The sequence below is a fragment of the Lynx rufus genome, unplaced genomic scaffold (genome assembly GCF_022079265.1).
Source record: "Lynx rufus isolate CCGP_SWC_20201006 ecotype Redwood Valley unplaced genomic scaffold, mLynRuf1.p SCAF_7, whole genome shotgun sequence".
In the NCBI taxonomy this organism is placed as follows: domain Eukaryota; kingdom Metazoa; phylum Chordata; class Mammalia; order Carnivora; family Felidae; genus Lynx; species Lynx rufus.
This window is the reverse complement of record NW_025814889.1, coordinates 73,836,381-73,908,469: the sequence shown is the minus strand read 5'-3', so window position 1 is coordinate 73,908,469 and position 72,089 is coordinate 73,836,381. Positions and strand designations below refer to the sequence as shown.

At 38.4% G+C, this 72,089-nt stretch overlaps 1 protein-coding gene across 1 annotated transcript; it reads left to right on the top strand.

The window, feature by feature from the left end:
* Positions 1-31,738: 31,738 nt before the first annotated feature.
* SLC38A4 (solute carrier family 38 member 4) lies at positions 31,739-59,357 on the top strand. The gene is made up of 15 exons (XM_047066251.1): positions 31,739-31,857; positions 35,738-35,828; positions 36,330-36,445; positions 39,231-39,304; positions 39,929-40,021; positions 44,741-44,822; positions 44,913-44,995; positions 45,096-45,154; positions 46,244-46,519; positions 46,632-46,711; positions 48,061-48,161; positions 49,907-50,031; positions 55,747-55,891; positions 57,492-57,589; positions 59,256-59,357. The coding sequence occupies exons 1-15, from the start codon at positions 31,739-31,741 to the stop codon at positions 59,355-59,357; spliced, it is 1,644 nt and encodes a 547-aa protein (XP_046922207.1).
* Positions 59,358-72,089: the final 12,732 nt, after the last annotated feature.

Genomic DNA, 72,089 nt, shown 5'->3' with positions numbered 1-72,089 from the left:
CTACCAGCATCTGAAAGTATAAATACCCATTTGTGTTTTTAGAATTTCACACTTTTCACAGACATATTGTCATTTCACAAAATAACAGTCTAGAGCCCTGACTAGATCCAAGTCTAACTGAAGGCATCATGCTAAGTCACCAATTTAATGATTTCTGTTACCAGAAACATATTCCTTATTCCAAACTCTGCCAGAGGATAGAGGGTAGGTACAGGATGCTGGTTCCAAAGCATAAACATATATGGACTGTCATAGCTAAAATAATTTAGAACTCCTTTTATAGGCACATCTGCTCTCCTGAATCTTTCAAAATGGGACAGAATCTTTGTACCATCTATGTAATTTATTTTATTTTGTGTGAATGTTAGATACCTCACATCGCTTTGCAGGCTGTTCTGCTGGGTTACATCTCCTTTATGGGGACCCTAAGGTCCCACAGCCTGTGGTAGGACAGAATGCAGCCTAGCAATCTTGAGGGAGTGAATACTCTGCTGGAAGTCAGGAGACTGAACAAAAGGCTTGCTGAATTTTGTTCACCTCTCTTGCTATTATGCTATATTATGCTATATTTTTTTTTAATTTTTTTTAACGTTTATTTGCTTTTGAGACAGAGAGAAACAGAGCATGAACGGGGGAGGGTCAGAGAGAGAGAGCGAGACACAGAATCTGAAACAGGCTCCAGGCTCTGAGCTGTCAGCACAGAGCCCGACGCGGGGCTCGAACTCATGAGCCATGAGATCATGACCTGAGCCGAAGTCGGACGCTTATCCGACTGAGCCACCCAGGCGCCCTGGTATTACTTATTTAACTAATGATGACAGTCATTCCAAGGGTGTGATGCGAAATGCAGACATAGGCTACGGTTCCCAACATTGCGGACTTTGGTTTTTTTAAGGGATAACTGAGGGGGTTTGTTTGTTTCTTAAACTCTTTCTTTAAAGCAAAAAAAAAAAAAAAAAACCCAGAGCTTTTCTGAAAGAAAATAGAAATGCCTCATGTACTATATCAGTGTAGACAAAACCCAAACAGCTGTACAATTACTTTTGAACAATTTTGTAATGCTAGAGCAGTATCCACACTTTACAGAATGACACCAAATATAATGGTTTACATTATTCTTTATACCAGAATTCGGTAAAGTTCAAACTCCTTAATGTTGCCGTCAAGGTCAACCTCAGCCAGACTCTACACAAACACTCCATGTGAGCTGCAGTAGACTCCAATTGTCTTGGTATTACTGGGGCCAAACTTCTGATCCCATTTCTCCTGCCTGGAACCACCCTCCTCTCTCTGGAGTCATACCATTATTCCTCCATGAAACCTGTTCCATTTGTCCCAGTTCCCACGCTGAGCCCTCCAGTTCAGTTCCAGGTCTTGAAGACAGGTATCCTGTTATGAATAGTGTCCAACAAAAAAGCAGGTACCCAGTAGTGATGGAATGTTGTCAGGAGCTGGGCTCTGCAGTCAGATGTGGGGGGTGGGGGTGAGTCCCAGCTCAGTCATCTGTTCACCAGCTTTGGTCTCTGGGTAAATTACTCAGTCTTCTTGAGCATCGGTTGCCTTACATGTAAAATGGGGATAATAATACTACCTACCTCAAAGGTTAGGGTATTACTGATTTGATACATGTAACATGCTTAGCATAGGGCTGGCTGTCATCGATATGATTACTAATGAGAACTTTAAAAATGAGATTTCAGACTTTACAAAATTAACAGGCTTATGGTCTGAGTGGAGGATGCAGACTAGAAAACTTGGTAGTTCAGGCTTCTCTGTGTCTCTCAACCCTACCTGCTGTCATAGGAAGGGACAGGGTCCCTTTATGCCTATCAAGGAAGGCAATCTCTAATCCCCACCCACTAAGATGGGACTCAAACAGATTGAAGCAGAGAGATTCTTTCCTTCTTAGATCTAACATAAATATGTGCGGCTTGGCACCGATTTTATTTTTAGTAAGAAGTGATCAAATGATGAGTAAATTTCTATGAAGGGAACAAATAGTAGATGTTGACTTCAAAGAGTAATGAAAGTAGTCATCCATCCTCGAAGCTATTACCAATACAATCTGTAGCCTTAGAAAAGTGAAAAGTTCGATGAATTAACCGGTTGTTGAATCTGCATAATGCCAAATTAGTAGGTTTTCTGATATTCCCTTACAAACTGGTTGATATTTCACTGAAGCGTAGGTTCAGTCCAATCAAGGGCATAATCATTAGTGCACTCTGTGTTCACGGGTTTCTAAACAAACCCTTTTTGTGTCTTGAATTACAGATCTAAAAATGATGGGTTCAGACCACAGCATGCAATTACAAACAGAATGGGGATACTTTAAATAAATAGCAAAGTAGATTAGTTTGGGATTGGGGGGGGAAGTCACATACAGATTCTGATTTTATCTTGTTCTTGGGGCCATACCTTAAATACTACTTTTCGCCAAGTGATAGACACTCTATGTGTACAAGTATTGCAAATAACAACCCCCCAACCCCGAAGATGTCCACAAAAATTTGGTGAGGTGCACATGTACACATGGATATTTATAAATTTCACAGGCGTAGAAGAGAAAAATTCTGTTCAAAAGTCTCATTTGTTGGGGTGCCTGTGTAGCTCAACCGGTTGAGCATCCAACTCTTGATTGATTTCAGCTAAGTCATGATCTCATGGTCTGTGAGATCAAGCCCCACCTAGCGATTCTGTCTCTCCCTCTCTCCCCACTTGCTCTCTCTCTCTCAAAAGAAATAAATATAAAAACAAGTTTCATTTGTTTAGCTAAGGAGATAGAAAAACTCTTACATAATTAGCGCAGTGTTCTGGTTCAGATGAAGTTATACCTATCATGGATTGTCAATTTTCAAAAAATCAGAATACAGCAAGACCCATTTTAAAATTAGAATTTTACTCAACATGATTTAATCTTTTGTTGACGTCATCAATAATGGCAAAACTCAAAAATGCTAGGTAATAGGAATTTCTGGTTAGTTGAAGGAATTTAGAGTATCTTCCTTCTGCTTTCAACCTTTTGGTAGGAATACCAAGAAAAACATACGGAAAAGTTCTAAACTAGGAAACGTAAACCTTTTTAATATGGTTTCTAATATATTCCGAAGTAGAATATAGACAATGATACTGCATCTTTGCAAAACTTCAATAGTTATTAATACTTGTCTGTTATATTTCATCCATACCCATATCTTTCCTCCCTGCTACCCTTACCACAACCATTACTACATTATTTCCAAGAGAATCCAAGTCACCAAATAATTTGATCCATACATGATTCAATATGTATCTCACAAAGATAAGTCTTGAAGAATAACCAAATCATCACACCTTAAATAAGCCATTTTTTTATTACCACCAAATTTCCAAGCAGTGTTCATATATGTCTGATTGTCTCTTTATTTTACCCCTAGTTTGTTTGAATCAGAATCGAAATGGGGTTCACACACTCTTTGGTTGATATGGATTAAAAGAGGTTTAAGAGACAGACATAAGTTCAGCCAATCCTCATCTCTTTTCTCACTTGCAATTTATTGGATGGTGAAACCAAGTCATTTGTCCTATGAAATTTCCCATACTCTGAATTTTGTTGATTTCCAAAACTTTTAAAATGTCATCCTCAAGTTTTAATAGTCTGCCTTCTTTAAATCTAACCCTCATAGGGGCGCCTGGGTGGCGCAGTCGGTTAAGCGTCCGACTTCAGCCAGGTCACGATCTCGCGGTCCGTGAGTTCGAGCCCCGCGTCAGGCTCTGGGCTGATGGCTCGGAGCCTGGAGCCTGTTTCCGATTCTGTGTCTCCCTCTCTCTCTGCCCCTCCCCCGTTCATGCTCTGTCTCTCTCTGTCCCAAAAATAAATAAACGTTGAAAAAAAAAAATTAAAAAAAAAAAAAAAAAAATCTAACCCTCATAAAATTGCTTCTCTCTCTTTTAAGATGTTTATTTATTTTGAGAGAGAGAGAGAGTGAGCGGGGTGGGGGGGGGGACAGAGAGAGGGAGAGAGAGAATCCCAAGCAGCCTCCACAGCACCGTCAGCACAGAGCCCAACATAGGGCTCAAAATCATGAAGAGTGAGATCATGACCTGAGCTGAAATCAAGAGTCGGATGCTCAACCAACTGAGCCACCCAGGCACCCCTAAATTGCTTCTCTTTTAAAGAAAAATTATACCTTGTCATTCTTTGCCTGTTTCTTTGAGGATCCTCCAGCCTACATTTTGCCTAATTTTGTCCAAATATCCTTCATTTTAATGCCTATGATTTACCTAACACTTCTTCCTGATAGAACCTGTCCAACCTGGAATGCCCTTAGGTCAGATTTCAAAATGTGTACTGGCCTCCTCACCCAGGTGCTTACTCAGCTTTCTCTGTATTGTCTCAAGACATCACCAGTAAACACTAGGTTGCTTTGAATTTAAAAATCATGCCACATGACTGCTTTTTAAAAAGTCCTTTTTGATTATGACATATACAAGTATATTTACTAGGAAATTATGTATTTGGGATTTGCTTTAAAATCATAGGGGAGTAAGAGTGGTGGTTTGGATGTAGGAAGACTGCCACGGTTGATAACTGTTCAAGCTAGATAGTGCATCTGTGACGTTTCACTACATTATCCTATCGACATTTGTATAAATTTGAGGTTTTCCATAATAAATGACATATACTATATTACCCAAGCTAAATAATGAAACATTTTAGGGGCCTATGTTGTGACACCTTTGCTAAAAATCATCAAAAAAATCATGCCTAAGGGAGCGCCTGGGTGGTTCAGTCAGTAAAGCGTTCAACTCTTGATATCCGCTCAGGTCATGATCTCACAGTCGTGAGTTCAAGTCCTACATCAGGCTCATGCTGCACATGGAGCCTGCTTGGGATTCTCTCCCCCTTTGCCCTTCACCTCCTTTCTCTCTCTCTCTCTTTCTCTCTCTCAAAATAAATAACATTAAAAAAAATTGTGCCTAAGGAACATGCACTTGCTTATCCTATTCTGGAAGTCTGGTTTGCCTAAAAACAAATCAGTTTTAAAGTAAAATGAAATCATCATATAAGTAATATTTAAATAAAATGGGGACATGGTTTGGAATGATCTGAAACAGGACTCATGCAGAGGTGCTTCATAGGTTTTGTGGTCTGTCTTAAGACTCTGGTGTGGTAGAACTCACTGACGTGCCCCTGGAGCCTACTAATAGCTAACGAAAGACTCCCAGAAGAGGAGTGAACCAACCTATTTGATTATGCCATAAAAAAAGATTCTAGGATAGATTATGAAGGTCACACTTACTACCTCTCCCTGCTACTACGCTAGAGGAACGTGCAGGCCCTATTTTCCAAGGTGAAAAGTCAAACACAAACCTTTTCAAAAACCTATCAGCTTTTAACTTTAGTCGGATTTCTCTTTATTTTGTTCAATTGTTGAAAAGAGAATTTAGCACCTTATGCTTACATTAATCATATATACTAGGAAATGCCTTTTAAAGGGCATATAGCCTTTATCAATAATTTTCTGTTAATTAAATGTAAGTGAAATGTACGTGAAATGTAAGTGAAATAATTTATGATGGCATTTATTATTTTTTTAAACTTACATCCAAGGGTAATTTTTAACTGTAATCAGCCATGCAACTACAAAACTCTCGTATATAGGGACCTGCTTCATTACATCTTTTCTGAAGTTGCATGAATTTAATCCCATACGGTATATACGAATTCCCAGTCAGTCCAGTTGAGAATAATTAAGGGAAAGAGTAAGAACTGAGGCTGAAAGTGGAAAGGAAAGGAAAACGGATGCACAGTAAGAAGAAATGCTTTTGTGTGAAGGCTTGGAACACATAAGTGGAACATAGGTCCTAGGGTAAGGCTTGCTGGGTTCTCACTTTGAGGCGAGGGAGCTACAAGCAGTGTGAAGGGGGGCTGGCAGTGTGTGTTCATGTCTCAGGTTAGAAATACCTGCTTCGAGAGACAGAGGAATAGGCTTCAGAAATATCTATTCCTCTAGGCCTAGTATGTTACTGAAAGGCTTCCAGAAGTTTCTCCATCTCAAGAGTCTGTGTTAATCCTGTTTCTGGGCCCACACTGAGAGACAGCAAGCAGGAGACAATGCCTCTAATCCGTAAGATCAGAAAGACATTAGACATTTTATTAGAATGAGGTCATACACTGAAAATGTACCCTGGTATATGTAGATTTATATACAACAAAGCAGTGGGAGTTTGCAATTGTTGGAACTCTGGGAGAGGCCCTAGAGACATTTTCATGAACAAAAGGTGACAAATCTAAATTTAATTATCCTCATGATTACCAATTTAAAATACGCAAAATATCATTGGTAACACTTTTACTTTTATGAGTATAAAAATATTATACAGAGTCACACAGGCTTGGCTTGACCCTAATCCCAAACTATATCTTCTCTGTAAGCTATTAAGTTACCCGACCTGGAATTCTCCTGTCACAGACTAAGAATTTGATCCTCTCAGCGGGTGAGAGGTTATTCTGCACTCAGATCCCCCAGTGCCTCTGAGCTGTTGCTTCTTACATAGTCACTTTTTGAAACATTTTTAATCAGAATTGAAATAAAAATCCAATCATAATTCATCCAGCAAAATGTGTATCCATTTCTGAATTTGCAGATTTGTAAACATTTTAAGTTTGGCAAAAGATTTAGGAAAACAATTCAGTAGCCCATGTGAGTACATTTTTATTACTCCTTTATTCTCCACCAAAATTAGTTGAGAAAAATAAATTAGGGAGCACACTTTTGAGTAGGGAAAGGACAGAAATAGTCAAGCGGGATGGGCTTCAAATTCCACGGGAATTTGGTCACCAAATACACTAATTGAGGCCAAAAGAAGGCCCAGTCATTTGCCCATCAGCCATAAAACAAATAATTTTCTCACAATAAATAAAGAAATGTTTTACATTTGCTCCTTAGAAATTGTTTGGGGTTCTTTTTGGATTCTGTGGGTTTCACTTTTAACAAACTCAAACTTGTATAGAAACTATCAGACAAAATAAAAATAAGGCATATTTATATGTCATGCGTTTAATAAAATGATAGTCATTAGCCCAAACTCTTACACTGCTGTGGTTGTGTCTTCTTTGCCAGAGTCCCTATTATGCAGCCCAATATACTAAACCTTTAAGATTCTTTTTGAGGAAAAAAAAGTAATGAAAAGTACTTAGGAATATTCTAAGTATTTCTCAGTATTATCATGGTCTCCTATGAAAACATCACTGCATACATTTCCATTTTGCCAAATATCTAAACTATCTGTACATCTAACATACTTTTTTGAATGTTCCTTTAATAAAAAAAAAAAAAAAGCAAGCTCTCCTTATCGTAGAAACACATATACGCTTTGTGTTGCAGTGGTTGCTATGACAAGTCTGTATATTTTATTAAATACCAGACCAGAGCAAACAGACGTTGCAACAGAGGTGGTGCTAGGGGCATCAAGACCTTGTCAGCATGTCTGTTATAAATATATATTTTTTCAGGGTTTCCTACATGTGAAATGTTAACTCTGTAACAAGTTAACACAAGACAACAAATGTTATTGCCCAAATGGCTGAATGTTTTAAGGGGCCCTAAAATAGGAAAGAAAATGAAGCCATTTCTTCTGGAGATCTGTGAATATTATAAATAACAAAAGTTTGGAGACCATTCCTGAAATGGCCAGTAGGCCTAGAAATTCAACTTGCCAACTGGTTTTCAGCCAAGAATACCGACTAAAATTTTTCAATTGCGGTTTGTACATGACCATTATTCTTCTGAATCAAAAATAATCTCCTGCTTAACAGTAGGTTCTCATAAAAATTTTAAGGAGCTAGGCTATTTTATGTGGTTCACTGATTTAAAAATATACAACCACCACCAACAATAAATAATATTTATTTAGTCCTTACTGTATCTCAGGTCCTATTCTCAGCTCCTTACGTGTTATTATCTTACTTGGGGAAACATAAAGCATACGTATGCCTTCTTTAATCAGTTACTGTTCTGTGCAAAAATAAGGAGGAACTAAAAAATAAAAAGAGGTCTTAATTTACCCATCTACCTAAGACGTAAAGTGAGGGCATCTCCATAAGATTCACAGAGTCAGAGGGTGGAGACAGATGCCCTCTGAACACCAAGAACCCTTGAAAAACTGTTTTTTCCCCCATCTAGTCAATGCAGGCATCCTCTCTTATGTATCAGTTGTGCCAATTATCCTCAAATGATTTCAGTGACCACAACATGGAATAATTGATGGTGGTTAGATGAGATAATGCAGTACTTTAAAAGAAAATCCTTTCCTAAACATTTTAGGTGAAAATGCATGTGCCACAAAGCCATACGACCTCATCTTTTTCTGCATACTAAAAGTGAATCTGCTTATACACCTAAATATTCCTCTTGGGGATATCAAAACATCTGTGACCACGTATATAATAAAAACTGAGTGCTTTTATTTGCTGAAATCCCAGGAAAAAGTATAAACAGAGCCCTCAGTTTTTCACTCCAGCTGGAATGATTCAGCTTATTGAGGTCATCATGAGGAGATTTCTCTAAGACATCTGAAAATGTGTTTCATCTTTTTGCCACATATTTCTCAATACTTATATTAGTGTAATAAAAATAAGTTGTGTCGGATATTTAAGAAATATTTAAATAATGTTTCTTGTGATCCAAAACCTGACCAGAACACACTGAGTACAATCCTAGGGAGTCTTTCAACAATTCACTCTGGCCTCCTCATTTTCTCTTCTCTTTCATTACGTAGCTCTTGCTCCTATTGTTTCTCTTCTTAAAGGGGCATTGGCAGTGACAATGGGGCATGGGAGTGATACAAACATTGTGTACTTAACAATTGCCCCAGGAAAACCAGTGTATACATTGGGCTGTAACTAATTCAGCAGATTCGTTTTGTTATCCTACCACCACATAGTGGGGCTGACTCTTTTTTTTAACTAAGTTTACCTTTTACCTTAAAACTGCTTTTTGTTGTTTTTTTTTAATGTTTATTTATTTTTGAAAGCAAGAGAGGCTGAGCATGAGCCCGGGAGAGGCAGAGGCAACAGAATCTGAGGCAGGCTCCAGGCTCTGAGCTGTCAGCACAGAGCCCAACACGGGTCTTGAACTCATGAACCGTGAGATCATGACCTGAGCCGAAGTCGGACGCTTAACCAACTGAGCCCCCCAGGTGCCTCCCTTATGACATTTAAACTGGGTTGTTAAGACCATGAATCTTAGTAGTCTGGGTAGGTACTACCATAATGACACCTAACGATGCCTAAAGACATCTATAGTCATGTAATAAATATACTTCAATATTACTGTTTTGGAGGACAACAGGGACTTTTTCATGTCAGTATATTCACACTGGTGTGAAAACAGCTCAATATGTCAGCAACCGGAAGAGCAACTGTTTTTTTTTTTTAATGTTTACTTATTTTTGAGAAAGAAAGGGGGGAGGGGCAGAGAGAGAGGGAGATAGAGGATCTGAAGTGGGCTCTGCGCTGACAGCCCAATGCGGGGCTCGAACTCACAAAGCATGAAATCATGCCCTGAGCTGAAGTCGGACGTTTAACTGACTAAGCCACCCAGGCGCCCAAAGAGCAACTATCTGAAAGGGGAAGAGGTAGAAAGGAAGTAAAATACCAGCGTACACATCACCAACTTCCATCAGCAGCACACGGTTATTCACATTCATGCCCATACCACCTAATGGGTAAAAAAAAAACAAAAAAAAACCAAAAAAACAAACAAACAAAAAAACCTGGTATGTTTCCCAAATAGTGTTAAGAATATTTTATAAGAACACTAAAGATTGTAATCAAATGTTGTTTTTAATGTCTATAAAGCATTCTGTATGAAAACACCTGCAGGTATGCTTTCCCATTTCTAACAAAGACCGAATTAAACTGGAACTCATACGGGATTTGACAGCACAGTCTCAAAGACTTCAGTTCAAATTCTAAGCAGTTGTATACAGGTTAGCCTCACATTAACGAGAAGGAGCCTATGTGCCTGCTTGTAAGACTTGTTCGTGTTGAAGAGATGTAAAGATGGAAGTGATGGGGTCCTGTTTGATCAAGAAGCTGCCTCAGAGAGCCCTTCACGTTGCCTGCTTGCTTAGCCATGCACTGATTGATAATGATGAAAAGGATCTTGCAGCTGAATCAAGTGACAATGATTGGATCAGAATTATAGCTGAGGAGAGTAGAAATTATAGTTGAGAATTCGTAGAAATTAGTATTAAAACTAATACTAGTATTAGTATTAAATTGGTATTAAAATTAGTATTAGTATTAGAATTAGTAAAAATGCCCAGCAAGAGCTCAGATCCCAGAGTATAAGCAAAATGTAGGTCACTTCCTTTGGCATTTGGAAAATGTGTTCTCGGTATATCTGTGGGTCTTCATGTTTTGTTGGTGTCACCAAAGAAATAAAAAATAAATAAATAACCCAAAGCCGAGCCAAGCCAACCCTCTCCCTCACCCAAACCTACCAGTACATTTACATGTTTAAACACTGGCTCTGAGGACAGGTTCAGGGGTAAATATGTACCATGGGGCTGTTCAGCTTCACAGGTTGGTTAATGTTAAACAAACACATATTGCAAATCATGTCTTATTACGAGGTTGTTTTCTGAGATTCCACGGGTCAGGGTCAAAACCTGCCATTTTCTAGCTTTTCGACAGGGCTAATCAATAGTGTAACAAGTGGAATAACGGTCTAATTAAACAGTGACAATACACTTCCAAAGCAAAGGTGTTGAAACTATTTTATGATCAATCAATTTTGCTAATGTCCTATTGCCCTTATAAACAGCAAAAAAGAAAAAAACACATCTACCTTTTACATTTATAATGATTAAATATCCATTATCTCATTTACCTCTCACAGTAACCTGGGATAATGGTTTCTGTTAGACCAGTCTGAAAGAGAAAATTGAATTCCAGAATATTTACGTGACTTTATCTGCTTATTCAACAAAGATGTATTAAGTGGGTGATACTGGGTTTTGAAGTCAGAGACAATTCTTTAAAGACACAAATACATAATGTTTACCATGTGCCACTCTTGTAAATTCTCTACAAATATGAACTTAGTTATTCCTCATAACAGCGGTGTAAGGCAGGCACTATCATAACCTCCTCTTTACAGATGAAGGGCCTGAGGCAGGGAAGTGGCCAACTTGCCCCAAGTCCGACAGCTAATGAGTGACAGAAATTGGATTTAAATCCAGGCATTCAAGCCCCAGAATCTATACTAGTTGACCCTGTGCTATGCTGAATAAGGCACAGCATCTGCTCCCAAGGACTTTCAAAGTCTAAAAGGGCAGACATGTAGACAAACGTGTCAGTACAGTTCGTAGGAAGCAGAGGGCGCGGAGGAGGGATGGTTAACTCTAACTTGTCCAGAAGCTCTCAGCTGGCAGGCGGCAGAATGGGAATCAGATCCAAATCCATGAATTTGGACTCCAGAGTCCGTGTGCTCTCCATTTCATAGAGCAGGCCCATATTTGATAAAAGGGTTTAGAATGACAATAAGAAAGCAATGCGCTCATAGGAACATAGCATGTGAACCAAAGGATAAAGACCATGCTTCTCTAAATAGGAAAAAGAAAGCACTGTGGTTCCTAACAGATATAAGATACAGGTATACAGATCTCCCTCTCATCATCTGTGTAATACATACATGTATAATACATATAACACATAATTTAATATATATGTAGATACCAGCAGAACTCTCAAGTATATCAAATCAACTGCAAAATTCCTCAGTTATTCTAAGGCTTGCAGTCAGTCAGAAAAAAAACAACAACAGATATTCTACTCGAAAGTAGGAGAAAGGCCTAAAGACATGGAGACAGTGATGAACATCATTCTGGGCATATAATAGATATTCAGTGATTACTGGCTGACTGATTGATTTACTGAAAACAAGCAAGAAAAAGAAAAAAGACTAGAGATGATGCATTCTGTTGCTCACCTTTTAACCTTGCTGAAAATTTTGATGAGAATTCGGTAAATTGAAACATTTAGAATCAGGATTTCATGTCAACATACCAATTTTATGATGAACAGGTCTCTATTGGACAACCATTTTGATATTTCTTTGACCACTGTATAAGCGTGGCTACCAACTATTTACATTTCTATGTTTTGTAGTCCAAGCAGTGGCACAAAGAACTCCACAGGAAATAAATATTTGGCCAGTTTGTAGGTGTACTTGTAAGTGTATTTTTGGCACATAGTAGTTGTATTTGTAAGTGTATTTTTGGCACATAGTAGGTCCCCAATAAATGATAATGTGAAGTTCATTTGCTCTTCCCAATGGTCCTGTTATTATCCCAAGAATTATATACTTTTTATAAATGAGAAAATGAAGACCCAGAGAGTTTACCAATTTGTTGATAGTTCCCATAGCTAGTGAATGATGGAATTAGAACTTGAACCCAGATTTCCTGAATTGCAAATGTCAAGTGCTAGCATGACAAAGGAAGAAGAACTTGTTCAGCCATTCAGATCCTTTTGGGCGCCAAAAACTTTCTCCAGGTAGACTGCAAGGGATGAATAGGGATCCTTTCAAGACAAAAATGTGAAGCTCTTTTCAGGCCTCCTATGAAAAAACTAATGTTAAAAGTCTTATGCAAGATTCAAAGGAAGTGCCATCAGCTTTAAAACTTAAGAGCACAAGCACAATTATTTGAATCTATGTGATTATCTTATGCACATGTAAATATCAGATCACCCATAATTAAGAAGTATCAGTCTTTAAGCTGTTATTTATCGTACTACTCTAGATGCTATAAAAAGGAATTTGAATATAGATGCTTACAAATTAAGATACCAATATTACTGGATAAATTACTCATAATTATGCATCAATCTTTACTTCGATGTATTTTAAAATAATTAAGTTTAGATATGTTGAACCTTAGATTCTAAATTTAAAAATAACCTTCAAATAGCTAGGAAAGAATAGAAAGAGTCAAGATATCTATAGTTAAAACTTCAATTTCTGTAAGACTTGTAATTAGCTCCTTTCTTGTGTATTTTACATGATATGAAGCAAAATACCTATAAACCTAAACTTTTCTGTTCTTAGCCAAATTATATGATAACAACCCTGATGGTCTAAACACAAAGCAGAGGCCCCAGCCCACCTGAACACTTTCTCCAAGAATGTAATGCAGGCAAGAATTGCCCCAGGCTACCCTAGTGGGGTGTGTGTGTGTGTGTGTGTGTGTGTGTGTGTGTGTGTGTGTTTCCTGTTTGCAATCTTTATTATCACAATATCTAACACATTTTCTTCACGTATCTGAAGTGTTCGCACTGTTCAGCTGCTCTTTTTTATAAGCTCATTTGAACAAAACAACAACAACAGAAAGACAAGGCACCCAAAGCCTAGTGAGATCCCACTTCCCACCTGCTACCTCTCCCATCGCTTGCCTCCAAGCTTGCTGCTTCTTGCCTCCTTTGCCTTTGCTCATGCTGTCCCTGCGCTGGTGGTCTGCTCCCCATCCCTCAGATCCTGGCCAGCTCCTGTTTATTCTTTTAGTCTGAACCCAGCTGTCATCTCCAGGAAGTCCTGTCCATCTTTCTCAAACTGAGTTGGGTGCCACACTTATCCTTCCCCTCAGTTCTTACAGGCATCTCACCTACTACCTTACAGTGGCCTGACCTACATAAGCAGTGGATTCCCTTGAGAGTCCAGGGCTTCAGAGACTGGATCTTCATTTTTTATTGTCTCTATTGCCTTAGCCCCTCCCACAAAGTCTGGTTCATAGGTGTTCAATAGTGAGTGAGTAGATGAAGATAACTCCTTCCACTGTAATAGAAATTGACTATCTCACAGCATTATGCTAGAAATAGTGATGTCCATTTTTCTCCACAATATTTTGAGATCTATTAGCGTACCTCCTGCTGGTGGGGAAAAAGCAATCCTTCCTTTCAAACAAACTGGACATGTATAACTTTGTCTTGACTCTAAATAACTCATAAGTGCCCATTCAGAATCGAAGATTTTTCAAGAGGGTTGATTATTGCTGGTCAAGCACCCAAAATACCCTCACCAGAAATAGACATTTATCCGGGATAAAGAATTGTTACAAAACCTAGGAGAGGAACTCTTTATATTGTTTTTGTCTTTAATACACGTTTATTGTTTTTCTTATGGTGAAAGTAATCCATAATTTTTAAAGATTATTTGCAAATATTGATGAGAAAGAGATTATCCATGTTTCCCCAATTGGGAGATAACCACTATTCGTATTTTGATAGGTGTTCTTTCAGGCATTTTTCCTTTGAATCTGTTTGTGTACATACATGTAAGTTTAAAAACACAGGGATCATATTACTGTTAGATTTTGTGATTTGCTTTTAAAACCTATAGTTACAATTTTTGCATACCTTTATTATTCCTCGAATATTCTTTGAACACATGACTGGTAATTATTGCTTTATATTCTGGGAAGGCAGTTCTCTATAAAAGGACTAATGCATATAATAGGAGCACTCGCTTTACCCCACCTTACCATTGGCTCTGAGAAGAACAACTCAGGAACTATTGCATTTTAACATATCACAGGATCCATCAATTGAAATAATTATTACAATGTTTCCTGTTGCAACCTCATATATAAGTTCCAAAGAAAGGTTTTGGATGCACAGATTGAAATCATTGTCCTTAACAGAGACTTTCATTAATTCAACATTTATACAGTGCCTATTATAACCCAAGCATAGGCTAAAATTAATCAAGGTTAAGCAAGCAAAAGAAATTGTTTACAACTAAATTGGCTGTCTAGACATACTTGAATCCATCCCCAAACCTCCTAAACCATCTGACTGAATGTCCCCCCTCTGCTGCTGTCCTGCTAAGTAAGGTCAAGACATTTACTTTACCTGAGTCAATTTTCCTATATTTAAAGAAAGATTGATGCTACCAACTTTACACCCAGCTTTCCAGGAATTATAATTCCTCATTCAAGCCACCCACAAAGTACAAAAAAACCCAGGTAGTCTTACTGCCGCTGGGCACTGGTAACCCTTGTAGCAGAGAGGATGAGTGTATCAGTCTGTAAGCCCCTGCAAAGAGCTCTGAGCCTGTGGCCCTGCCCTGGAGTTGCTGACAGCCCAGCAGGAGAGATGAACATTCCTGGCAGAAACCTGCACCTCATTTACTGCACAGACCTGATGCAGGAAATCCTCCGTGAGAGACTCAGTTCCGTGAGAACTGTCATTGTCAACTGTGACAGATCTCACTCTGCTCAGATTCCTTTGAAAAACACTTTATTTCAACATTGAGGCCAGCCTGACCATATCGCTTGTTAATAGGGACACTGATTCCTTTACAGCACAAGTTCATGTCCTCACCTTTTGGGAGCCCCCTTCCCATTAAAGGTCCCATTGGGTGTTCTTCTGCCTCCCTACAGCCTATTGGGTCACAGCTCAAGATACTGTTGGGAGTCCAAGTTCAGGCAAGATGGCACCAGGTTTACAATCTCCAATCAATGATAAAATTACAAAATCAAAATGTCTAGAAAATGTTATGGTAGAGAATTTGCTTTTAAAGGAAAGGGATGGATGGGAATATAAAGGAGAGCAATGGAACTCACTGTGCTGTGGCCCCAAAGAATAATTTTTAAACCCTCAATTGTTCTTCATTAGAAAGGCAGTCAACTCAAGCTCCCATTGTGTTAATGGGATAAACTGAGATGAACAAGGTGATTTAGCTGGAAGTGTTGTTATCATTATAGTTCTACATCACCTTCCTTCCCAGGGCTGACTCCTCAAACAGGCATTGTAAACGGTAGGAATCATTCTTCAAAGCAAACTTTTAAAAGCTCTAATTTAGCATTTAGAATTTCGGTATATTATTTTAAATCGTAACCAGCCATAAGCCTCACAGACCTTGTTATCTTTTACCCCGACAGATCTGCTTAGGCAGAAGTTGGAATGAACTTTTGATACTGTTTTCTTTGCATCATTTCAATGTGGGATCAAAAAATAAAGATTGACAAGAATTTGAGTTGCTGAAAAGACAAATGGCAGAGAGCAAAAATAACAACATGAGCTGTCTTCTAACTAGATTTTTTGTTTTTTGTTTTTGTTTTTTGGGGGTTTTTTTGTTTTTTTATTTTTGTTTTTTGTTTGTTTCATTTTGTTTTTTGGTTTTTGTTTTTGTTTTTTGGTCAGCTGAGGCTAACAGGAATCTTCTATTTAGGTCTGTGGCAAAGTCTCTTAAATTTGTCAACCTGCTCCAAACTTGTTTGCTAATTTTGCAACATAGTAGTTGACTATGCAAACATTTCCAAAACATTCCATTGTATAACTGTAAAGGTGCTGTAGGCTGGGTTGAAAAGAGGGGCAGGCCGTCAACTAAGTAACTTTCTCAGAATGCATGGGTCATTGCATTTTTCTTGGTCAGGGAGTTTTTAGAGCAGAAAAGCAAGGTCTCTTCCAGGGGCCTGGGCTGGGAAGTCCTTTGAGGTCTCTTATTTGAGAGTGTTTCGAGTTTCTGAAGGTATCCCCAAATGAGGCTATTGAAAGTCATTTGCATTGTATGTGTGTTTAGGTGTTAATTTGCGAAATAGACACGTTGATAATGTACTACATTTAATAAGCCTGTTTTGGGCTTTAAGTAAATTTTTAAATATATTTGGAGCCTTAAAAAATGGAAGTGGCCTAAGATTCGATGGATATCTGACAGGCTGTGCTGAAGGAGGATTAGACAAACATTAATCTTTAGTTCTTTTTTTTTTAAGTTTATTTATTTATTTTTCAGAGAGAGAGAGTGAGAGAGTGAGGAAGAGAGGGCCAGAGAGAGGGGGAGAGAGAGAACCCCAAGCAGGCTCCAAGCTGTCAGTGCAGAGCACGATGTGGGGCTTGATCTCACAAACCATGAGATCATGACCTGAACCTAAATTAGGAGTCGGATGCTTAACCGACTGAGCCACCCAGGCGCCCCTTAATCTTTAGCTCTGTGTCTACAATTAATTTGGCATGTGGCTCTTTGGGGGTATTCCATATTATCTGCCTTTATTCTGTATTTCTTATTCTGTGAGTTGAGGTTAATAACTATAAAACCATAGAAAAAGACACCTACAGCAATACCTAAGTTTTCATCATTCTGCAAGTGATACAAAGACTATTGCAGCTCAGGTATATACACAGTCAACTCACCTTCGGGATCATAGAATTCTGTTATTTGAATTATTTAGGAAGATTTCTGTAACATTTCTGTACGGAATTTTTTTTCTTTCATTTTTTCCTGTGTCCATATTGAGAGATAAAATGAAGGATTTGGAGTGCCAAAGCATGACATAAAAAAAAAAAAAATCACAAATTCTCTTCAACACTGTAAGCCTGAAAATGAAAATCCAGAGGGTAAAAACTACATCAAAAAGAAATAATCAAGATCTTGTTTCTGACTGCAGTTGTCCTAGTGTCTATTTTTAAGAATGACTTGGTAAATCAGGTAGACATTTACCCACAATACGATAGGAAATAGTTGGATTAATGTAAGTGCCCATATTTGGAAGCACTAATATTGACTGTAGGATGATGGACATATAGTCTCGGGACTTGATCTACTTTATTAGATTTTGAGTTTATGAAGCTAAAGGCTGAAAATGATTAAAAAAAAAAGTAACTTCTTGGAAAATAAGGCATCACAAAAAGAACATAGTTCTTTTCTGCTCTAAAAGAGTGTCACTTTTTTAGCAAGGTTAAGAAGAAAGACGAGAAAAAGGTAGGTGACCTAAAGAGAAGTTAAAACAGGAGCAAAGAAAAGGAAGGGAATGCAGGTACAGACATGATACAAAATTATTAAAAATTAGGTAATTTGGTTTCTTCTTAGTCAATACTGTTTCTACCTTCTTCTGCCAGTTTGGCTATAATCAGATCATATTTCCAAGTATTATTTTGTCCCATGACTAAAATTAGAAATTTGGGTGCAGTTCTAATGAGAACAAGAGGTTATCTTTCTCAGTGTCATTGCAAAATGCCATGATGGTCTGGCTAAGGCATTTTTTTTAATTGTTGACTCATTTTGACTTGATCCAGCTGGAACTTTCTGAGGACAGCACTGAAAGTGGAAATTTTAAACAAGATAATCAGTGATTTTAAATATAAGCAAGAAAAGTTTTAATTCAATGTATAGGTAGGATCTGAACTTATTTTGAGCCAACAATTTTGTACTTTCAATAGATAACATATTGGGATATACACTCTAAGACCTTCTCTGTACTATCTGAAAATGATAGCCACAGATGGATGGATGAGGTGCCAAAATGGATGCGTTATCACCATGTATTCTCTTCGTGTATATAAAGAAAAATGAAGATTGTATTGCAAGTTTCTTGTTTTTCATAGGATAGTCACATAAAATTCATGGCATGTATGGTGAGCTAGTAAAAGTGATAAATCGGAACAGTACTATAAGAAAGAGTCAAACCACCAGTGACCTTGGTTTAAATCCTTTCCATCTGCCTTTTCTTCTGCCATTATCCTCCGATAGGTAAATATCACCAAAGCCAAACTATCATTCAACCTCCTCACTGACCTCCATGTCCCTGCCTCCATCTCCTCCTTCTTCCTACCTGCCTCCCCTTCCTGCTGATTTTATAATTTTTTTTTTTCAGAAGCCTTCAAGAGATCCTTATCATTAAAATTCTGAGCTTCTTTTACAGTCTGGACTATTCCATTCTATGTTTTTTTTTTTTTTTTTTTTTTTTTTTGCCAGAACACGCTTTAGTCTGTTTACAGTTTTCACCCAGGATGCCTTTCCTTTTTCTTTCTACCTATTGGGATCTCATGTGGACTTTGAAGGTCCTCCTCAAAGTCCATGGGCTCCATAACTCCTTCTTGGATGGTTTCAGCCCCAGGGGACTCTTCATCTTCCGGAGTCCTGTGCAATTATGCTGACATTAACTGTGTTATAGTCTGGGAAGTCAGGTATCCCTTTATGTGGTCATATCTTATCCCTTGGGTCCCCTTTCTCCTTAACCCATGTACCAAGTCTCCTATATCTGCTCCTGGTAACACTTACATGAATTCCTTTTACGAAGGATCAGTGAAAGTGTTTGTCATCTTCTTGCCCAGACTTGCTTCATTTTTCACTACCCACAGATTTTTCATTGTATTCACTTTTTATTTTTTTTTTTTTTTTTTTTTTTTTTTTTTTTTTTCAATGTTTATTTATTTTTGGGACAGAGAGAGACAGAGCATGAACGGGGGAGGGGCAGAGAGAGAGGGAGACACAGAATCGGAAACAGGCTCCAGGCCCTGAGCCATCAGCCCAGAGCCTGACGCGGGGCTCGAACTCACGGACCGCGAGATCGTGACCTGGCTGAAGTCGGACGCCCAACCGACTGCGCCACCCAGGCGCCCCTGTATTCACTTTTTAAAGTCGGTACATATTCTGGTTCATTACCTCTTCCTAGAGTGGTACTGGAGCCAAATCAGAGACTAAATGAATATGTTGCATTTGCCATGCTTTAAAAATCAAAAGAGCAAAGACCTATTACCAAATGTATATAAAATTACATCACGTATGATTTTAAGAAATATGTAGAACATGAAACTATAGCGTTAAGTCTGTTTTCCTGATGAAAGGCAAGTTACAATGAGTTTCATCAAAAGCAGACTATATGTTTTTTCATAAATTGAAATACCTAAACATGTCAAAAATTGAGGGAAGAAAATAGTCAAACAAGCTCCTAAGCTGTTTTAATTCAGCTAACTTTTATCAAATTAATTTTCATATGTATATATTTGAGTTTTAAGTCAGTGTTAGCAAAGTTTGTGATAAGAATTTTGCAATTAGAATAGATTCAGAAGAAATATAGACCTCTCTTATGTGTGTTTTTTATTTTAATCTGATATGCTAGTTTACTATAATTTAGCGCATTTGAAGAAGATCTGAATTATAAATGAAATCTAAACTAAAATTTTAAGAGAGGAAAACTTTAGTGATTTATACATTTATCTCTATCCTTTTTAATATGAAGATACCATGGAATGAAATTCACATATTAGATTTTTTTTCAGCTGACCCACTATGAAATGGAATGTTACTAGAATACAGATATTTAATCTTCTAACAATTAGTGCAGGTTTTTGCTTGTTTAATCTTATGCTCATCTGGTAACTTTGCAAAAAGAAAAATCTTAAGTTGGAAATATCACAGTTTAAACAATGTAAGTGCTTTGAAAAGGAATAGTCTTTAAATTTTTCTGAAGTTAAAGTTAATATATTTGTTATAATTTTTTCCTAGACCATAATAATTTTCACAAAAAAACAAATCTACAGAGTGATTTTGAAAAATAAAGAACAAGCTAACTAAGACACAAATACATGCCAAGATACCATATTAAAGTTAATAGACCAAATGGGCACATTTGAAAAGGAAATTAGAAAGGGGTGAATGGACATTTTACTTAAGCTGCTGCAGGGCACTAACTATTAAGAATTTCTTACTCAAAGAACAATGCTTAGTTGTGTTTTTATAGAAATAGAGAGCTGACCCATGTGTTGTAATCTAACATTTCTTCTGATTGGTCATCAGATTGTTCACTCATGTCATAAATATTTAAAAGGCAAAGAAGCCTGAATTCTGGATTGATTTTTAATCTTTTTTTCACCTCACTCCGATATGTGTAATTGATACATTTTCATAACAGAACAAATTATATGCCAACATACTTTGACTTTCTCTAATTTGTGGAAAGCCAAATAGATTTCTTTGAAAAGGAGGAAATGTTCATTTAGAAGTTCTTTACAAACTCCAAACAGGGGTGCCTGGAGAACTTATTTGGTTGAGCGTCCAACTCTTGATTTCTGCTCAGATCATGATCTCAGGGTCGGAGGAGCCTGCTTAAGATTCTCTTTCTCTCTCTCCTTCTGCCCCTCTCTCCCACTCATGTTCTCTCTAAACATTTTTTTTAAATAAAAAACTCCAAATAGCATTGTGCTTATTCAGCACAGTGCCTTTGGAATGGTAACAGTGGTAGACAGAGCTTACAATTTTCAATCTTGCGGTGCCTTAAGTAAGTTGGTGCCATTTGGAAGTGTCTGTCATTCTATAAAATTTCCTCCGAATAAGCCAGAAATTCAAATATATTTGAATATATATCCCCTATACCTAATATTTTCTATGCATTCTGATTATAATGCTTCAGTCAACAATCAGACTCCATAACTATTATTATTGTATTATTATGCTTTGGCTTCAGTTCATACACCTAGAAACATCAATTTTCCAAAAGCTTTATCAACCAACTTATATCATCTTCATACAGAATGAGAGCAGTCAAGATAAAACTTTCAGTAAATGAGTATTTTGCTGTATAAAAGCCAAAATTCTACAAACAAATAGAAATTGGTGTAACTGATGTTTAATCCAAATGTACAACAGTCAACTGAGTTAGCTGCCTCTTTTTTTTTTTTTTTTTTTTGAGAGCTGACGCAAGTTGGACAGAGGGAGACGTTGGGGCAAGGTGGTGGTGGTCTGATTGGCCTGTCTCATTCACGCCCACTGGTCTTTAAATCATTGTCTAGAGCCCCAAAGGTTCATATAAGTCAACACTGTCGCAGGGGTCTGCCATTTCAAACAATTCCAGAAAGATCGCACAGGACTGGATAAATAATTAAGGTAAAGTTCTTTTTACATGAATAGTTGCAGTGTTAAGATAATGCTTCCCTTCTTTTTATGGTGCTGATTATTTATTACAAATCAAATGTTTGAAAATAGTACTTGGGCAATTCTTTTCTCATTTAAAAAAGATAAAATTGGAATTATTTACCCACATCTTGACTGCAGCTTTCTTTTGCAGATAATTTTAGGTTTGAGCATAAAATTAGGACAGTGGATAATAGAAAAGAGAAAAAAGGGTTAGGTAACAAGTATTTAGTTATTTACATCTCCTGGTTAACCACTGAGTAAAGAGTTGACATAATTTGTCTTAGTAAAATTATAAGGTTTTAGAAGTACATTCCAAATGCTATAACATTAAAGATTTTCCTTGTCTTGAAAACAAAAATGCCCACAAAAACCAATGAAAGGAGGAACATCCCATGACTGCAGCAGGTATCAATGGCTAAGAGTTTGGGCTGCACCATTGGTAAATGCAAAAGACACAGTTGTGTTTTACCTTGCTTCTTATGTGTCCATTTTAATGAAAGAGTATTTTTAGAGCAAATTTACTAAAAGAAACTGGAAAAGTGAATAGAATATAAGAATATATATGAGAATAAGAATAGAAACACAGCTTTAGATTTTGAAGGACTAGAATCAATTATCTAAAAATAAAGCTATATTCCTCAAATTTATCAATCAGATGGGGGGAAATTCTCCATGGATTTAAGTATCTGCATATTTTGGGTATCTTGCTGAACATAAAGTAAGGGTCTCACCCAAATTCCCAGGTGGTAGCAAAGAGTGTTTCCTAACTCATTGAAAAAAGTATTTAAACTGATGATATATATCACCTTCATGGTCAGTTGGCTGAAAGTTTGATTTTTGACACACTGAAGAAATTTAGGTGTGTTTTCTAGAAAAGACTACCATTTATTTTATAGGCCAAGACCCTCCAGTTGTTCAGATTTATATTTAGGTGATATTTTTGATTTTCTTGAAAGTCTTTATTTTTCTACTCCTATGAAGTATATCAGTAAGATTTAAGTACTGAGAAATGCAGTTTTGAGGACTAAATTCTTGTGTTTTCTATAACCATGTTTTAATATGAGTTGCTTTAGAAAAAGTAAAATAAATTATTTTTAAAAAGTACCTCTGAGGGTAATCTAGTATCTATTATAAAGCATGTTGACATCTTAGAATTTATTGCATCCACAATTCAGGTTCTGAAATATCATGCTTTAATACATGAAGCATACAGAATTCACTCTGATATATCATATGGGACAGATCTTTCTACATTTCTGGAAACTACTGTTTGAGGAAATAGGAACTGAAACTTATGCACGAATATAAGAGGCTTCTTCATGTTTAAGATGATAGAGAACCTCTGTTACCATCTAAGAACAGAGCTAGAAATGCTATTTTGCTTATAAAATGTAAGAAAATAACATTTAACATATTCAGATTTTATGAATTGTCCTTTATATGATTCAAATGACTGCTTTATGCTTATATCAGCAAGCATTTAATCTTCTTACAAAAGGAAAAGATCTCAACATAGGGTTATTTTTTTAACTTTTCTAGTTCTCCCCAGGCACTATTTCTAAGCTATGGCTGAGTAGAGGAAAGGAATGGAAATGTTAAAATATTAGCACCAGCAATAGAAGTAGTCAAGTAAACAGTTTTGCTGCCATTGGCAGTTTCTTTTCTAAGAGGTACCTCAGACTGAATGATACCAAATGCTTTTGTGGAAGCTAATTTCTGTGAAAAATCATGCCACAGACTAACAAGCCATCTGACTGTCAATATGTGACCAGAAAGACACCGTTGGGGAAACTGTTTAAAAGAATCTAATATAAAGGTAATGTTAGATTGACTCCATTGTTAACGCTGTATTCATTTACCTAAGGTACATTTGGGGTGTGGATTTAAGTCCATTGCTTGGATGCAAAGATCATTTGGCTCTTAGAAGTTGTATGACCAGCTACTTCCCACTTGCTCAACCAAAGGGTAAATGAGATGTCAGGCTATCTGCTACCTAAACCTAGATTTCAGGGTAGATTCATCAGAACTTGGCATGAAAGACTACACAGACTGGATGGTGGGAAATGCTCTGCCAGTGCTAGCTTCCTTTTCCCTTTCCCTTATCAGGTAAAATAAATGTTTACCGTCACTAGGAAAGGTCATAACTTTTGCCTCTTGACTCAAGGACAGTTTGGCTTCCCAGATTTGAGGTCTTTCTTTGACGTTGAACTACATAAGTAGCACACAAGTTTGCTTTTCTGAGAATCTTCCAGCCTGCATTTTTTGGGCACCTATTCAAACAAGGCACAATGTTTAGTAACTAGAATTTGGATATAAGGAATCAGCTATGATGACATTTAAGATAGCACTTAATAAATGTGAAAAAACAAAGCCTTCTAATAGTAATAGTATCCTAAATACCTTCGTTTCCAGTTCTGATTTTGTATCTTCACGAATGAGTGAAGCAACAATGCAGATGACCACCCCCCCCCCCGGAATGTTTAGTCCATTTCTGCAAGGTCTCTGTATCACAGAGAAAGTTCCCTTCATTGAGGAGCAAAGCTAGACTACAGAAAGTTCTGTCAAACCAAATTTGATTTTTCTTTTAGAATAATTTTGAACATTCTTTGTGCAACGATGCTCTTCTTTCTCGTGATGACCAGAGGGAAACACTTCCATGCCACTTTGAAATATTAACCTGTCAAGGGGGAGCAAGAATGCATGCTTGTAACTAGGAAGGAGAGCATATACGGTTGCAATGGCCTTAGGAGGATATAATACGAGGCACGGTGCCACATGTGCTGGGAATACGTAGGTTCCCCGCGCTGTTCCCACTTTCATGAAGCTCGCCACTTAGTGGAACAGACGGTTCTTTATCAAAGAATCACATAAAACGTAAGTGCGAAGTGTGATAAGTAGGTGAAGGAAAGGAGAACCTGCCACAAGAGCATGTAACAGGGATCTGGTTTAGCGGGCAGGCCTCTCTGACCACATTTAAAGATTTCCAGATTCTTTTAACTTCGGGAGACACCTGGGTTTAAGAATGTGGGAAAGAACATTCCAGGTGGAAAGAACAGCATGTTAAAAGGTCCCGAGGTGTCAAGGAGAGATGAAAAAGGCCCAGGGAGTGAAGGGAGGTGCCGTTCAATTTGGGCCTAAAGAGCAACACCTGTGTTCAAGTAGGCAGATCTCTGTAACGTAGTAGGAAATTTGACTTGATTCTAAAGAGTAATGAAAAAAATCGTTTTGTTTTTTTTTTTAATTTTGAAAGAAGGACTGATAGGACTTGGTGATAGATTGGACATGGATAGAAAGATTCAGGATAGAGAATGAGAGGTGTCAATACCTATAGCCAGATTCTTCCTGTGAGCAATTGGGTTAATGACAGTGCTGTGTACTGAGATGGGGGCAGGAGAATCTGTGTCTATGAACATTTTATTCTATTTTAATGTCACATATAATGTACCGTATATAGTATATTACATATATTATATTTTTCAATCAAGGTGTATGCCAACATCATTCTTTTCTGGTCTGCCCATGCAATGATTCATTGATTGTTCGAGAAGTAGCTATTTAGAGAAAAAGTGAAAATGTAAATTATGTTTTAATAGTTCAAAATCTGTTTTTTTCTACTAAACAGTTCATCAGCTACAGCAATTCTGTCTTATTCATGCTTTATCTTTCGGAGTTTCTGGCCCACATTTCATTCTCAATATTTGTTGAATGAATAAATACCATCTGTAAAATACTTCCACACTGAAGTATAATCATGTTAGTAAATTTTAATTATGCGCTGAGTGTTTCAAAGTATGTACTTTCTGCTACAGACACATGATGCAGAATATTTAGTTTCTCATGTTCTAATTCTTTTTAAATTTTGCTCTTGGCTGTTTCCTTGAGTGGCCAGTCATACAATCTTTAGAGCTAAAGTATGAGATAGGAAGATGTGTTCCAGCTTTTATGAGAAGATATCCCTTCGCCAGGACCAAAATCAGGATTAGGGGCCAAGATCTTAAACCACTAATTCATACTTCATGGGCTATATTATGTCATCTTCAAAAGAGAATGTAATGATTTACATATGGTACAAACAGCATGAGATTAAGTCTCGATTCCCATATTTTTAAGGATACCTACCTCGCTTACATTTTTTCTGAGTTTGGAGAACTCTAAAGTCCTCTTTTATGAAAACTGTAGATATACATGTAAGATGCTATATATGTTGGCATGCTGATAAAAATAGCAATTAAATTCTGATTATTAAAAGAAAGAACAGGAATTTACTACTACTCCGTGCCAAACTTTGATGAGCATGATATCTCCTAAATCCTGATAGCACTGCTTTGTGGTAAATAATATTACCCTCATTTTACATACGGGAAGACGGAAATGTCAGAAGTTAGTTAATTCGGCCAAGATTTATGCCCGGTTATATTTATCATCAGAGCCAGAGTTTCTGATCCTTGTTAATAGATATGAAGCTCTATAACAGTGTCGGCATGTGGTAAGTACTGCCACATTTTATATACTTTTTTATATCAGGTTAGCTTAATATGAATAAAATCAGTGAGGTTCCTTTGAATAAATATGCAATGAAATGGAATTTAACTGAAGCCCCCAGGCCTACTGCCACATATATTCTGGGAACCCCCTAGAGGGGTTGACTAAAGCACAGAATACAGTGCATTCCAGGTACCGTGACTCAGCTGTGCAAACAGCCTGAGGCGGTAGAGAACCTGTTGAGTTCCTGCAACTGCACCAGGGCTAATGAAGCTAGAACACACTGAGGTGGGGAGGAGAGGGGACCAGAAAAGAGGGTGAACCCTGTAGAACCATGTTGAGAATTTAGATTTTCTCCTAAGAACAAGGGGAGGACAGGAAAGGGTTTTAAGCAAATAAATATGATCCAGGTTTTGTTTTTAAAAGGTCACTCTGGTTGTTGTGTGAAAAGCAAATTGCCGGAGAAGAGAGGCAAGAGAGGGTTCAAGGACAGGGATTAGGACTGTTACAGTTGACAGCAGAAGAAATGATGGTAGCTTGGACACGACTGATGGAGGCAGAAATAGAGAGTAGTAGACTAACTTGAGAAATACTCTGACTACGTGTAAAATCAACCAGACTTTATAAAGGACCGGATGTGGGGGGTAAGTAGGAAAACTTTTAAGAGAAGACTCATGCTTCCGGTTTGAGTAACTTGATAAATGGTAACAATATTCTCTGGTTAGGAAACATCGGAAGAAGAGGACACTGTTACAAGTTAGATTTGGGTCACATGGGATTTAAACTGCCTTTGAGATATCCAAGTATATACATCAGTTAGGACACTGGACATGTGCAGCTGGAGAGAAGAGAGGCCTGGATAAGGATGTCACTTGAGCAGTCCTTGGGATATGAAGTCTTGCGAGTAGATTGGAAGACTGGGGGGTTTAGGACCTAATGTTGAGAAATTTAAGCAACGAAGTGTTAAGCAAAATACTGTTTAAAAGAAAAAACCAAGAAGTTCCAAAAAATATCAGTGTCATTAATAAACACAAGTTTGGAAGCATTCTTCGAAGGTAGAGAGCAGATATTTTTCACTGGAAAAGTCTGTGAAAGAGAGAAGGAAGCCAGGGCAAACCAAGGTAAGTGGGCTTTTTTTCCCCAGAATAAGCCTGGCAGCAGCTCCAAGTTAAATCAACGTATACGAAGAGAAGGTGTGGATCACTGGCAACCACTGACCAGGGGGTCACCAAGGAACCTCAATCTGGACATTTTACCCCGTTTGGGCTGCCGCCTTCGCTCAAAGGATAAGGCTGTGATCTAGGGCCTTTACAGAAAACACTAGGGCCTCCACAGCAGACAGAGAGGAGTTACAAGCAGGAATGGAAGCTCCATCCACGAGGAAAACACATGACAGCATTTTGCTCCCACAGAAACCTCTCCTAGAGTGCCCCCCGTGTCTGGGAGTGGGGTTCTCAGGGGATGCTCCATACACAGACATCTGCAGAGAAGCCACTTACAGGACCTACAAGAGAGCAACCCATCGATGAAACCTGCAAGATTTAAGAGCAACCTCAAGTACTACCTAAGTTAACCCACGTCCCCTTCATTCACAAAGATAGACAACCTAAGGTCACTAAGAATTTAAGGAAAACCAGCAAGCAAGAGAAGGACCAAGTTGAACAAACAGAATTAACTCCAGAAAAAAAAAATACATAAATTTAAGGTGCAAAAGAAGCTTTTGAGAACTTCCAATCAATGTCCTTAGAAAGATTTAAGGAAATATTGCATCTGTAAAACAAACATAAAAAGATAGGATGAAAAAAGTTCAAAACCAAGTTATTATAAACTCAAAACATGACTGTGAAAAATAGTTAGTGGACAGGTCAAAAAGTAAAATAGGGGGCACCTGGGTGGCTCAGTCGGTTGGGCATCTGATTTTGGCTCAGGTCATGATCTCACAGTTTGTGGGTTGGAGCCCTGCATTGGGCTCTGTGCTGACACCTTGGAGCCTGGAGCCTGCTTCAGATTCTGTGTCTCCTTCTCTCTCTGCCCCTTACCTACTTGCACTCTGTCTATCTGTCTCTCTCTCTCTCAAAATAAACATTAAAAAATTAAATTAAAAATAAATAAAATAGATATAGCTTAAAAGTAATGTGTGTTATACAATAGAATACTACTCAGCCATAAAAAGAATGAAATCTTGTCATTTGCAAGGACATGGAGGGAGCTAGGGAGTATCATGCTAAGAGAAATAAGTCAGTCAGAGAAAGTCACATGATTTCATTCATATGTGGAATTTAAGAAACAAAACAAACGAGCAAAGGAGGAAAAAGAGGAGAAAGCAAACGAAGGAACAGACTTAACTATGGAGAACAAACTGATGGTTATCAGAGGAGAAGTGGTGGGGGCATGGGTGAAACAGGTGATGGGGATGAAGGAGTGCACTTGTGATGAGCACCAGGTATTGTATGGAAGTGTTGAATCACTAAATTCTGCACCTGAAACTAATATTTACACTGTAGGTTAACTCACTGGAATTTAAATAAAAACTTAATAAACTGTTTTTCTACTTAATACTTCTTCAGACCAAGTCTGAGGGCAAAGCCAAGTCATTTTTCCAATGTGAAACAACTCAGAAATTCTGTTTACAAACATGGACACACTGTGTAAGAGGAGTCAATCAAGGTGGATTCCAGCACAATGCAAAATGAACTGAAGAAAGAAGATAGAATGGTGTTCAGAGGACATTGGCAGCTGAGTGAGACCCCGAGTGTGGAGGAGGAGACCATTCAGAAAGTAACAGTGATGAAAACTTCACTTTCAAAGTTTTAATCACAGAGGACTTCTATATCATTTATTATGCTGTCAAATATACCACTGGTTCTTTGGAGCATAGTATTAACACAATCATAATGTTGTAAATGCTGATTGTTGGTTTTTAGTGTTCAAAACAACCTACAGAAAATTACGAGACTTAGTTGTTTTACAGAATAATATGAAAGTATTATGAATCTCAATATTATAAAAAGCATTTCATTAACCAGAACAATTAGAAGTGCGTGAGAGGATGGATAGAAAGAAGTACGCTAATTTCCTCATCTGTCATATGCACGAGTCTAGAATTGATAAACCATCCCAGAGGTTTTAGTAAATAATTTATAAGGACTAACTTTATATAAAGAACTAAAAATAGAAACGGTCATTAATGGTTCTTGCTCTCAAGCGAAACTGGTCTGTGTGATGGGTGAGAAACTTTTTTACTCATTTAATACAAGTTTCTATTTTTTCTTTAACCATACGCATGTCTTCCATTCTTTCTTTGACTTTTATAGTTTTTTATAATTTTTCATTTGTTATTATATACACACACACACACACACTACCTCATGTTCATGAATATATTCATTTTTATTCCTTCTACTTAAAATACATACACTATGTGTTTTTTTTTTTTCTTAATCCTGAGAGCTACTATCTTTTTTTTGGTTCTGGACAATTCTCTGCCATTATGTCTTTCTATTTTGTTTCTCCCTGGCCTTACATGTTTCTCATATTAGGAGGGCTATTAGAATATGTTAAATTTCGGGGCACCTGGGTGGCTCAGTCGGTTGAGCGTCTGACTTCGGCTCAGGTCCTGATCTCACGGTCCGTGAGTTTGAGCCCCGCGTCGGGCTCTGTGCTGACAGCTCAGAACCTGGAGCCTGCTTCTGATTCTGTGTCTCCCTCTCTCTCTGACCCTCTCCCCGTTCATGTTCTGTCTCTCTCTGTCTCAAAAATAAATAAACGTTGAAAAAAAATAAAAAAAAAGAATATGTTAAATTTCTTATTCTTGCTTCCCCCCACCATGTCTCTTAACTTTGTATTTGTCTTTCTTTACCTATTTGTGATATAATTTGAGTGATTTCCATGGACCTATCTTCCAGTTTCATGACTCTCTCTTCAGCTGAGTTCTCTTTATTTCAATGACTTTTTTTTTTTTTTTTAGAATTCCTTTTCAGCTCTTTTTCAAATAAGCCTGATCTTTTACAATGTTCTTATTTTATGAATTTTGTTTCTTATTTTGAATCTTCCTATTACTTTTTATTATGTTGTAAAGTCTCTTTTAAGTTGCTTTGCCATTTCAGGGGCGCCTGGGTGGCTCAGTCAGTTGAGCATCCGACTTTCGGCTCAGGTCCTGATCTCACGGTCTGTGAGTTTGAGCCCCACATTGGGTTCTGTGCTGACAGCTCAGAGCCTGGAGCCTGCTTCGGATTCTGTGTCTCCTTCCCTCTCTGTCCCTTCCCTGCTCATGCTCTGTCTCTCTTTCTCTCTCAAAAATAAACATGAAAAACAATTTTTTTTAATTAAAAAAGAAATAAGTAAATTGCTTTGCCATCTCTAGTTACTTAAGTATGAATCTTTTATCTCATGCTTACTGATGTTCTTCCTGAGTTTTCATGTGGCTTTTGTAATTTAGGGTTGTGAACTCGTCAAGTGTTCCTTCCACAGATGTGTTACTAGCGCACTGGATTGCAGAGGCATTTCCATGTGGTTGTTTTATATCTGTCAGGGGACTTGTGGATTTCATGAGTTCGAGCAATTTTTATGTTAGTTTCTGTGCTCAGGATTTTCTTACCAAACAGGTAGTGCACATTTGAGAACACCTTCCAAGAGTGATAGTATTTCTCCCACTATAACAGTTACAGAATGGACTGATTCTAATAGTAAAAACTTAAGAAATTGTGTCAACAACATATAATGGATTCACAGTTTTTTGTTTTTGTTTTTAAACACAATGCCAGTCCACCCCTTTTTATGTTACTATGAAAATGAGGTAAAAAAAAAAGAAAAGAAAAGAAAAGAAAAGTGCTGGGATTCAAAGCATTAAAGGCAGAGTAGAACCTAAAAGCTGAGTCTCTTTGTTGTTAAAATGCATTTTAATTTTTATATGGATGTTGACTGATGCTTACTCAAAGATCTTGGCTTCATGATCCAAGTGCCTGGAAAGCAGCTCCCTTAGCATGATCCTCCTATCCTGTGTTGCCTGTTATCAAGCATTTTGGTGATGTTAATTCTTTCATGCCCAATTAGCAAATTCTAGCAGACCATTAGATTCTGCTTTGTTAGGTCTTTGTCAACAATTCACTTTTCCTTTCTTTTAAACCATGCAATTTGCTTATAAACAGAAAAGCTTCTTCAAGATCACAGCCAGGTGTTATTTTTTTTTCTTCCCACAGTGAATAGTAAAACACTTGCCATGTTGATATACATAGGCACTCTATAAATATCTGCTGATTGAGCAATTTATTAATGATTTTCCTTCTTCTCTTTGATTTTCCCTTTTTTGTATTGGGTAAAGGAAACTTGCCAGACATATTTATATGACAGTTTCAGGAGTTTACTTTCTTTCCATGTTTTTATAGAGACCATACACAAAGTAGGTGATTCTATATTCATTTATCTAGTCAAAGAAAATTACAATGGTTTATTTTGTGTTCCGCTCACAGAACAGAGTGTTCTGAACATCAGCCCAAAGAGGAAGAACCTTAAGCTGAAGGTACAGCCTACTGTTTACACTGAAGGAGCTTGTGTGTGGACAAGAAGCGCTGACAGCTGAAATGGATCCCATGGAACTGAGAAATGTCAACATCGAACCTGATGATGAGAGCATCAGTGGAGAAAGTGTTCAAGATGGCTACACTGGGATGGGAAATTTAGAAAAGGCAGCAATGAGCAGGTATGGGGTTAAAGATGACCAGGTTCCATGGAAAAATGAGAGGTTTGTGGATGTGAGAAACAATGTTTTTCAATTCATTACCTATTTGAGAGATAACAATGACATCGATGTTAACACATCAACTTTCTGATCCTAAAGTATTCATTATTACATCATTATTCTGTGTCTCTGATTTAGACTGTGTGTGACTAATTTAGAATTGAAGTTATAGCATTCTTGTGTCATTAATAGAGGATACTTCCAGTTATATTAGCCTACCATTTCTTTTACCTCTTGGACTATTTTCTCTGATCCCTCTTCCTTTGACTGCCCCTTAAATGCTGCTGCGTCTCCAGAATTCTGTAGGGATTCTTTGGTCACTAAAAGTGTCCTGTGAGCAAGCTCATTCACAACTATCACGGTCTCACCCACTGAACGCATGCCACGTCTTGGGCCTGTTAGACATCTCCACTTCCTTTCAGATCGTTATACCCAACCGTGTGCTACACATCTGTATGGGGTGTCTCACATGTCAGAACCGCCTCATGTATAAAGTCAAACTTGTAATGTCTAATACTGAACTCCTATAATTCTCTTCCAAACCTGCTCCTCCCCCAGGAGTTCCCACCACAGTGAAAGTCACCACTATCATACAGCAACACAATCTGAAGACCCCGATTAACAACCCTGAGTTGTCCCTTCCCTCAAACCACACATCCAATGTTTGATTGTAGTCAGTTGGTTCCGCCTCTTTGAATACTTGAAATCCACCCACTTCTGTGTACCCATTCTACTGCCATCTCACTTTAGGTCCTTATCTGTCACCTATTAAAACAGGCTGGTTGGTCTCCCTGTCTTACAGTTTGCTCTCCCCCAACTAGCTCTTCACATCCCTGCAAAAGTAATCTTTTACAGTTGCCAAGGGACTCCTGTTCCATCCCTCGGTAAAGCCTTTCAGTGGCTCCCCATTAGCTATAAGACAAAGATTGGGCTACACGTTGCTTGGCAATGATCTGTCCCTCGCCTAGCTCTCCTGTTCATCTCTTGCTCTGCTCCCTTTTTGTAGGGAAGCCTTGTTGAGCCACTCCCAGTTCCCTGTGCCTTCACTCATTCTGCTCCATCTGCCTGGAATATCCTCTTTCAGTATCACCCACCTACCTGCCCCTTTCTCTCTATTGATACCATTCATCCTTCAAGACACAGCTCAAAGTCAGAACTCTTATGAAGTCCGGAGGTGGAAGTGACCACCTGCTCCTTTGTGTGCCCTCTCTCGTCATTATACTGCTACAACAGGCTAATGGCTTCTGTGGCCCCAGCACAAATCACACGGCCTGGAATGTGATAGGTGCACAATAGCCATTTGATAAAGTAAACTAACTCCTCACCGTATGGTATATAACATGAATGATGCACGACTTAAGACACTTAGAAGGAAATTTTTGACCAAATCTCGGCCTGAGGTAGAGAATATCCTTAGACAAGGACAGCTCATTTCATTTCACAACATCCAGAAAAGGCCGCAGGAGGAAGCACTGTTCTTCCTCCATGGAGTCAGTGGAGTAAACTTTCATGCTGTTGGACCAGAGAGGCCACAGACATGCAAATCGTGGTGTTTTCTAGGTTGAGCAATCCTTGAGAATGCATGATGTGGCAGAACACAGGGCTCTGGAATCTGTAGAGTGGATATCTGAGTTTGGAGACGATATGTATCTTCCGGAAGCCTCAGTGAAAAATGCAGAATGACAAACCAGCACCTACCATTCTCGGGGTGAAGTGAATACCTGAAAGATCGCTGATACTCAGTAAACCTTGTTTCTTTGTCCTCCACTTCGTCACCCTTAGTAAACTGATCAACTCTGATGGCTCCCATTTCTGAGAAAGATGAGCATAGATGTGATCTCTGCAGAGGTGGCCGAGCTGAAGGGGATGCCCTCCCGAGAACAGTCCTACAGGGTCATTCGATTTGGGCTCTGAAAGCCATAATGGAAAGAGCAGGAATGCTTTTGTTAAAACTGTATAGAGTGTTCTGGGCCACTTACAGTGCCTTAGCTTTTAACTCCTGACTCAAACACGGGTCATCATTTTGCAATTTTACAATCACTCTTAAAAGATGGGTTTTGCTTACATTTGGTTTGGATTGTTCCCCTAAATATGTTTAATTTCCCAAAAGTTCACAATTCATTTATTTGACATCATTATACTTATGTTTTCAATACAGGCTGGGTTCAGTATCAAAACAATTAAGACGTTCAAAACATTTCTCATATATTTTATCCAATATTGTCATGTGTTATTATAATTCATCACATGCCAAAATAAAAACTTACGAACGACTCAAGAAAGAAACTCTTACTTACTTTTACATTTTACATTTTAAAAACTACTCCTGGACTAAAGGATTCTAATGTATTGATTAAGGTAAAAAAAAAAAAAAAAAGAATGTTGGCATTCCAGAGTTTAAATCTAGATGACACTTTTGCTTTATAATCCTTAGGCCTGCTTTAGGCTCCATTTCATCTTATTGTCTGTTTCCAACTATGAGCGTTATGTACCAGTCTCCATGCAGCAAGTATATTAACTACCGACGATTAAAATAAAGCACCAAAAGGGAGCAGGGGGTTGCGGGGGTTAGTGCGGGGATGAAAGAAAGCAGCATCTGAGGGCACGACGCTCCCTATAAGAAATAGGAGGATGCCAGGAAATGTTCCTAACTTGTGCACAGGAAGCATCTGGAAAAGCACATAAAGGTTAGTAATTTTGTCAGCTGGTCCTGCATACACTTTACGTTGTTCCACATTCTCTAAAAGGAACCTGGTTGTCCCTCTTGCTCACAAGATATTTTCAGGATTAGCTTCTATTACAAAGGATAATTTGTACAGATCGCCTATAATTATTAGTCAAGCCTTTTGGAAACGTGGTGGTAGTAGATGTATATCCTCAAAACCCCTGGCAGACAACTGTGGGACCTGTACAGGAAGGCAATGTGCAGTTGCCAGCCTCTGCCCAAGTAGCCCACAATCACCACGGTGTTCACAGATCGTGACATTTTAAGGTCCTGCTTCCTTCCCGGCTCTTCCAATTTCATGGGTGTCTTTAAATGCTTTTCTTCCTTTCTCATCGTCTAATAAGCCAAATGTATTTCCAGAGCAGTTAAAATCCTCACACTCAGACACAAAAACCAAACACGACACAGAGCTACCATTGAACTACATTCCAGCACGGGATAGGTGAATATACAGGTGAAGCAAAAAAAAAAAAAAGGAAAAAATACCAGCTACAGGGCCCTGCCTGGGGCTGCAGGGCACCATGGAAGACCCTAGACTTGGAGCCTAGTGGGTGTAGGCATGGTACTTCCCTTTTCTGAGCCATGGTCACCTCATCCTCAGAGTAGGGGCATGAAAGTTCCTCTCACAGGGATATTCGAGCATCGACTGAGTTGAAGATCACAGGCCTAGGCCCTTAGCAAATATCTACTGAATTGAGAGAATCATCTGATTATGGTGGGGCAGGAGTTGAGAAAACTCAGTCACTGCTCCGGTACCCTCTCTCTGTGAGGGCCCTAAATGGAAACCGCATTAGCTGTCATTCTCTTTCTTGCAGAGTTAATGTGGGAAGAAGAAATGTGGCTTAAAAGAAGATGCCAACTGAAAACATTTTCTCCTTTCCTAACTTCGTCTCTCCTTCCCAAAGGACGTTCATAAGTGGAGGGCAGTTGTTGGTCTGGGAGGACCACTGATATGAAGAGAAGGGGGGAAGGAAGAGAAGGAAGAGAAGGGGGGAAAAGGTTTCAGCGCCTTGTTTTTCCTCCCTGATCCAGTTACTTAGGTCACCCGAAACAAATACAATTCAGAGCATTTACTTAGATGTTTTTACTTTATTTCTTTTTTTTATGTGCATTCAGTCAATTTACTAACGAAGATGCTGAAAGTCAGAAATTCCTGACAAATGGATTTTTTGGGGAAAAGAAGCTGGCAGATTACGATGATGAACATGTAAGTGAATCTCTGCTTTCAGGCAGTAAACAGGACTTGAGGGTGTCTGATCTACCTAGGTCTCTGTGGGAAAACAATGTGACTGAAATTTTCCAAGCCTTGATCAGCACATTCTCTGTTTATTCAGGCCCTTACTGGAATAAGGACTTGTTTTTCCTGTTCGCCATATGGCTACATAAATCATTTATGAAATTCATTTGTTTTTTGGAGAAATCATTCTAACCCAAATGTAGTCTGCAATCATACATGCTTTCCTTTCTTTATGTTACTCAGCCTGTATTTTTTATTTTTACTAAGACCCTTGCTAAAACCAAGCATTCCATTCCATTGAAAATTACATGCTTTTACTGAAGTAACAGCTTTTGTTCACTGTGATTTTATCTTAGTCTTCAATTTTGAATCATAATCTCCTCCAGCAAAGATAATGTGAGAATAAGAATAATTTGAAAAAGGTCACCCTTTTGGCAAATATTTGCTTCAAACGTACCCTTTTTCTTTAAGCATCCTGGAACCACCTCCTTTGGAATGTCTTCATTCAACCTGAGTAATGCTATCATGGGAAGTGGGATCTTGGGCCTTTCCTACGCCATGGCCAACACGGGGATCATACTTTTTATGTAAGTATTCGGTTCAAAGCCCATGCACACCTGGTGTTCTTTCAGGTAACAACCTCAAGTCTGATCTTTGTGAACAATAATGCTCTGAGAAAGTATTAGCATATTCTTGGGCTTATAGATAGAACAGCAACCTGAGGAATGATCAGAGCATACTAATCCTGGTGCTTGTTCAACCAACTGCCCCTAACCAAATGGCAGAAAGTATATGTGCTCAACCACCCAGAGTGCTGGAACAGCCCTACCAGTCCATAGAAAGCAATTCACAAAGTGACTCACTGTAAAAAGATCTTTCCCAGAAGCAGATCTGGCTTTATCACACTCTTAGGAAAGATCCCATTCCAATCCAGGCCTACAGATCCCTGCATGCTCCGATCTCTTCTTGTGCCCCATCCCCTATGCCCCCTAAATGCCTGATACGATGGGCACACTGGCCTTCTCTCCATCCCAGAAGTTGCCATATTCCTTCTCACCACAGGGCCTTTGCACATGGTCCTAGTATCCTTTTCCCTTTCTTCCTCATCTAGTTAACTCCTCACAGCACATCTCCCCCTCCCCCTCATCGATACCTTCCCTGACTTCCATGACTGGGACAAACACTCCCCACAGTTTTAATATTTTAGTGCAGTTGTCTGATATATTTGGTTAGTGTCTATCTTCTTCCTTGCTAGACTATAATCTCCAGAGGATCGAGCCATTGTCTGTTTTCACCCACCAGATGTCTGTATCCCCAAGACCTAGCATAGTGCTTGGCATAGAAATATTTGCAGAGTAGCCAAAATGTATTCCTAGACCTATGTACTTGGTCAAATGCTGCCTAAGGACAGCAGCACCACATAGCTGACCTGGAGGATGGATATCACATCATCTATGACAGACGGCCACAGGTGTTTGTGTACCTTACGTACAGCCTGGTATTTTCCGAGACACAGTTGGCAGTAGTGAAATTCTTCACAGGAATAAAGTCTAATATTAGTCAGGCATTCATGTGAATGCAGATTGCCACCCCTAATGCAATGCCAGGGTGTTAAATAACTGTCTAAGAATGCAATGCTTATATTATATATAAATATATGCTATTTATGTTTTGAACATCATTTGTGATTATCTAATCACACAGCTATTTGAGGGCTAAGGATCAGGCAGGACTATAAATATTTATATTGTGTTAGTGCTTTGGCCTGTTTTAGGTTTAACATTTTTTAGCTGAATGGATTTTTATGTCAACCACTCTTTATGTCATGTTTGAAATAAAGGGTTTTTTTTTTAATTCTCTGAATCTTAATGGCTTAGAGATGTGTTCGTATACATAGTCGTATACTTCTGTAATGTATGCTATCTCTAAGACTGCCTTCTCCTTAGTAATTACACATGCCATTACAATCAGAAGTTATCATCGCTTACTGATGAACAGAAATAAGAAACTCTTCCCCCGATCCTAGGGCCACAAGATTATTTTCAAGGAAGAATATTCCACTTTTAAAACCGACAGCCTCATTTCAGGCCTAAACAACATTTAACAGATTAAGATGTTCAGAGCAATTAAACTGTTATACATGATATAACAGGGTATGATGGGGTATAACAGGGTATGACGGGGTATGTTCTGTGTATCCAAGTGGCACAGACTGAATGCAGCCGTCTCCCTTAATTCTCAACAAGTGACACAGGATTTCATTGGTTTTACTTTTAGTATTTTTGGCCAAAGCAAATATATGTTTAGAATGCAGGGAATGCTCATTATTTTTCCAGGAAACAAAATTATGCCATCTGAATTGCATCTTTAAAAACAGGGAAGTTCACAGGGCATATGGAAAAATTTACGAATAAGTCATTGATTACAGTTCCGGTAAACAGACTTTGTGGAAAGCAAGAGCACAATATAGCTAGTTAGAAACACTTGAAACTCGTGGCCCAAATGTACATTTGCAAAGTTGACTTCGTCAGGAATTACCAAAGAATTAGATCAATTGTGGCAAAATGTTTATTGTTGTGTAAAATAAAGAATAAGGGTTTTTTGTTGTTGTTGTTGTTTTGTTCTTTAGGTTTTAGGTAAAGGCTAGTATTGTTCCTTTATTTATTATATAGGTGCTTCTATCTATGCTCTTATTTCTGCTTTCCAAATCTTGTTTTTGGGGAAACACTGATCACTGTATAAGAATCCCTACATGCCTGTGGACATGTGGAGGAGGCTGAACCAGAAAGGATTCTTTCTGAACACATATAAAGGCATTTTCCTGCACCCTATACTTCCTTCTCTTTTTTTCTATTTTACAGGCAATTGCCTGAGCTGTGGCTCACAAGTATCTTGCCATCTAACATGCAGGATCAGTAGTGGAGTTTAGACTCTGCATGCTTTGGTGTCTGTATTTCTAGATTTTACATTAAAATTTAGCCAGGCCGTCAAATAGCCCTTAAATTATAAATGTGGCTGAGACTATCACACACACCTGATGTACATATACCCATATGCTGAGTAAGTAGGCATAGTGTTTGCTAATTTTGCTGTACATTCAGCATCTAAGTTATAAACCAGATTCCACTAGCGGAAAGGTTAGGAACTTCTGGTGGTATGTTTTAGCACATAAAATATAGCAAATTCCCGTTGTGTGACAGGAAAGGGTATGTGTAGAGTTCTGAAAAGAATTTCTCAGCTTCCCCCCAATCCACATACTTTTGGAAGGTTAATGACTGAAAGGGCCCATGTGATAATTTATTATAATATCTAACATGAGTTGTGTCTTCTTTATTATAGACATTTATTTTCTACTCTCTATTCCCTTCCTAGAATCATGCTGCTTGCGGTAGCAATATTATCCCTGTACTCAGTTCACCTTTTATTAAAGACCGCCAAGGAAGGAGGTATGCTACCCCTTAAGTCCAAGACGTCCTATTTTGATTCTTGTTAAAGGTATTTCAGTCAATAGCTCTAGAACTGGAGGATGATTTTAGTTAATTTCACATTGCATTTTCTCTGACCCCAATGACACGGCCTCTCAATGTTTTTAGTAATTTGGGCAGCTCAGGGAAGTGAAAGGCAACTGGCTCAGGTTTAAGCCAAATAGAAAAAAAGGAGCCTTGATGGATGACAGAAATAACAGTTCTGACGTGCCGCACAGAGCTAAGATGAATGAAGCCATTGCTTCTTGTCTGGAGAACATGTAACATATTTGGTATTGGCTTTTGAGATTGCATCTTTTGGGTTTATAATTTCTGTGTGGTGTTTATGTACACATTTGAGACTCCCGTGTGCAATTATAGAAATATTTTAGTCATTAAAACAACCCTTTTAGGGGCGCCTGGGTGGCTCAGTCGGTTAAGCATCTGACTCCTGATTTCAGCTCAGGTCATGATCTCACGATTCATGAGATCGAGCCCTGTGCATGGAACCTGCTTAATATTCTCTCTCTCTCCTTCTGCCCCTCTTCCTCTCTCTCTCAAACAAACAAACAATCCTTTTAAAAAGTGTTTTATTTTTTATTATAGGGTCTTTAATTTATGAAAAACTAGGGGAAAAGGCATTTGGATGGCCTGGGAAAATCGGAGCTTTTGTTTCCATTACAATGCAGAACATTGGAGGTAAGGGCACATAGCTTTCCCTACCACTTACACTTTCGAGAGAATGTTCAATAAATAAGAAAACTCTTACAGCAAGGAACAAGCACTTTAAATACAAAAAAAACAGCTGCTTTACATTCAGAAATTTAAAAGACAAGAAGATTGTTAAGTAGATTTACTGTTCCTTAATCAAAAATAACAATATCTAAGAAAATATTATATAAGATCCCACCAAATGTATTCTAGAAGTATAGAACAAAACCTCTTGATATCAAATGCTATCATGGCCTTAATTTTACTTAAGAAAAATTAAAGCATTAGTGCTTATTTCATTGTTGGAACAGTTGAGGTTTCCTACGTATGATGGGGTTTATTTCATCAAACTGAAAATTAAGTATCTGAGGGGTATATCCAAGTATGGGGTATCCTTCAGATAGCCTGTACAGAACCAGCCCATTGGAGTGTGTCCCGAGAAATTGTGCCAAAGCAGAAATTCGGCTAGACATCAGAAGCATTACGATAAAACCACAAATCCTTGGTTCTACAGATTCTTATAATTCCTACTAAATTATAATTTCCAGAGCCTAGAAATACGCATTTGTAATAGTGTTCCAGGTGATATGTTTGCCCACCAGCTTCACTGGTCCCGTGGAGTCTTTGACCCCCAGAAGGCATCCAGACCCATTTTCCTATGTCCTACTGTCTATGTCCTCTTGCTTGGCCTGGAAGCTATCATCACACAGCAGCACTTCTTTCCTCACCTCTCCTGTCCCCAAACCTGCCATTCTATTCTTTTCTTTCTTCTCTCAATGAATACCAGCAACATCCAGTTTCTTAAGCCAGGAATCTTACATATCATCCTAAACTTCTCCCTCTCTCCCTAACCCTGAATGTCCAAATACCACCTCCTGTCCAGTCTGTTATCTTACCTGCCTTGTGAAGCTCTCCTCTCTTTCTAGTCTCTCCCCCATAGTTCAGGTGATCATTGTTCCTGCTCAGACTCTTAAATTACCCTTCTAACTGGGCTTCCTGCCTTGAGTTTCTCCTGCTCTGATCTCCAGATCAGATTCAAATCTAGTGTTGCTTCTCACACACATAAAATTCTTTAGCATGCCCTCATTATTTTCAGGGTAGAGTTTAAACTCCTTGGTCTGACATAGAAGGGTCTTCATCTGCCTATTTTTCTGATACCTTTCCTATCACCCCCATATCTACCTAGCTACCTAGCTTCTATATGTCCTGTCATACCATAACAAACCATATTCAGTTCGCCTTTCGTAGGCCTGCCACCCTAACACACACACACACACACACACACACACACACACACACACACACTCGTTCTGTTTGCTCCCATGACTTCTCCAGATTATTAGGTACTAGTTCCCCTGGGCTCCCTTGCGCCCCCATTTATATATATCTGATATGTTACTGTTTTTAAAAAATATTTTAAAACCATTGAGAATAGACTTTTAGAGTCTGATGCACCCAAATATGAGTCTGTTTCTGCCACTGTGACTTTACTCCAGTGGGTCTAATTTGTCCATCTATGAGAATGGGAGTATTATTCCATCTCACAAGGTCATTTTGAGGATGAAATCAGACAACATATGGCACATAATGAGGGTTCAGTACATCCTTTCCTCCCCAGTTCTCAGATTCAATGTCACTGGAGCCCTCCTGATTTTTTTTTTAAATGGGCATAATTATAAGACAAATACATACTAACTGTGAAAAACTGGAACATGACATAAATACATAAATTATAAAGAGATGTTTATATAAGTCACCCTTAGAAATAACTACTTCAGTAATTTCTCTATGCAAAATTTAATAAGTATATTGTTACTGTTAAGATGGATCATCTTATAACACGGATTTGCAGCTTCCTTTTTTCTTTACCTGACAATATGTCTTGAATGTATTTGCATATTCTTTTTAATGGCTTTGAATTTTCCATTGTACAAATGTACCATAATTGGTTTACTGAATCCCTTATTGACATTGTAATAGTGAAAAACTGGAAACCATCCAAACAATTGCTACAATAAATAAATTTGCACAGCAATCTTGCAAGGAGGTAACCCTTCTTAATAAAATCACTGGAGGGGCGCCTGGGTGGCTTAGTTGGTTAAGCCTGAGTTCAAGCTCCTTATCGGGCTCTGTGCTGACACCTTGGAGCCTGGAGCCTGCTTCAGATTCTGTGTCTCCCTATCTGTCCCTCCCCTGCTTGCACTCTGTCTCTCTCTCAAAAATAAACATTAAAATGTTTTTTTCATTAAAAGAAAAATAATAAAGTCACTGGAGTTATCTAGGATTTCCCAAATTCAGCAATTCCTTTAGTAACCTTTATCCAGTTCTAACTGCTCCTGCTAAAGGACAGTCGGTAAGCAGATGAATAAAATCCAGGCATACCTTCGTGATTTGTATTTATTTCTTTTCATATTTGTATATATTAAGATCACAGCTCCGGGTAGAATTTGGCAGGAATTCCAGGATTGTTTCATTCATTTTACTGGGTTTGGGCCACAAGCATAGAAGCTCCCCATCCCCACCAAATAGACCGCTTTACATTTGGTTCAAATTTTTAGCCTTTTCAAGACTTAAAACATCAAGCATTTCATAGTATCACCTCATAGCTGATCTAATTTATTTGTTTGAATAACTGAAATACCCTGACACATATCTGGCCCTAAACCCCAAGGGCTGGGGGACAACCACAACATCTGTGGCTCAAAGTGTAGCTACTAAGTAATGGAATAAACTATAAAATGGTCTCTCAAGATGCACACACATGAAGGAAGTATGGCTTTAAGGCGCTAACACAAAATTTCATATACCATTCCTGAAAATGCTCTCACTTTGGTTACTCTGTGTGATTAGTAGTTATTTTAGCCTAAGGGAAATCACTTGTATTTCTGTATTTAGCAACTCCACATTTAGAACATTTAACTTTCTCAATCCCCTGAAAAATTAACATTTACCACAGATGTTTCAACATTAGCAGAATAATGTTGACATTACCCAGACAGGTCTGGATCATTCTAAATTTTCGAAGACCAAACACATTAACAGTGGTGACATCACTGAAAGTCAGCAATTAATAGCTCTAAAATTGAATGGTACCTCACTGAGCCAGTTAATCAGAAATATCTCCTCTGTTTACGCACCGTAAGATTTAGCTTTAGCCAAGGTCTTTGTAAAGATTAACCAAATAATATTTACAGAAGACACATCAGGTATTGTAAAAATCATTTCACTTCACAATAGAGGAGAAACACTGGCCTGGGGATCAGGGATCTTCTATTTTGGATGTGGTCTGTCGTTTTCAATCTGTGTGATCTTGGGTATGTCATCTAAGCTTTCAAACCTTTATGGCCTCAGCTGTGGAATGAAGATAACATACATCTTGCTGATTTACAAGGCTTTTCAGCTGATCAAATGGAGTGAAGTGCAGTACTAAACAACACAGGGAGTTATTATCACCATTATTACTTGTTTGAGGTTAAGTATTTTGAAACTACTAATAGCACAATTTGCAACCTAGAAATCTGCTTTACGTGTCTGTGAGCAAAACTTCACCAGAAGGATGGAGCACACACTTTTTTTTTTAGCAATGCAAAACCCGTCAGTTTTATTTTTAAGTTAATAAAATGTATTTTTATTTTTAAATGCTTTCAATGTTTATTTACTTTTGAAAGCGAGACAGAATGTGAGCAGGGGAGGGGCAGAGATAGAGGCAGACACAGAATCTGAAGCAGGCTCCAGGCTCTGAGCTGTCAGCACAGAGCTGGATGTGGGGCTCGAACCATGAACCATGAGATCATGACCTGAGCAGAAGCCGGATACTTAACGGACTGAGCCACCCAGGTGCCCCAAAATGTATTTTATTTTTAATTTACTGGACCATGTGTCAAATTAGCATTCTACTTCACGGAGTGGATGGACTTAGAAAAGATGTTGCATAAATCCCTATAACTTTTGGCAAGATTATATGTTATGCATATGTATACATACATCTTTTTCCAGGGAGAGGGTTTATAGATTATATCAGATTTTCAGAACAGTACATGATCACACGTGGATCATTTGTCAAGATGCTCAAGAGCTTTTGCCACTTGGTATAATTTCTTATTTGGTCAACAGGAGACTGGGATATAGAGAAGAGAAAATTCACTGACAAAAGTGGGAAAGCTATCATCTCTTTCATTCTTTTATCAATCCAGTCAGCCTCCAGTTTAGACAATTAGTGGTCTGAGGCTTTGGTTGCCCATCAGGGAGGTTACAGAGGACTAGACTAGCGCCCACCCGGGGAAGCCAGAGTGACATATAATCTACACAGCACCGCCCTACAGTTCTGCCCTCTCTCCTCTGGCCGATGCCTGTTGTTGCCAGGCCCCTGCCCAAATGATGGACACAAAAACAGGCACACTTAGTACAGGCCATCATGACATCTAACTGATGGAACAACTTTACTAAAAACCTCAGAGCTGGATTAAAAACAGAATTAGCATTGATACTGTCAGCAAAGGTCCATGTGCAAGAGCCAGAGGGCCAAATACCTATTTTTGAAAAGAACTCGGAAGCAGTACAAGATATACTGGGTGGCTTTTCTTTCTGTTCAGGGGATCAGATGCACATCTGATGGGAAGACTGAATGTCCCAAAGGCCAGGACTTCTCACAACTTGTGAGATTTTAGTGCTATGTGCACCACTAAGCTGTCACGTTTTCCATTTTAGCAATGTCAAGCTACCTCTTTATCATTAAATATGAGCTACCTGAAGTAATCAGAGCATTCATGGGACTTGAAGAAAATACTGGGTATGTCTTATGTTCTCTCTACAACATCCTTTGGCTGATTCTACTTGGTCTTTTCTGATCCTAATATTCTTGACGCTCTTTCCCTTGTAGAGAATGGTACCTCAATGGCAACTACCTCGTCATATTTGTGTCTCTTGGAATCATTCTTCCACTTTCTCTTCTTAAAAATTTAGGTAAAGTCATCTTTAGTTTTTATTTTCATTTCCTATTCCAATAGGTAAGTCAATTGTAGATACTGTATTCACCTTACAGAATTTCTCTGCTAACTTTTAGGTTACCTTGGTTACACCAGTGGATTTTCTCTTACCTGCATGGTGTTTTTTGTCAGTGTGGTAAGTGATTTATTGACATGATCCTTGTAGGTTGGTGAGCATGAGACACATAGTCCCTGAATTAGTGTCCTCATTTTTGTTCAAGCAATTCACTAGCATGAAATACTTCTTGCATCACAAGCCATTTTCTTATATTCTAATTTGGAATGAGAAAAGAACAGTCATGATTTTAAAAATAGTTGAGTTAGAATGTCAAGGCCATTGCTAATAGTATGTTCTAAGCACACTGGATATATATTTGGACAAAAGGAACCCTACAAGCAGTAACATGACAATGATCTAGTATTTAGAAAAGTGGAGGGGGGCGCCTGGGTGGCGCAGTTGGTTAAGCGTCCAACTTCAGCCAGGTCACGATCTCGCGGTCCGTGAGTTCGAGCCCCGCGTCAGGCTCTGGGCTGATGGCTCAGAGCCTGGAGCCTGTTTCCGATTCTGTGTCTCCCTCTCTCTGCCCCTCCCCCGTTCATGCTCTGTCTCTCTCTGTCCCAAAAATAAATAAACGTTGAAAAAAAAAATTAAAAAAAAAAAAAAAAGAAAAGTGGAGGAAGACGCGAAGAGTCCCAGAAATCAATGAGCTATAGAATTATTCATGTCTACATCAGTCAGCCATTTTCTCCTACACATTCCACCCATGAAAAGAGGGTAATCCCAGTGGAATTAAAGAAGAGATCCTTCTCCCCATTGCCCCCACTCCCTGCCAAAGGGAAACTTTTGTAATATCCTGGATGCCAAAATGTATACAGCATTTCCCCAAAAAAGGCAAAAGAAGATGGGAAATTTTTTGATAATCCATATTAATTTGAAGAAATAAAAGATATGAAATGTAGCAAGGAAATGATCATCTTTATCACAGAAGAATATGGATGATTCTTAGAAGAGATTCATGCAAAATACTGACCTATTGATTCTCATGGACAACCATCCTTCCAACTCTTTCCTTAGAGCAGAGGCTAGAGAGTCCATTGTCTATTAGCCTAAAGGGAATCTTTAGCAGAGGCCCCTCACCACTACCCCATAAGCTGTATAAATGGATTTTTGTTTCACTGTTCTCCTCAAAAAGCTGATTTTTTTTTTTTTAATGGCTGGGCCTAGGTGATTTACAAGAAATTCCAAATACCCTGCCCTCTGCCTATTCTGGATCACAATGTTGGAAATCTGACATTCAACAATACACTTCCAGTGCACATGGTAATATTACCTAACAACTCTGAGATTAATGGCGTGAACTTCATGATGGATTACACCCACCAAAATCCTGCAGGGCTAGATGAGAAGCAGGCCAAGGGCTCTCTTCATGGCAGTGGAGTAGAGTATGAAGCACACAGTGATGACAAGTGTCAACCCAAATACTTTGTGTTCAACTCCCGGGTAAGTGATGAGCCTACCAAAATGGCTGGGTCTTCATTTTATAAGCTGAGATGGCTTGGGATTGCCATCTGTGTTGAAAACCTACACATGCATTGTTGTCTTTGTTTTTCAGACGGCCTACGCAATTCCCATCCTAGCATTTGCTTTTGTGTGCCACCCTGAGGTCCTTCCCATATACAGTGAACTTAAAGAGTAAGGCAGCCATCATTTTAACCTTCTAACTTGTTTTGAAAATGTGCTCATATGTTCAGAGGTGCTTTATACAAAAGCATGGTTAATGGCTTTCTCTTCAGAGAAGGTTTGTGGTACATACCACTCATCAGTAATGTATTTTAAGCAAAAAGGTATGAATTAGCCCCCTCCCTACACTACCGTATCTGCTTCCTTCTCTCCCATTTCTTCATCCTAATGGTCCACAAGAGGAATTTAGGTCAGGGGGAAGAAGAGCCAATGGCTAGAAGAATTTTGGCAGGAATGAGAAATTTGAATTTGAAATTTGCTAGGAATGATGTCACCTCAGCTATAAATGACAGCACCCATGAAGACCAAAAATTATGGCTAAGGTGACCTTGCTAAGCCATTGATGTCACTTGTGCTCTGTCTTTAACCCTTGTCTAGAAGACATTCACCACAGGGATGTGCCAAAACCTGGCCTTCATTGTCTTATCTGTACAATGGAGACAATGGCTAGACAATCTTGTTTCTTCTAGCTGAAATTCTAGGATTCGTTTGTAGTCTTTTCCCTTTGAGGCTGTTGACATCTACTTAGGTATGTAGTGTGTCTGAGCCCTCTAGCACTGCTTTCCCCTTTACCTTTAGAGAAAGGTGGCCTATAGTAATTCTCACTTTATTTAATCCGGATATCAGTAACCTCACTCTTTATTCTCAGTACATAGCAATATTTGCTTCACAAATTCTGATTTAACTTATGAAAAATTTGGGGAACACTTTCAATTATTTTCACTTTACTTGGAAAATCACATGCGGCATTTACTCTACACTTGACCTTAACCGAAGATCAAGAAGTGATAGCAGTTACTCCAGAAGCCCGGCAATTGACTTTAAGCAGCTGGGTGCCCTCCAGAATGGTTTCCAGACGCTTCTAGGTTCTCTTGTGGTCTGGATTCATGCAAGTTGTGCTTTGCTGATTCTAGTAGGTTTGTGTCCTCCCACATGAAATATGAATCCCATCTCACTATGAAGTATGAAAGCTTTCTACATTAGCAGACAGTTGGATCTTTGTGTTAATTACATTCTTGCGTACTCAGTAGACAAGTATATTTATCAACACAAAATAAACCAGTCTTCTTCTAGGAAAATAGTTGTCTCTAAGACTGACAAGAGTAGTAGTTAAGAAAAATGGAAACAAATCCCCCACAGCTCTCTAGGACAAGTTTAAAGAAGCTATGTTTCTGTATGAGATATGTGGTTTTATAATAGTACACAGGCATACATTCTTTCACTATTTTAGAAATTTTTTTACTAAAAAAATGATAAAAAAAAAAAACCAAAAAACACTGAGCCTTTTTTTTTCATTTCAGTCGGTCCCGGAGGAAGATGCAAACAGTGTCAAATATTTCCATCACGGGAATGCTCATCATGTACCTGCTTGCTGCCCTTTTTGGTTACCTAACCTTCTATGGTAGGTCACTCTGTCAAAGTCATTCTCTTTGTGCAAATCCTAGTTGGACTGATCATTAACCCGGGTAGGTATAATTCTTTTAATTACCCTCTATAAGCAGCATGATCTATAGTCCATGTAGTCAACTAACATGCTATTTTAGCCTTGTCACTTGACCTAAGAAAATGGGACCTGAACCAGTCTAGCTAACAAGTTACAACAATTTGTGAATTCATACATGTTTTATGAAAAACCAGCCCTCAAATTTACATTATTTTCCTTACGGGATACATTATATTTCCTTGACTTTGACTTCTTAGGCCATCTCATGCTAGAAGCAATCACAGTGAATCCAATCCTATGTTGTAAAGCTTTCTTGGTGGAATAACTAACTACTAGGCAAATGGTAGCGAAAGTGCAAAGTCCTTGAGTTGGAACCTGCTTCTTGTTTACCAGTTAAGTGGGATCTGGGGGCTTGGAGCATTAGGTAAATTTTCTGGCTTATCCCATTCTATTCTGTTATAGTGAACAGTTTCCTGAGAAAAGACGACATGACAGAGTTCCACTCAGTCTGGGAGTGCACTACCAAAAACAAAAAAAGTTACTATGGACACGTTAGATTATGCCTCAAACAATTTCTCTATGGCATCTTAATGGACACAAAAGTAGGATTGTTATTGCACTCCACTGAAGCATAGCCTAATAGACAAATTTCAGGGACTTAAACATTGACCTGTTATCACTAATCAGTGTAATCAACATAAATAAACCTTTTGTTTAAACTTATCTTTTTAGTTGTTTTTTTCTTCTGATTCACTAAATTAAATTGATTACTAGACAAATTGTGGAGGAAAAGACTGGGGAGGGAGCACCATTTACTTGGGTTTTTTTTCTATTTGACTAATAGTTGGCTATTAACCAAGCATTCACTTTAGATTGGGCATTAACTGCTTGTTGGTTGTGAATTAATAAAAGTTAGATCAATACCACTGAAGGTATTTTTACCCCGTTTTATCTGATTTGGAGGGGCGTAGGGAGAAAAATCCAACTACATCTGATTCTATAAGCATCTCCATGTCATTTGTGTCTGGAATTCTGAGTGAATAAGCTTTCCAGGAGCATGGCATCTTAATCTTAGATCAGTATTCATTGGGAGACCCTGTTAAGATCATGCTAATTCATCCTTGAATGTTACTTATACTGATTCTCATGAGTTTCATAAGATAAGCTTGAAAAATCCCCAGAAGTATCTGTATTGGTATCATGATAGAGTCATAATTATTGAACTTGAAAAAATATTAAAAATCATTTGTCATAAGGTTTCCATACTAGATTCAGAGAAGCTGCATCAAGGCTCACTTAGCAGGTGGGAATAGAGGCGGGAGTGGGCAGGATGTAAGGGACAGGCTGGTGGGGACTTGGACCTTTCATCCCCTTCAACCAGAGCACCTTAGCTTCCCGTCTCTTGTGAGGCTTCTGTACAAACTGAGATAGACTTATCACGAAGCAAATGAGCCAGAGAGGCATCTTCACAATTTTATTCTAGCTTCTTTAACTTCATAAGCTTCACTGGCCCCCTTGTCCATTTGAAGAAAGATCAACACAACTAATAAATAAGCTCAAAGATAGGATAAAAACAGGTGTCTAGATTCCCAGACCTGGGTGTTTTTTTCCGTTGTACTGTGTTCCCTTTGTAAAATGTTGATTTTGGTAATCAATACTGACTTGGAAACACCAAACTGGACCCATTCTCTTCTTCTTTGTAGGAGAAGTTGAAGATGAATTACTTCACGCTTATAGCAAAGTATATACATTTGACACCCCTCTCCTCATGGTACGCCTGGCAGTCCTTGTGGCAGTGACACTAACTGTGCCCATTGTCCTGTTCCCAGTAAGTACCTGAAGCTTTGATGGAAGAATCCTGCTTAATCTCCTAGCTTAGATATGTTCCAATTTGACATGGATTTAATTATGTGAGTTTGCATTTGCAATGCCTGAAGCCATTATTTTCACACAACATTTTGGAGCCATTTAAGATGGACAATTTAATACGTAGATTCAACAAATATTTTTTGATGTTAAACACCTTTTAAAAAGTCTTTATTTTGGGAGAGAGAGAGAGAGAGAGAGAGAGAGAGAGAGAATCCCAAGCAGCTCCATGCTACCAGCACAGAGCCCAATGCGGGGCTCGATCTCATGAACCATGACATTGTGACCCGAGCCGATATCAAGGGTCAGATGCTTAACCGACTGAGGCACCCAGGCGCCTCAAATGTTAAACACTTTGAAAATATAGGAGGAAAAATATCATCACAAAATTTCTATTTATTTGACCTTTATTGAGGTCAAAGTTTTTTGTTAAACTTCAATTCAGAAAGAAGATCTTGGGTTTCTATCTTGTGGATTGGTAGAAATGAGTAGGAGTTCACAGAACTTCTGGAACTTAAAAGGCAAAAACTACATTACTTTTCAATTTGTTGCATTTTCACCAGTTCTGGAGGTATTTAAATTTCCCCTACAGTTTTGTTGCAGTCACATTCAAATGTTGCCTTATTTAATCTGATTCCTTGAAGACCAATGAGAAGGGGAATTTTATTAAGTAAATTACTTACTAGAACTAAATCTCTTGAAAAATAGCTATATTTTCCACCTTATATCTTTTCTACTATCCCTAACACTGATACATGCCCTCGACTAGACTCATACTGGGATCACCCCTTCTTGGCATTTGCCTTTGGCCTCACTTGTCCTGGGATCACAGAGCAGGGCTGGTTGAAGAGATTTGGGCTGCGTGAGTTAAAACCACCACCTATGGACAAACACAAGTCCGCATTCTCCTGCCAACTCTTCTCCTTTCATAAATACTCAATTTACTCATTCATTAAGGGGAGAAAATAAGCGACCTAGTAACCAGCACCATCCTGTACAGAATGTTCCATACAGGGCCCAGCATATAAGGACTACTCATATAATGACACTGTGGTCACTTTAAATGCAGCTTGTGTGCTGAAATATTTTTTAACACATTCCTCTTTCATGAGTGCATGAAATCAGATCCTTATTACTAGGAGGGCTAATATTTTACTCCTAAATAATATCTTGCCTCACATATGTCTGAAAGTATTTCAAATGACATGCATACAGCTTTAGCCTAAAATCAGCTCCATCATGGGTACGAGGCAGAAGACAGCTATTGACAAAGTGTACCATAAGGTAAAATTTCTAAGCAAACAGTGTCTCTGAGGAACCAAAGTTGAAAGCCCTTTTTGTGTGTAAAGAGCTAATTTTTGGCACACAGTAGGTATTCACATCATTATCGAGTCAAAGCATTTTATAGAAGAAATTTGTTATGTGGCTCTGTATTGCTTTTTTCATAAGCCCTAAATATAGCACTTTGAGGTCATGGTCTCGGGAGATTAATGGACTTGCCTGTGGTCATGCAGTTAGTCACAGTTGATTAATGCACCGCTCACAGAAGGACACTGATGGCTGAGGTCAAGATAAAGGAAGTGGAAGTCACACTGATGGTCATTTTACTTCAACATTTAAAATCAGATCTCCCCATAGAAGTTCTTTCTCTTGTGACAGGGCACGGATATAAATTTGACCATCAGGAACAGTAGTGGTTTGGAAATGTCTCCCATTAGATGCCCCTTAGAATCAAAATGGATCATGGGAACCAAAATTTCAAAACATAACTTATCCTTAAGTATTTGTACCCAACGTTAGCATTTACGAAACATGTTACACATAATTCTTTGACCCTACAACATTATTACATTGAGATAATCTGCGTAGGCGTCCACCTTCTCCCCTGGTTTAAAAGTCTTAAAGGTTAGGAATGGGCACAGTGACTGGTGCAGGAGAAGTTTGACAACAATCGCCCAGAAAAATGGTCTCCAAATGAATCTTGCCTTTTGAGATGTGTAAACTGCTTTTTCTAGCAATAGCATAAGCTGTTCGCCCTGCCAACATTTGCCACGAACTTTAGTTTGGGTCAGGAGCTGGGCTAAATGAATTAAGTGTCCATGGGTATGATGCAGAACATAAAAGTAAACATGGAAGACAAAAAAGTCTCCTCGTCCCAGTCAAACCCACAAGACTACCTTCAGACACTTTCTCCCTAAAGTGAGAGAAGTTATTAGTGATGTGTTTGTTTCTTATGATTTAGAGCCATGATTTCCAACACGTCAAATGCTGAGCCATGCACAGCAGGGTTCTCCCGGTAGTTTTTTTGAATTAAGAAACTCTTGACCAATAAGAAGTTTATTTACTTTGCTTTGATATCCCCATATACAAGTAATCAAAAACAAACAAAACCTAATCTGGATTAAAATCTCTCGATTTTAGGCATAATTGTATATTCTACTTCTTTCAACAGAGGATAATAGGCTCTTTTTCTTAGGAGCCCAAGAAGACACAATAAGGAAGGGCGTTGCTGTTTTTGGTTGACTAGATGGATTTTCCTTTGATTACTCTATTTATTATCTTATTTTCTGCAGTTAGGCTAGTTTTTTCCATAATAAAAGACATATTGAGTCCAGAAATGATTATTGAACAGATGAATAAATGAAGTGAATTACTTTTTTACTAGTAGCTCAACATTTGTTTCTATTGTTGGGGGTGGGGGTTTTATGGGAGGGTAGTCTATTATGGGACTACACCTCCTTCCCAAAGACTATTAATTCCATTTTCAGCTTGTACTCCCCTTTATGCAGTAAAGTTCACCCATTAACATGAAAAACAGAAAACCAGATCATCCTAAGGAGTTTATCAAGAACACACAGACTCACATTCCATTTGCCATACCTTAAAAAAAAAAAAAAAAAAAAAAAAAAAAAATCACATCTCAGATTTTCTAGCTACTTCTCTTTTATTCTGTGATGGTGAAGTCATTTTTCCCCACATATGTTGCCATCAGATCTGTTTTGAATCATATGCAGATATAGGCACAGAAATATGGCAAATGTTGCTGTGAACTGGAATAGAGTAGTGGTCCACAGATATTTCCAACACTCCTACCCTAAGCAGTCTTACAAAATGAAACTGATTCGCTTCTAAACAATAAGATTGATTTTTTTTTAAGAGTTCAGACCTAAGGTTCCCACTTTTTACTCTGCCTCCCAGTGGGTCCCCGGATTAGAACATAGCACCTCCTATTCTGAATACTCTCTCTGGAAATAACAGATGTTTTCTCTAGAGCTGCAAAGGACCTTTCTGGAATCCTTCTGGGTCAGAGGGCATGGCTGTTGCTAAGGACTTCCCCACCCACAGCATCTGACCCACATTTCCAGGTTCTTATCAGTTTGTGTCAGTGGAGAAAAGGCACTTAGATAAGTGGAACAGCAGGCAGTGCTTTGTGGGTAACACGCCAGAGTTGCCTCAGTCCTGACATAGGTAAATAGAACTGTTCAGGACCTATTGATCCAGGCTCACCTCTCAAGGCAACATTTTAACATAGAATGACCGGCAAGTTTTCTTCTATTCTTTTCCACCACCACCAGCCCCCTACTATCTCCCTGCTTGCCCTATGATCCTTTCTAGGAATGCATTGGCAATTCTACATGCTTTCAGTTCTGTTTGAGATTTTGTTTTTCTTTATTTGCTGTGAGGAGCAAGCTTTCACCATTTATTCCAATGATGATTCCTGTAAACCTTCTGTACTCTTACATCACCAAGCCAAACCTTAGTCTTTCTGGGAGCCATGAGACCTTAGGAAACCACATTCACATTCAGGGGAACTGCACTTAGAGGTTTACCTCTAACTCAGCTTATGGAATAGAGTATTCCTTTAACAAAAGACCAAAAACAAAAACAAAAAAACCAAAAAACAAAAAACAAAAAAACTCACATATATAAGTCCTCTGCCTGAAAATAACCTGTATTCTACTTGTTTATTCTGTAAATTTCGCACTTTCAGACAAGTAAATCTTTAAGCCATAAGGATGTACCATGGAAAGCTTATGTTGAAGCCTAATAAGACTGGTTTGGACAATATCCAATAAGCATGGAGTGTGGATCATAATGTAGAATTAATGGACAGCTGGGGAAAATGTAATCAAGGCATTTGCTTTCTTCAGCCTACTTTTCAGAGCGAATTTCATAATTTTCACTAATCCAATTTTTAAAATCCTTTACAAAGTCACTCTTAAACCATTTCCAGAGACTATCCGGTTTGCCATTCTGGAAATGAAATTGCTTTTGAAACCTAAACAGATGGCTTTAATTTTGGTGGACCAGTATGAAAGGAATGTCACATTAGACACTACAAGCAATTCGGCTCAAAGTTTTCGCCGTTCATACATGTGTTTCAAAAATGTATTTTACATTTTTGCTTTTACATGAGTTCCCATCTCTCCACCAGTAAGAGACTTCAGAAGTAAAATTTTAAGTGGAAAATCAATGCCAGCATTTCTAAAAATGTGAAGTCCGAGCTTAACTGGAGTGTTCCCTTATTGAAAAGCCAATAGAATAATGCCACTGAGTCAAAAGTGTCCTCTAAAAGATTCTAAAGATGAGAGTATTTTCTACTTTGTTAAGCTGTTCAAACATGCAGGGCATTCCCTCCACCCACAAGGATCTTTTTATTATCCAGTTATAGCACAGTAACTTGAAAGACTGCTACAAATGGAACCTCTCTTGACCCTTCACCTACTTATTGTAGCTGCTGAAATAGGGCTGAAGTCTGTCAAGGCTCCCGAAGGGTGGGAAGGGATTCATTCTGTTCAACTTAATTCAACATGTATTGAGTGCCTGCTGTGTGCAAGACACCAAACGAGAAACTCTGAGGAATGCTAAAATTACCAGGTCCTATTCTTTGCGTTTTGTGTGCATTTATAATCTGTAATTGGGAACAGAGGGCAAAAGGGCAAAAAGAAATACAAAGAGTATCATTTTAAAAAACATTATGTGGCAAAATAAGCATTATATGCTAAATACGATGCCAAATTTTTAAAAAACCCAGATTTGGAAAAATCACAAGGAGTGCAAATCAATTCAGCGCTTGCCCTTAATACTTAATCCTGTTTGACAACACACGTTTAGAAATCAATAAGGGTTTTACTGTGTCCCTGAAGTCTTACCTGTTATTTTCTCTGAGATAACTTTTAAGAAAAAATTCTGAAAGCTGAGAAAGTGAGCACAAGGAAAATAACTATCTCAAAGAAATATCAGCATCAAGGCTGCACAACAATATCAACATACTTTTTTTCTTTAATGGTTAGTTTTGAGAGCGTGCAAGCAGAGGAGGGGCAGAAAGAGAGGGAGACAGAGGATCCAAAATGGGCTCTGCACTGACAGCAGAGAGCCTGATGCAGAGCTCAAACCCACAAGCTATGAGATCATGACCTGAGCTGAAGTCGGGGCTCAGGTGCCCCAATATCAACATACTTAATAACTGAACTGTACACTTAAAAATAGTTAAGATAGTTAACATTATGAATATTTTACCACATTAATGAAAGTTTGAAAAACAAATCAGCATCAAGATCTTTTCTGGGAGAAAAAGGAAAAACACAAAGTGCTCTAGAGTGACAAGAATATTTGAAATAGTAGACGAAAATCAAAACCAAATTAGTAACCTTGCCTTTGAACTTTCTTGTTGCAGATTCGTACATCAGTGACCACACTCTTATTTCCCAAAAGACCCTTCAGTTGGATAAGACATTTCTTGATTGCAGCCATACTTCTTGCACTTAATAATGTTCTGGTCATCCTTGTACCCACTATAAAATATATCTTTGGATTCATAGGTAAGTTTGAGAAAGGCTTTTATTTAATCAGCTCAAGTGGATACCTCCTTAAGTGGCAGACGGGGAGCTGGTGGAGGGGAAGTCAAGGATCCCTGCTCCATCTTTGACTCATGGGATTCTTGTGAGCCCAGCCGGGCCACCTGGTCACCTCCCCTCCCTCCCAGGTGACTCTGGAAGTTAATCACAGGATCAGAAAATGTCAACAGTAAAAGCTACCTTATAGGTCATCTAGTCCAGCTGCCTTTTCTGACGGAAATGGAGCCCCACAGAAGTCAAGTCATATACAGTTCCCCACTTCCCCTCCATCCAAAAGTAGAACATTATATGAAATCTTTCGTAAGCCTTGATGGCATAAAGCTACGAAGAAACTACGATTCATTCATATGGAAGCATTTTTGAGCATCCCAGACACAAAAGATAACCGCTCTTGGACTCTTCTGATAACTTACAACACAATATTGCTAACAAATGCAGAAAATAAATCGACCTAAAACACACATATTCACAACGGTTCAAAAGCCATGGCAACTTAATGCCGAGATGGAGTGTGGTTCCCAGGGAAGAGACCTGGAGAAACCTCTCTCGCTGCTCAGGGGGCGCTGCCTCCATAATGTTCACTGCAAAACAAATTCTGGGTGCAACTTTCACCTCTTAATTTTTTTCCCCATAAAGACAGAAATCTTCTTTGGATTTCTTTCAGTTAGGGAAGGTAGGTGCTAACATAGGTCCTTCCTAAAAGTGAAGTGGCATAACATGAACTTTTGCAAAGTGGGGAATACCTGTATCTTGGACTATTGCAGGATTTGAATTTAGGTCTTTTTTTTTCAACGTTTATTTATTTTTGGGACAGAGAGAGACAAAGCATGAACGGGGGAGGGGCAGAGAGAGAGGGAGACACAGAATCGGAAACAGGCTCCAGGCTCTGAGCCATCAGCACAGAGCCCGACGCGGGGCTCAAACTCACGGACCGCGAGATCGTGACCTGGCTGAAGTCGGACGCTTAACCGACTGCGCCACCCAGGCGCCCCTATTTAGGTCTTAACTCTGCATCAAAAAGTAAGGAAGACACAGTCTACCTATAGGATGCTTTCTCGAGTCTGTCAGTATCAGCTGAGCATTGATGGCCATCTTTGGAGGTGGAGAAGGTTGGTCTTGTAAAGCAGATTTCCTTAACTGTGTGGCCCGTTAATATAGTTTTCATCTGCTGATTTGAGGGATTACTCAAATTTTAAATACAATATAACATTTTTTGGATTAGGTGTCAGCAACTTGAAAAGTTGGAAGTGGATAAGAAGGATGCATGATGAGTTCAGCTTCCTTAGTATGTGTTTCTATTGTCAGGTTCCTATATAAATTTTTAAGTCAGCCTTTTTTTGCTTACTATATGTTATGTGTACTTAGGATACAACTATGATGTTAGGTATATTTTAATTTTCTTGATAAACATTTGAATAAGCAACCATTTGAATAAGCAACCAAGACAAGTTTATAGTACTTTCAGTGCTAAGATCAGGGTAGCATTAAGACTTTTAAAGTGCATGACCTTGAGTCTCTGCCTTGCTGAGTAAGACATTGAGCTGTCCTGTGTTTATCCCCTCAGGGGCTTCTTCTGCCACTATGCTGATCTTCATACTTCCAGCAGTGTTTTACCTTAAACTTGTCAAGAAAGAACCTCTTAGGTCACCACAAAAGGTTGGGGTAAGTAAGGCTTGCAATCTCCCCCGTTATAAGTTGCTCTTTAACTGAGAATAAACCGAAAATATACAATTCAAAAAGATTGACCAAGAACCGAAAATCAGAGATGGGCTGGAACTTTAGTGGAGAGAAAGGAGGGTAGATCTCTGGTACTGAGATGATTCCAGGATTTCTTCCCGTCATAAATCAAGAATCTTGTGTTAAGTCCTTTCTACCCATCAAACACTAAGAGTTTTCCCACAGGCATATATGGATACCAGTTTCCACCACCAAGATTGTAGCACTATCCACAGGAAATTATGTGGGAAGGAATGAGGCTCCCTGACAGTGTTATGAAATAACTGAAACATTTTAGTCCTATTTTTTAGGTTAGGAAGGCCAAAAGAAAAGATGCTGCCTGGTTTCCCCCTCCATAGTACCTTGGAGTGGACTGAGATCCAGAACAAAACCATCGTTTTCCAGTTAACCTCTTTACATATAAAATTTAATTTTATTAAGCGAGAGCATATTTCTTTTCCAAAATGATGTTATAGAAACACATGCCAGAATGAATTGTTTTTCTAATTATTTCATTAATGTTTATTTTTGAGAGAGAGAGAGAGACAGAGACAGAGACAGAGTGTCAGCAGGGGAGGGGCAGAGAGAGAGGGAGACACACAATCTGAAGCAGGCTCCAGGCTCTGAGCTGTCAGCACAGAGCCCGACACAGGGGTCAAACCCACAAACTGCAAGATCATGACCTGAGCCAAAGTCAGATGCTCAACCCACTGAGCCACCCAGGCTCCCCTTGTTTTTCTAATTATCAAATAGTCATTGATCATATTTAACTATATCTTCCATTTAAGGCTTAAAAACAGTGCCTCTTACTAAGTTATGCTGAATGTTGCCTGAGAGTCATTCACTCCTCAGGACTGTTCAGGGACTTCAGGACAGTTTGGTATCCAAAGCTCCTCCCAACATCTCCTCCCCACCCCCACCCCTGAATTCCTAGCCTCTCCAGTCTATTTTGCTTGGACTTTTACAGAAGGGTGACCATGGCAAAGTATTTATCCTGTTTGTGACCCATTCTGAGTTTGATGTAAAAATGAGTAAAATTGTCCCCTGGATCCTTTCTAGTGAAAAACTTCACCTGTTGCTTCCTCATAGATTGAATGAGGTGGTTGATCCCAGTGATGATAATATATAAGGCCCCTTCTAGTGTTTTACACACACACACACACACACACACACACACACACACACACGTTTTTAAAGGAATATGTAACATAGATTAGGCTTTTGTTTTTATCTGTTTACTTTGTAAATTTAATCCTGTCCTATAGACTATAATATGCCCTTCACCTAAAAGATTGTGAGCACACTCAATGTCATTGTATCTTTTTCTGTCACTTATTTTTTTTTTAATGATTACAGAGTATTCCATCATTTTGATGTAACAAATCAACTATTTATCTATTTTGAAGACTTAGATTAAATCTCTCCACTGTATTCACCCTCTTTCCTCAACTTGGCTTCTAAATTCACTGAACTGCTAGGCATAGACATCTGAGCCATAAGAATAATACAATTCAATATGCCAATCAGATTGCTGTCTTGGGTAAACAATTTCTAAGAGCAAACTGTGCTAAATATGGTTTCTGTGTTCCCTAACAAGCTCTCTGATTTACAGGCTTTAATTTTCCTTGTGGTTGGAATCATCTTCATGATTGGAAGCATGGCACTCATTATAATTGACTGGATTTACAACCCTCCAAATTCCAAGCATCACTAACCCAAAGAAAAATACCTTTTCTATTGGAAATGGTTGCAAATTATGCTGCAAAAGACATTTGAGTTCTATTGATTGGAATGTTATTCATAGGAAATAACGGGAAGATTCCAAAGATGTTTATAGTAACATCACCAGGCACCTGTGGAAGAAAAAAAAAGCATCATTTTTGTCAAGAATGGCTGTTTATAGGTTTAAAACCTGCGGTGCACATTTCTACCCAGGTTTTCCTAAAACAGTGTGAGAGGACGCATTTTTGCTGTTGCACAAGCAGAATAAGGGTAGCTGCATGGAATGGTCATCAGATAATACCTTTTCCCCTCCCCCTCAAATTACCAAATACTTGTATTCTCAGAACATCCAACAAAAATGCCCTGGTGGCAAAGCTATCACCGCTTAATGCCTTCCCCCAATCCAGCACCAAATACTCTAGGTCTATTTAATAACAGAGGCAAAAGCCATGTCTTAGGAACTGTCCCTGTAAGGTACATGAATGATCAGACAGCCGGCTAGAACATCTTATTGTCAACAGTGAAGGAATATTTGCCCATTTTGTTTGTGACACTGAATTAATGAATTCTTCATTCAATAGATTTTTGGTAAATGTTAAAGACATCTTATTAAACACAGGCATATCTCATTTCTTGTGCTTTGTTGTGCTTAGCACTGAGGTTTTTTGCGGGTTTTTTTCCCTGTTGGTTTTTTGTTTGTTTGTTTGTTTGTTTTTTTACAAATTGGTTCGTGACAACCTTGCATGGAGCATCATTTTTCCAACAGCATTTGCTCAGTTTGTGCCTCTGTCACATTTTGGTAATTCTCATAGTATTTCAAACTTTTTCATTATTATATTTGTTATGGTGATCTATGATCAGTGATTAAGACTTGCTGAAAGCTCAGATATGGTTAGCACTTTTTAGCTATTTTTTAATTAAGGTATGTACATTTTTTTTTACACAATACTGTTGCACACTTAGTACACTATAGCATAAGCATAACTTTTATATACACTGGGAAGCCAAAAAATCTATCTGACTTGCTTTATGTAATACTCGCTTTACTGTGATTGTCCGGAACCAAACCTGCAATATCTCTGAGGTATGCCTACATGTCTTATCAACTGTCCCTGAAATGTACATACATGAAAGATCAGACACCAGTACACCTTACTGTCAACAGTAAAGGAATGTTTCGCCTCTTCTGTTTGGGACACTGGAGTGCCTTCTTCGTTCAATTTTTTTTATGTATAAATGTTAAAACATCTTCTAAACAGAGAGAGGGGCTTTAAATTATAGAGCAACAACAAAAATAATGCTTATTGCTCAACTGCCTGTTCTGGAAGCATTTGTTCTTCAATATTATTCCTAGTCCTCTTGTCACGCTTTTTTGTCACTGAACAATGCTCTCCCTCTCGTCTTCCATTGTCATTCACAATTTTTAGATAGACCACGATTCATGTGGAGCTACATTACCCAGTATTGTTTGATACATTTTTATTTGATAAACATTCAGTGCAGGAAACTGTGATTGCTATATGTGTATGTATATAATCTTATTCTGTAGTCATCAGAATTTTGATGTATGGTACATTTGATTTTTATTTTTTACATGTGTAGTTTTCTCTCTTCACAGTCAAAACGTTTATGTTATTGAGGGTGGGGGCAGGGAATTATGCTGACAAACTCAAAAATCCATTTGTATGTATCTGCCTATTGGGGATATTTTAAATTTGAAACCTAAGTTATATATAGTTCAGTAATGCTCTTCAATGTTTACAAAAACAACAATCATCTACAAGAAAATAAGTTCCTTGTTTGCAAATAATTGTCAGTACCAAAGTTGTTCTTCTAACTAAGCATGTCTAAAATAGGATTTAGTTCATTTTAGCTTGCACAGGAGTCTGACATTCATTTGCCATTTAATGCAGTGTTGAATGGTTCTCCATAAAAGTGCTAACACTACAGAGATGCAAACTGGTATTCTTGCTCCCTTCAACAACATGCTCACATAAAATAGATTTGAAAACTAGCACTTGCTGCCCAGAATTTCTAGACTTTGCCACTTCCTCCCCCCCTAAATCGGTAGGAAGAACATTTATTGTAGACTTTTATATTTTAGTCAAGCCAAGTATGAAATACAAGTATCGGCTAAGTATAATATTAAATCATATTTCAATAGGGTTTTTTGTATTGTGCCTTAAGAAAACGTACATTTGTTTTATATATTATTTTCTAGAGGCATAACATTGTCAAATGGTGCACTTTGTTATGGAAACTGAGCATTACTAGACACTATCATAACTTTGGAGTCACTATTATCGGAAAATACTTGCCAAATAACATCTTCAAGATAGGTTTCTATTAACGGTCACCTAGAGAGTGTGTCAAAATAAGAAAATGGAAAAAGGTACCTTCTGAGTGTTAAAGGTTTAATCTGAATGTATTTAAATATAAAGATGAAGACTGATTCAAAAATTGGGGAAGTATCCAATCTGTATTAGTCTGAATACTTTACCTTTGAAATTACGAACTTGAAAATATCAATGTCTGTAATTATACAGATATTCAAGAGCAATACTACAGTGCCAAATAATAAAGCACCATTTTTTTCTCATGGCAATTTTCAGGATTAGAGCTCACATAGACTGCAGGGCAGGCTTACATATGGTATCTTGTACTGGTTAATTTAACCCCATTTATAAACAGATGAAAGTTTTATTTTCTTATTTCATTTATAAGATGGTTCAATGTACTGGGAGGCTTTTTTATTACAGAAAGTGTATATTGGTATATAATAAATGAACTTTTCAAATGACTGATTTGATTTTCTTTCTACTGTTGAAGGCTATAAATTATTTGTACATGAGAAAAAAATTTTAAGTCTAAATATTGTCTTCTACTGGTATATGTTCCACTTCCATCGTTAGTCTTGACATAACTAAAATTTGTAGCTGTCAAAACATAGTTGCCATCTTATTTTGGTAAAATACACAGCTAATCCTGAAGTTTGTTTTAAGTTTTTATTTAAGTAATCTCTACACTCCTCACAAGGCTTGAACTCACAATCCTGAGATCAAGAGTCACACGCTCTTCCCACTGGAGAAGCCAGGCACCCCCTAAATCATTTTTATTTATGTCATCACATACATATCTCCTAGAATGAGTCTCTATATAGTTAATCAGGAGGAATTCATTTGTGATGGAAGAAGAATAAAAGAAATATGAAGATTAGTAAAATAGAGACATGGAAGGTTTGGAGAAGGGAAAGCAACACGGGAGTGCAGCAGATTGGGTAGAAATGGACAATTGCTGGGATATCAGGTCAAACGCTGAGTTGAGTGCTGGACTTTCTAAGAAACTTCCAAATAGTTCTCCAAGGTGTTTCCACCATTTTCATTTTCATCAAGAATATATACAAGCCCCAGTTGCTCTACAGCCTTGCCCACATTTGGCATTGTATTTTGTAGCCTTTCAAGTGGGTGTGGAATTGTATTTTTTTTTAAGTTTATTTTTGAGAGAGAGGATCCCCAAGCAGTTCCATGCTGGTAGCACGGAGCCTGACACAGGACTCGAACTCACAAACCATGAGATCAGGACCTGAGCTGAAATCAACAGTCATACCCTTAACTGACTGAGCCACCCAGGTGCCCCATGAAATGGTATCTCATTTCCATTTCCTTGCTGACTAGTGTTGGAAATTTTTCATGTGTTCACTGGCCACTCATGTTTCCTTTTGTGAAGTGCCTGCTCAAATCTTTTGTCCATTTTAAGAGTTAAGTTGTTTGTCTTTTTATTGTGGATTTGTCAGTTCTTTATATATTCTGGACACATGTCCTTTGTCAGATGGCAATGTATTTTCTCAGTCTAGGACAAGCCTACTCATTTACCTAAAGGTATCTTAATTATATCTTTCTGGGGCCATGTCTGTATAGCTTACTAGAATAATTCCTGTCTTACTAGAATAAAGTTAGTTAGGATGGTATTGTTATAATTAACATTTAGATTTTCAAATTTGGAGAGGAAGTCTTCTCTTTTTCAGGCAGAGCATAATCTGTTTTCTTGCCTTCTAGTGAGCTTTATTGAATGTATACTAATGTAGTTTTTTTTTTAATAGATAATTGACTAATTGCTAAGTCACTTTGACTCTAGGTTAGGAGACCCAGTACTACTGAGATAGACCCAGGACATCAAAAACCCTTCCTGGCTACTTGTAATCAAGTTCATTAGCTTTCTCAGCCTTGTTACAGGCATATACAGATGAAACAGGAGAAATTACTTCATGTGCAGAAGCAGTCCGCAGGGCGTCTACTTCTATGGCATGTGATGGTCTTTTCCCAAGAAAATATTGGGTACTAATTATCCAATAGACCATATTGAAGAAACTGATTGAAAAAAGAAAATTAGCTCAGACCCTTCCTTCACATCATACACCAAAAGTGGAAAAAGTCAGTAAGTAAGGCAAAAACCTAAGCAGCGACATTTTAGGAAGAACGTCCTGACAGCTGCCCAGGGAAGTAAGACACAGTGGAGGAAATTACAAGGGCAACGATGGATTATGGGACTATACAGTAGTGCATTAAAGAGCAATTTAGAAAACACTAGTTCCTGGGGCGCCTGGGTGGCTCAGTCAGTTAAGTGACCAACTTCAGCTCAGGTCATGATCTTACGGTTGGTGAGTTTCAGCCCCGTATCAAGCTCGCTGCTGTCAGCACGGAGCCCTCTTTGGATGCTCTGTCTCCCTCTCTGTCCTTCCCCACTTGTGTGCTCTCTTTCAAAAATAAATCAACATTAAAAAAAAAAAATACCAGCCAGTATCAAATACAAACCAATATACCCTTAATGTATGAAGACATAAAAAAAAACAAGATGGGCACCCAGGTGGCTTAGTTAGCTAAGTGGCCCAACTCTTGGTTTCAGCTCAGGTCATGATCTCGTGGTTCATGAGTTCGAGCCTAGCATTGGTCTCCCCACTGACAGAGCAGAGCCTGCTTGGGATTTTCTCGCTCTCCCTTTCTTTCTGTTCCTCTGCCATGCTCTCTCTCCCAAAATAAACTTAAAAAAAAAAAGGAAACTAAGAATCTAATAGAACAATGGGCAATGGACATGAAATCACAGAAGAAAAATGGTGAATGAGTGTAAGTCATTTGACCTATGAGTCAAAAACAAGGAAAAACACAAATATAATTGTTTTGTCTGTCACATTACTAAAATAAGAAAAATTAATCCTTTGTGCTGGTGAGTGCGGGGAGTTGAACACTCGTTCAATGGTGGTGGCAGAAATCCTGGCTTGGCTTATCTGGAAAGCATGCTGGCAACGCTTAAAGATCCCTAAGGATGTTTGTAGGGGGCAGACAGACCCCAAAAGATCTAATCCCATGAGCCCTTAAAATCAGAGAACTTTCTTCAGCTGAAATCAGAAAGATTCAAAGCATGAGAGGGACCTCAAACTGCCACTGCTGCTTAAAGACAGAAGAGACCATGTGGAAACATAAGGAAATGAATTCTGCCAACAACTTAAATGAGCCAAGAAAATGGTTCTCCTGAGTCTCCAAATAGAAGCCCAGGGCACCAATGCTTTGATTTGAAGTTTGTGAGACCCCAAGCACAGAACTCTGCCTAGCTAGCCAGACTTCTGACCCACAGATCTAGCAGATAGTAAAATGAGGCTTGTTTTAAGTTGCTAAGTTTGTGACAATTTGTTACAGCAACAGGAAACTAGGAAATACAATAATGTTCGTGTCTTTTGATCCACTAACTCTTCTAAGAAATTATTCTGAGGAAGAAATCAGAGAAGTGAATTGACTTCTGTCTACTAATGTATTCTTTCAACATATAATGGGCTACATTTTTGAAACACTCCAAAAGCCCAAAATTGTGGAATGATTTAAGAAATTCTAGTAGCTTCACAGCCTGGAATAGGACATAGTCATTAAAAATGCTTTTGAATCATTACCAACAAAATGAGAAACTATGGTATAAAGTGAAAAAAAAAAGAATGCATGCTTCATTATACCAATTTTACATATTAAAAATGCATGGAATAGAATAGAAATAGGAAAACGGAAATAGACATAAGTGTTAAGAGTAGATATGATAGATAACAAGATAAGTGAGGTTATTCTTCAACCTAGATTTCTGTTATTTTCTACGGAGACCATTCCTTTTACAGTTATGAAAAACTCAGAGAAACATTTTTTTGTCAATTTAGATTTTCTGGAAATAACTAAAACATGCTGCCAATTTTTATGTTTTCAGCTGAGTCTAAAAGGCAGATTTGGAGAATACAATTCACGATTGGGGGCACAGTCACGGATGACTGAAGCAGAAGTAGAAAGGATGGGGCAGACCCTCACCAGAGGTGAGGCATGGGAAGGACATAAAGAAAACAGTACAGCATAGCCAGTAGGCCAGGATTTCAGTCCCAGATCCACGGTTTGGGAAAGTCATTCAATTTTACTGAGCTTCAGTTTTTTCATTTCTGTTGGTATAATTTCTACATAATGCAATTCCCAAGATGATTTAGCTTAGAATCATTGGGAATATCAGAAAGTCCTTATACCTCTAGAGCACATACTCGACAGCCATAAGGAAGGGATCCTCCAAGTGTTCCAAAGCATACTCTGCAGCAATGATTCTGCAGCTGGGTCCTGAAAGTGGGAGTTAGGTTAAGTCAAATGCTCCCGGGGAATACTCCACCTTGCCACTCAGGCTGAATAATTTAATGGACAAACCCTTATTCAGTGAAGACTGTGCACCAGATACTGTCCTAGGCACAAGAATACAGAGTAGTCCTGGTCTTTAAGGAGCTTATAGAGGAAGGGGCCCATGTATACAGACAGTTATAATATAAAATCGAAAATACTGGATGGAACTAGAGTATATTATGCTAAGCGAAATAAGTCAGAAAAATACCACATGATTTCACTCATATGGAATTTAAAAAACAAAACAGATGAACATAGGGGAAGGGAAGGAAACATAAAATAAGGTAAAAACAGAGGAACGAGTCATAAGAGACTCTTAATGATAGAGAACAAACTGAGGGGTTTGGAGGGTAGAGGGGGTGGGCTAAGTGGGTGATGGGCATTAAGGAGGGCACTTGTTGGGATGCACACTGGGTGTTGTATATAGTGGATGAATCACTAAGTTCTACTCCTGAACCCAACACGATACTATGTGTTAACTAACTTGAATTTAAATAAAATCTTGGAAGAAAAAAAAAGTAAAACTAATTACATGTGTGTGTATGTGTACGTGTGTGTGTGTGTGTATATGTACATACATATGATCCCACGGAGTCTCTAAGGGGAGTACCCAAGTCAAGCTTGGGGAGTGAAGAGTACTCCGATTTCTGGCATCAGATGCCTGTTAATCCTGGCAGTTGAATCCTAAAGGACACACTGAAGTTATCAGATAAAAGATGAGAAGCAGAACAGCACAGACAAAAAAAATGATTGCTCTCATTGACTCCCCACTCCATACAGACACATGTATGCATACACCTTCCACATACTCTGTATTAGATTCCTTTTGCTGCTATAACAAATTACCATAGTCTTAGTGACTTTAAAGAACACATTTTATCATCTTATAGGCAGCTCCAGCAGGGATCAGTAGAAGCCCTAGCAAAAATCATAAACCAAGCAGACCAAGTAAAACAAAGATTCTTAAAACTAAACTGATAAGCACTACAGCCACAAAGTAGGTCAAGACCTGTGTGTCAAATCTAAACAGAGTGGTGGCCTGCTACAGTAAAAGATTTTAATAGAATGTTTGATACGCAATTGAAAGTCACCCACCACACCAAGAACCAAGAAAATTACAGCTTGAATAAGATGATGAACTGATGCCAACACAGAGATGAATCAGATGTTCAAATTACCTAGCAAGAATTTTTAATTGTTTTTAATGTTTGTTTTTGAGAGACAGAAAGACAGAGCATGAGCAGGGGAGGGGCAGAGAGAGAGAGGGAGACACAGAACCTGAAGCAGGCTCCAGGCTCTGAGCTGTCAGCACAGAGCCCAATGCGGGCTGGAACTCATGAACCACAAAATCACGACCTGAGCCAAAGTCTGACGCTTAACCTACTGAGCCTTCCAAGCAGCCCTCCTAAGAAGAATTTTAAAGTAGCCATTCTAAAAATACTTCAATGTTAATTACAAATTCTCTTAAAACAAAAAAATAGAACATTCCAGCAAAAAAAAAACCTGAAGTCTATAAAAATAATTAGAAATTACAAATGGAAAAAAATATAACAGAAATTTAAAGAAAAATTCAGGGGCCCCTGGCTGGCTCAGCCGGTTGGGAGTCTGACTTCCGCTCAGGTCATGATCTCGCAGTCTGAGTTCAAGGCCTGCGTCGGGCTCTGGGCTGACAGCTCAGAGCCGACAGCCTGATTCAGATTCTGTGTCTCCTTCTCTCTCTCTGCCCCTCCCCCCTTATGCTCTTTCTAGCTCTCAAAAATGAATAAACATTTAAAAAAAATTTTTTTAAATAAAGAAAAATTCATTGGGTGTGCACAGTAGAATGGAGATAGAGAATAGAATCAGCATACCTGAGTAAATATAAATAGAATTCGTCCAATTTGAACAAAAAAAAGAGGAAGGAGACTAGAAAAAGAAACAATAGAACAGAACTGGGCTCCTGACCTCTATGACAAAAATGTCACATACATTTTTGTATTAACAGAGTCCCAGAAAGAAAAGAGATAAAGCTAAAAGACAATTTGAAGAAATCATGGCTGAGGGACTTCCCAAATTTGGTGAGAGATGCCAAGCTATATACTTTAAAACCTCAGTGAATTCCCAAAAGGAAAATCCAAAGAAATCCATGCAAATACTTGTCAAATGCTTGAAAGCATCCTGAGAGGAACACGTTACCTATAGGGGAACACTTATTTAAGGTCTGAGGATTTCTTATCAAAACACGTGGAGGTCACAAAGAACTGGCACATTTTCAAGTGCTGACAGAAAAGAAGTTTCAACATAAACTCTGTATCAAGCAAAACTAGCTTTCAGGAAGAAAGGGGAAACAGCATTCTCAGAAAAAGGAAAATTAAGTGAATGGCCTACCCGTAAAGATGCAGCAAAGAATGTTCTTCAAACGGAAAATAAGTGATAAAAAAAGAAATATTAGAGAATTAGAAAAGAGCAGAGGAAAGACCAGAAGTATGGATACATGCAGTAGACCATTCTTTTCTTCACAAGCTTCACAAATAATTTTTACTTCAATCAGAAAATGTATCATCTAATACTCAAGGCAATGATTTTTTAAGTGGAGAACCAAGAAAGACTTAAACAGAAATGAGGTTTTCACAATTTGCTGCTGGTGGCAAAATGTTACCAGTAGACTGTGATAAGTCACTCATGTATGCTACAATAGCCAGAGCGGCCGCTATAAGAACTATACAAAGATTCACTCAGAAACACCATAAGTAAAGGTGAATTTCTCAAAAATATTTCAGTAATCCACTGGAAGCCAAGAAAAGAGAAACAGGAATGAGAATCAGAAAAAAAAAAAAAAAGACAATAAAATGGCACACTTAAGCAATAACAACAAATGCCTTAAATGTAAGTGGTTGAAGTACATTAAAAAAAAAAAAGTTAAAAGAATGAATAGGGGCAGCTGGGTGGCTCAGTCAGTTAAGCAGAGGACTCTTGATTTTGGCTCAGATCATGATTTCACAGCTTGTGAGATCAAGCCCCATGTCAGGCTCTACACTGATGGCACAGAGCCTGCTTAGGATTCATTCTCTCTCTCTCTCTCTCTCTCTCTCTCTCTCTCTCTCTCTCTCTCTGCCTCTCCCCTGCTCATGAGCTCTCAAGACAAGTAAATAACCTTAAGACACATAATAAATGAGTAAAAATCATGACCCAACTACATGCTAAGAAACTCACTTCTAATTCATTGACACAGGTAAGTTGGAAGTAAAAAGGAGTAAAAAGATACACATTAAAAAAAAAAATCACCCAGAAAAGTAGGCATGGCTATATTCATGTGATAAAATAGATTTCAGAGAAAAGTTATTAGAGACAAAAAGGTGTTCCTTTGCCTCTGCCACGTACATAATAAAAAGATCAATCCAGCAGGAAGACCTACCAATCCTAAATTTGTACACACACACCAAAGAGCAGAGCCTCAAAAAACATGAAGTGAAAACTGACCAGAGAAAGATGAATCTACAATTATAGATGCAGACTTCCCCACCCATCTCTCAGAAACCAATAGAACTACTAGACAGAAAATCAGCAAAGATATAGAAAATCCAAACAATACAATCACAGAATACAAATACAATCAATACAATACAACACAAACAATACAATCACATATACACACAGAACACTCCACCAGCAGCAGCACACTGCAGTTTTTTTTCCAAAGTATGCATGAAACATTTACCAACACAGATCATATCCTGGGTCATAAAACAAACCCTCAAATTAAAGAGAAGTGACATCACACAGAGTGCATTTTCTGACCATGATGGAATCAACTAGCAACTACTAGCAGAAAGGTATGGAAGTCAAATAACACTTCTGTATAATCTTCGGGTCAAAGTATCAAAGGAAAATTAAGTACATAGAACTGAATAAAAATTAAAAGAAACATATCAAAATATGTAGGATGCATCTAAGGTGGTGCTGAGAGAAATTTGTAGTGCTAAGTTATATTAGAAATGAAGGGAGGTCTCAAATCTCTAAGTTCCCATGGTAAAAACCTAGAAAGAGAACAAAATAAACCAAATGGAAGCAAAAGGAATTTACTTAAAATTTTTTTTAATCTTTATTTTTGAGAGAGAGAGAGAGAGAGAGAATGCACGGGGGAGGGGTAGAGAAAGAGGGAGACACAGAATCTGAAACAGGCTCCAGGCTCTGAGCTGTCAGCACAGAGCCCAAACAACTGAGCCACCTAGGCATCCCAGAAGGAAGTTAATAAACATAAATGAAACCAAAAACAGGAAAATAGGGAAAAAAGAAAAAAGTGAAACAAAAGTGGGCTCTTTGGAAAACTCCAAGTTGATAAACCTCTAGCAAGACTGATGAAGATTTTTTAATTTTTTTAAACCTTTTTATTTATTTTTGAGACAGAGAGAGACAGAGCATGAATGGGGGAGAGTCAGAGAGAGAGAGAGAGGGAAACACAGCATCTGAAACAGGCTCCAGGCTCCGAGCTGTCAGCACAGAGCCCAACGCGGGGCTCGAACTCACGGACAGCGAGATCACGACCTGAGCCGAAGTCGGACACTTAACCGACTGAGCCACCCAGGCGCCCCAAGACTGATGAAGATTTAAGAAAAGAAAGCATTAAGTCTCAGTTGGCATTTTTCCTCTTCTATTGGTACATGAAATAATGGTGCATCTTAATGTAAGAATATCTTTAATACATTCTGTGAAGGTAAAAAAAAACCAACCTTATTAACAGTCTTTGATGCAAAGAGATGGGTTCAGTTCCCCCCCTCCCCCATCTGGAGATTCTGTCCATAGTAGTACAGGGTGTTATGGTTACCATCACCACGTGCCACGTTAGTTCCAGAATGGTTGTGTGCATATGTATGCCTGCGTGCGTGTGGTCTGGATGGGTGCAGGCCAGACCAGATGAAGGTTACAAGAGGTGACCAAATAAAACATGAACTCAACTGTAATCTGCATTTTTCCAGATCAGCCTAATTTTGGTCAAACTGGGTAGTTTAATGGACTCATAGGAAAATATAGCTATTTTACCAAAGGGAAATTGAGACCAGGAATGGGAGGGTAATAGCAAAATGACCTCCACATTGCAACTGGCCTTCTTGGTCTGAGTCCCAGGTCTGGTTCAGGCAGTGTGTAGCTCTAACAATAAGGTTCCTAGACAGCAAGCTTTATGCTTAGTTTGACATTAAGTGTACGTGTCACTAAGCTGGAGTTTTCCCACCAGCCCGGGGAGGTGCAGGGAGAAAGACAGAAACCTGATTCTTCCCTGTTCGTCATGGCTCAGCCTCCCTGGCACTGGATCCTACAGCATTTTATCAGGGTCATTTGTGAATAAGCTATTCAAGAATGATTATTTTACGGTCAGGTTCTTGGTATTATCTTTCTCAAAAGGAAAACTTGACTGTTCTCCAGATAGTGATGGGCATATTTGTTTTATTACTGCCAGCTTTGTAACTTAAAATTTTGGAAGATCACCAGGTTTTTACTTGGTAAGAGATTGTCTAAACCTGGTCTCCAGCCCAAACTTCTGTTCCCAGACAGTTAATCAGCATTTCTTTCAACCTATGCAATTCAAGGAGAACTAAAACCACTTGCAGCTTTGCATTTAGCTCTTTTCCTAAAGGTATACACCTTGGCCAGCCACTGAGGGCCAGCCATTGCTAGAGGAGGAGAGCTGCTGCTGAGATGGCAGTCCTCTCACTGTGCAAGAAAATGAAAAGAAAATGGACTATTTCAAACAACTCACCTGTGAAGGATATTCATCACATGGTTCACTTTCTAATTAGATCATGTTATGAAATGAAGCACCGTTTGGTAGAGCTTTATGAAAGTATTTTCCTCCTTGTTTAGTAGACCCAGGGATGTACCACAATTGGCTAATATGGCCTTCAGGAGCCATATCTCTATAATTCCGTTCGGTGAGATCATGTTGGTAGCATGACATTAATGGGAAATCTTTACACCATGAAAATTGGCAAATACTGCAAGTCAGGGGGAGGGGGTTCCTTTTAGTTCAGTTTTGTTTTATTGGTAAAATCAGTCTTTAA

Coding starts and splice junctions, on each gene's coding strand:
- SLC38A4 (XM_047066251.1), top strand. CDS start 31,739: ATGGATCCCATGGAACTGAGAAATGTCAACATCGAACCTGATGATGAG. Junction 44,996..45,095: donor TTCTCTTCTTAAAAATTTAG/GTAAAGTCATCT, acceptor GCTAACTTTTAG/GTTACCTTGGTTACACCAGT. Junction 46,520..46,631: donor ACTTTGTGTTCAACTCCCGG/GTAAGTGATGAG, acceptor TTTGTTTTTCAG/ACGGCCTACGCAATTCCCAT.